At 37.4% G+C, this 56,080-nt stretch overlaps 2 protein-coding genes and 1 long non-coding RNA gene across 9 annotated transcripts; 1 reads left to right on the top strand and 2 right to left on the bottom strand.

Moving 5' to 3' along the window:
• Window positions 1-15,927: 15,927 nt before the first annotated feature.
• On the top strand, window positions 15,928-18,769 carry LOC132640134 (uncharacterized). The gene is made up of 3 exons (XR_009582165.1): window positions 15,928-16,419; window positions 17,193-17,243; window positions 18,446-18,769. It is a non-coding gene; the product is annotated as an uncharacterized LOC132640134 (long non-coding RNA).
• A 9,019-nt stretch (window positions 18,770-27,788) lies between these two features.
• Window positions 27,789-37,338, bottom strand: LOC132640127 (ubiquitin C-terminal hydrolase 12-like). 3 transcript variants are annotated; one of them, XM_060356580.1, is made up of 18 exons: window positions 36,772-37,337; window positions 35,966-36,046; window positions 35,755-35,874; window positions 35,176-35,298; window positions 33,630-33,686; window positions 33,403-33,491; window positions 32,914-33,022; window positions 32,763-32,831; window positions 32,512-32,622; window positions 31,837-31,896; window positions 31,626-31,745; window positions 31,082-31,204; window positions 29,829-29,906; window positions 29,616-29,707; window positions 29,117-29,225; window positions 28,968-29,036; window positions 28,704-28,817; window positions 27,789-28,198 (listed from the first exon to the last, which is right to left on the bottom strand). In XM_060356580.1, exons 1-18 carry the CDS (start codon window positions 36,799-36,801, stop codon window positions 28,172-28,174), a joined length of 1,581 nt encoding a protein of 526 aa, XP_060212563.1. In that variant the 5' UTR covers window positions 36,802-37,337; the 3' UTR covers window positions 27,789-28,171. The 3 variants fall into 3 exon arrangements, with proteins under 3 accessions (XP_060212563.1, XP_060212562.1, XP_060212564.1); XM_060356579.1 differs by having other exon boundaries at window positions 33,615-33,686; window positions 36,772-37,334; XM_060356581.1 differs by lacking the exon at window positions 29,117-29,225 and having other exon boundaries at window positions 28,968-29,052; window positions 33,615-33,686; window positions 36,772-37,338.
• Window positions 37,339-46,375: 9,037 nt separating this feature from the next.
• Window positions 46,376-55,863, bottom strand: LOC132640126 (ubiquitin C-terminal hydrolase 12-like). 5 transcript variants are annotated; one of them, XM_060356575.1, is made up of 19 exons: window positions 55,293-55,861; window positions 54,487-54,567; window positions 54,276-54,395; window positions 53,697-53,819; window positions 52,157-52,213; window positions 51,930-52,018; window positions 51,441-51,549; window positions 51,290-51,358; window positions 51,039-51,149; window positions 50,364-50,423; window positions 50,153-50,272; window positions 49,609-49,731; window positions 48,356-48,433; window positions 48,143-48,234; window positions 47,644-47,752; window positions 47,495-47,563; window positions 47,231-47,344; window positions 46,923-46,978; window positions 46,376-46,725 (listed from the first exon to the last, which is right to left on the bottom strand). In XM_060356575.1, exons 1-19 carry the CDS (start codon window positions 55,320-55,322, stop codon window positions 46,677-46,679), a joined length of 1,659 nt encoding a protein of 552 aa, XP_060212558.1. In that variant the 5' UTR covers window positions 55,323-55,861; the 3' UTR covers window positions 46,376-46,676. The 5 variants fall into 5 exon arrangements, with proteins under 5 accessions (XP_060212558.1, XP_060212556.1, XP_060212561.1 ...); XM_060356573.1 differs by having other exon boundaries at window positions 52,142-52,213; window positions 55,293-55,858; XM_060356578.1 differs by lacking the exon at window positions 47,644-47,752 and having other exon boundaries at window positions 47,495-47,579; window positions 52,142-52,213; window positions 55,293-55,863.
• Between the last annotated feature and the right edge of the window lie 217 nt (window positions 55,864-56,080).

The following is a 56,080-nucleotide window of genomic DNA, read 5'->3' as shown; positions in this document are numbered from 1 at the left end:
ACTTCACCTTGTCCCCCCACGCTCACTGCCATCCCCATTCCCTCTGTTCCCCACGCGTATCTCTTTCATTTCACCACAATACAAGCAAAACCCGAGTTAATCCCCTATAAATATTGGCTTCCTAATCTGAAAAGGGGAGGCTTTTGGGAATCGCAAAAACCCTCCCTGAAAAGCAGTTCTTCAGCTTTGAATACTCCTGAAGATATCAGTCCCTAGTCGCACGAATTTCCCTTTTGAATGCTAGTTTTAATTTTCTAGATATCGACTCAAGCATTAAATTCTTTTTCTGTTTTGCCCCTTATTATTCGTTTTGAATCCGAGCATCGCCAGCCCGGACTTGATAGTTTTTGAGGTAGATCGGAGACTCAACCCCGCGCCACTTCGCTGCACCCGAAGAAGGTTAGTAAGCTTCCCTCTTTTAGCATATTTTAGCCTTTTATTTGTATTTCGTTTATATGTGTCAAGTTGATTAGCTACGACAATCGTTAGTAGAACTAGGAAGATATGTGTTAAGTGCTAGCCTTGTTGGTCGTGTTGTCCTAATTGCTAATGGTAACCATGTTTAAAGAGTAATATCAGTTTAGGTCTTTAGATTTAAGCATGTCAACTGATTAGTTTAATCAGCATTATGCCCATTTTAGCTCATGTTCCATATATTGTTTAGTTTACTGTCTTGTTTAGCTGCACCTCTCTACTATTTTCTTAGTGAATCCACTTCCATTATGCTAAGAACATGATATCAGTAGCTCTTAGACCACGTTTAGAAAGTATCTCTCCTGTCTAGTTCTATCTGTGCTATTAAATTCATTAATACAGAGTATGATGCATGCTTAATGGTCACTAGTGGGTTATACATTATTGGTAATTTATGTGAGTTGGATCAATGGTATTTAAAGGGGTTTTGAGCCATCATGTGACTAGCATAAGATCTATTTTTGGGAAGGGATTTGCAAGTTTAGATAAAATGTGATGTGTTCTTGTGTCATCAGTGTCCAAAATGTATTTCTTGTGCTTTATACGCTTGTTAGTTAACTGCCAGATCAGTCTATTAGATGTTAGTGTTAATAGATATTGTGATAGTTCCTGCTGGGATTAGGCTTAGAAGTTTCACCTATGACCAGCATATAAATTAGTTGGATAGTTAGCCTTGATGTGGTCCTTCTGAGTCAGTTTTGTTGTTATGTTGCTTGTAAACTACCTGGTTAGCATCCCATGGTTAAAATGCTGAAATGACTGATTTAAATTTGCTTGCACTCATATAGAATGAGTAGTGGATAATTTAGTTCTACCACACCCTATTTTGCTTAAATTTCCTAAACTGCTGGTTCTGTTTTGGTCCCATTTAAATCAAGTTCGAAGCTTTTGAATGATTGTCCTCAAGTTCGAAGCTGTACTAGCATATAAGTCATTCAAGACATCGCGTTATGGTGGTTCCTCATTCCTGTGAAGTTGCCATTATTTGCCAGTATTTTAGTTCCTCTAAGTTAAAGTCTACCTAGGCTGCTGGTTATTTTTAACTTGTTGTTCATCTTGATTATTGAAACGGTTAGTCTGAAACTGTTTTAGAAAGCCCAGAGATAGATAGATTGTTTGATTGTGTTTTGCTTGATAAGTTAATCTTATCTACTCCTTAAAAATCAGTAGGGTATTAACTGAGTCTAGAAACTGGTTCAAATATTCCAAGAGGATTAGTTTATAAACGTTAGGGTGATCTTGAATGAACTCTTAAATTTAGAAGTTATTACTTGTAAAACTCATTGGCAGATTTGTAGAAATCCTTAAGGCTGTGTTCTTCTTAGTTTAGTTTGATTGGTTCTTATCCTCAACCTTTGTGTCTAACCTCAAATGTGCTAGAATTAGGGTCTTAAATGATAGATAAGATCCAAAAGAAAACTGTTTATGCCTACATCATGGCCATATCTGTTAATTCTCGTAATCAAAGAATAGTGTGTACTCTTAGTTGCTATGTTGAAGAGGATTTGAATTCCAAAAATATTCAAAATGAAGAACGTATGTTTTGATTATTATATATTCTTTGCAAAAACACAACTTTATGTGAAGATCATTTGCTAATTGTCATTTCTCTCATTTTTTTTCTACATGTACACATCGGAGCAAACGGAGTCTTAATTCGGGACTTTACCAAAACAAAGTCTTAAGATGAGACTCGGCACATCCCTCCATATAGTCATCTCGTGTCGCAATTCTTAAATCACCTCGGGCAGGCGAAACTCGTTAGAGATCCCCTGCAACATTTTATTCTTTTTTTTCTTATCATTCATTTCCTCTCATCCATCTTTATGATTGCTAATTTATCTGTATGTTGGATTTGTCTGTGGTTTGAAAGTATGTGTGTAACTTATGATTCACGTAGGATTAGAATGGGTAGATTTTCTCATTTAGGATTACCGCTCTGAACATTAAATACCTGTTTTTCACCATATAGAGTGCCTCATTCACATAATAGTATTTTAAACTTTGTTAATTATAAGTTATCTTTTTTTCTTTTTCTTTTTTTCAAGGCTATTTTCTTAAATTTTAAATCTTAATTAATTAACCTAAGTTTGGGCCGGATAACCGTAGTTAACGGATTCTAAAGGATGCCTAACCCCTTCCCTTTAGGATAATATAGAACCCTTACCTAGAATCACATTGGTTAAGCAGACTATTGACGGAGGTTTAGTTTTTAACTTTGCCTTAGTTAACCTCTAGGTGTCCTAATTCACCGTTAAATTAATTAGGTGGCGACTCCTTAAAACAAAGCAATATAGGAATCTCCAATATGTTGTACTCCGCTTCAACCCGGTTAAAATGAGGTATAACAGCTTGGCGACTCCACTGGGGATTCTAGGTTCTAACCATAACAAACTTAGGTTAATAATTAATTTGTTGGATGTTTTGTTATTTTCTTTATGTTTGCTTTTATTGTTGCCCTGTTTGTTTCTTTTATGTTCTTTTAGAGGATTGCTTTATTATGTGAAATTTTCTATGTAATAATATGTTACTGCTTTCCTTTAATTGGCATTCCGTTCATATTTTCTGCACTTCTGGAAAACTCACACTATCACACGTACACGCGAGGTGTGTTTTGCGCACCCGCAAATTTTCTTCGTAGAATCCAAATTTTAGGAGAGTTGGCGTATGCGCGGGGTGCTCGAGTAACGAGGACCGCGTAGCCTTCTCACTCGAGTAGTCAGCTCGGGAACCCTGTGTCTAGTAAGCCAAATCTCAGAAAACCTTAAGATAGAGCTTTGCCACCAATTTTATTAAGTCATGCATGCATAAGCCTTAGGTGGGTCGATCCTAGGTATCGGTTCCACAATTAGGAAACCTACCAAATTGTCGACGGGTTTCATAACCCAACGACCAACAAGCATACTATGTGTAACGTGATAATGATAGAAGGATCCAAGCCTAACCACGACATGTTGAGTTTGGGAGTCATTTCTTTTTGTAGGAAGTTTTAACATCCCCAAGTTCCGAACTCTTCAATTACGTCGCTTAAAAAAAAAAAAAACCTTGTAAATCGAGTCCTTGAATTATCGGAACCAGTAAGTATTTTTGAGTTCGAGTTAGTTGTCGTCGTTGGTGAAAGGTAGTTCGTCGCCCCCGTCGTTGCTCGACAAAAAGGTTATTTGCTTCTTTGCCTTAGTTCAGCCCTTTTTTCTGAGTTCAGTTTGTTTGCGAGTTTGTGTGGATTAGTTTAGTTCTAATTTCTGTTAATATCAACAGAAATCCTTTCCCCTATCCCTTTACAACTGTTAGCCTTTGTAATACGTACATGCCAATTCTGAGATTTTAACTATAAGCTATAAAGCATGAATTCTGCCAAAAAAGAAAAGTAAGAAAACTGCTTTAATTTTGACTTTGTATGATCGCATCTTTCAAATCTATGCTTCCTTCTGTTTTAACTAGTTGTCTTGAATACTAAGAGGAATTCCTTAATGCCTAGTCAATAGTTAAGTAACTCTCAGATTACATTAATCATTTAAAAAAAAAAAAACTGCTGAGAATATGTCCCAAATATCAAATATGCTTTGACTAACCAGGAAGTTCATAAATACCTTGAACCCTCTATTTGTTGAACTGTTGCTACTGTCTGTTACATTAGGGAGTGATTACACATTTATTTTAAACCTGGAAAATGTTCACTTTTTTAGTTTATGAGATGATCACCTAACCATGAATGAGCCTGCTTTGGTCGTTAATGTGCACCTGGCCTTTATTTCTAATATTACTTATATGCTGATTGGGAAGTTAAAACTGAGGGTTTAAAAATGACTATGATTCTTTTCTCATTATATTTGCATCAAACCAATACCCACACATGCATCATTCAATTTGTCCTTTCTTAGCTTAGTATGTTGACCCCATTTGGCTTGTGTGAATGTCATACAGTTGTTAACACTAACATAAACTCATGTGATTTTATTTAGTTTTAAGTGTTTGCTAAGGGTGCTTGACAAGGATAAAATGTGACTTATCTCAAGAAGAAAACATGCATGTATCTCTCTATTCTGTCTAAATGTGCTAATATGTGCCCCTACATGGTTCAGATGCCATATCTTGATGAGAACTAGGTCTGCCCTTCTAGATATCTACTTTAAAAGAAAATGAGTCAAAATGGCATAGGTGTTTTGTATGTTGTTGATTTCAAATAATGTTGAACTTGTAAATGTGGATCTGCATACCTATGAGAACTTGGTCTGAACTTATCTGTTTGTACCCATATGCTGGAGAATGATTTGTGTTAGCATGATAGTTTGATATAATAATTTGGTGGAAATTTGGCTGAAGGATCATTTTTATTCAAAATGTCTAAGTATTCTTAACTACCTCTCTTTTATTAAAATACGTAGGATAAGCAGTGAGAATTGGATCTTATTTATACATCTTTAATATGTGGTCGAAAAGTTTCATGAATGTGGTGTTGTGATTTCCCTTTCTGTTATATTGGATGATGTTACTACTGGTCTATCATTAAGTGGTTCCTGTTTCTGTCCCTAGTCCTCCTTCAAAGTAATTGAGCATGCTGTTTGAAGCTCTGTTGATTGAAACTAAGGAATAGATTCACATCTATATGGGTTGCTGCCACATTTGAGATTAAGTTGTTGTTTGAAAAGAGAAATAGATGCTACCTTTGGTGTCAATTGAGTTTGCTTTTGGAAAATTAAGTTTTTTTTTTCTAGGGAAAGGGGAATCTGTTGTTACACCCTTGAGTCTTTTGGGATTCATAGCACTGGATATATATTTGATTCAACTTGCTACTAAAGATTGTATGCTATATGGACTCTGAATTCTATTAATTGATCAAGAACTGTTTTAATAAGTTTACTGCCTGAATGTTCTCTTATATTGTTGATGGTTGAAAGACAAGGCAAATAGATGGATTGGTTTAGCCTCCTTCGAATAGCCTACCATGCCTAAGGTTCTAGAAACCTTTTGAACTTGTGCGACATTGGAATAAGGATGGTAGTGACCCCCTTTGTTGTCTAAATTTTCTTTAAGTTGGAGTTTTGGTCTATTTATGAGCTGCTAGTTGTTGAAAATGTTTGGCTGATGGTTTCCTGGTTCAGTGGTATAGGATCTATCCTGCTTACCTTGCTTGCAAAGAATTGAGTAAAATGCTTGCCCATAGGTATTTCTTGGCTTTAACATGAGACTGACTTATGCCTGTGAACTAATATAAGGATTGACAAATTTTTTGGTTTGCATAATAAGAAAAACCAGATTCTCAAAAGTAGGTTTTAATATGACTTATGCAATATAAAATGCCTTGTTTCCATCTGATGTTATCTTGTTAAGACCCTCTTTGGTATTTGAATACTTATTCTTCATCCTTTCTTTTCTTTGCGTGACTTGATGAAATCTCCCAATCCCAAATGCTTCCTGATTTGCTGCTGAACCTTGGAAAAATCTGCTATATTTGTGAGCTACTATGTTGCCGTTGATCTATTCAATTTGGGATATTGGAATCCTTGAAAAGCTCCTGCCATGGGCTGTTTCCTCTGATTGCTGCTATACTTCTTGGTTGAACCACTGTTACTTTTCATATGGTTGTTGCTACCTTGAAATGCCCTTTTGTGGGGAAAACTGTTGCTGCATTCTCGGGTTGAATGCCTGTTGTGTTTTGGGCTGAAAATGCCATTTTCGAGGTTATTGTTGTTGCTCTGCACTTTGGAGACTCTAAATGCTGCACTTGAGGATAAAAATATTGCTTCCCTATTGCTATTTGATGTGTTACTTTGCTGCATTTGTTGGGGGGTGAATTGAGTTGTATCCTGGAAATATTTGGAGCAAGAAATACTGCATTTACTGCAGATATGTGGCTGTAGTTTAGAGCTAATTTGTTATGGTGTTTCGAGAAATAATCAGCCATATTCGAGGCAGATTTGAGGCTTAAATGCTACTGAGATTTGGGGCCATTTGCTGTCAGGATCTAGGACACTGTTCCATTTGGTATTTGGTGTAGCCTTCACTCTGTTTGTTGGTGCTACATTTGATTTCTGAATTCCTTAGCTTATGTATGTGTGTGTCATCCTGTGCTTCAAAATCTCTAGTTTCCATTGAATATTGACCAAATGAATGAAGTTCTTCTTATCCTTTAATACATAAATTGTTTTGTTAAAAGTAAAGGAAATGAATATCATGTTCAGCCCTGTTAAAGAAAGCTAAAAAATGATTTGGATATTAAACTTTGTGTGACTGTATATTTCAGCTTTTAAAATGCATACAAATTCTGCTTGGTGTCCTGTTTGTTATCTTCTTTTAGATAGCTGTCGGCATGTTGATAAAAGAAAATGAGGCAGGTCTTTCCTTACAAACCATGCACTGTGCTTAATACGTAGTATATGTTGGTTCAGCCTCTTTTGACAACCTGCCATGCCCAAGGTTCGAGAAACCTTTTGATCTTGTGGGGCATCGGGAACACTGATGGTGGTATCCCCCTTGACTGTCTATTCTTCAAGTTTATGCTTAGTTAGATGTTTGCTCATAGGGTGTTGGATCACCAGTTCGCATTTCTAAGTTAAGTTAATGAAAGAATTTAGCAAACTTCCCTATGTTTTATGATATGATTTCTGAAGCTATTCATTTTTAAAATCTGAGTTTTAATTCTTGATTCATATGCTAGACACGACTAAGTTGTGGTAATGCTTCAACAGTTGAAACACTTTATAATCTCTTGTAAGTATCCAGCCTATGTTTTTACTTCTCGATACTATTCCTTTACCCCTCTTCATCTATGCATGACTTCTGGGAGTTTCAATCTTGATGGTCTTAAGGTGTTTTAATTGCTGATCGCTGCCCTAGGAGTATTTTGATGAAGCTAACAGAGGAAGGCTTTTAAATCATTTTGTTACTGCAACTTTTGAGTGAATGTCACTGTGTTTGGTTCGTTATTTCTGTATTTGAACTAAGTTTTCTTTTTTCTGTGTTGGGGCTGAATATTTGCTGTATTTAGAGGCTAAAAGGTGCCATCTTTTGTGTCAATTTGCTATTTCCATTTGGTTTTAACTGCTGCATCTTTTCTGAATGGTTCCTGCATATTTGAGGCTGAAAATTGCCACTATTTTGAGTAAATTTGCTGCTACTACACTAGATGCAAGTGTTGGACCTTGTGCAGAACTGTTGCTGCTTTATTTAAGCTTTGAGGTTACTGTTGCGGCTTTATTTGAGCCATTTGCTGCAGTGTTTGCTTGATTAAAAAAAAAAAAAAAAACACCTGCTGCCGCTGCTATGCTATTTAAAGAACAGATTGCTACACTTAGTTTTTGGGAACTAATGTTATAATTGATCTAGTTCTGGACCAAATTGCTACTGATGGCTATTTATCGCTATTGTCTGTGTAGTCTGTTTGTTGTATGTTAATCATCAACTGCTGTCTTCAATTCTAGGAGAAAGAATACTTACTTGAGCTCACGCTCACATTTTGTGATTGAGCTGCAATCATGTTGGTGGCTATGTTGTTTGCTTCAAAATAAACAGACCTGAATTGGTGTTCTCTTTGACTTTGTCGGTCAGTCTATGTCAGCATATTTGCTTAGTTTAGCTATTCAGTCAAATAAATGTTTGTTCGTTCTGTTTGCATCTTGTTCGAGTGCTTTAGTTTAAGTGTCTATCTGTGAAGTGTTGAGTCTTTATCTATTAAGTTACACCACGTCTAGACTGCTGAAGTTGTGTGGCCATTTAGTTCAGAATCTTCAAGCTTAGAGTAGCGGTACCACGGTTGAATGTTTATGAGGCTGTGTTAAATAAACATGGTTGATATGCATATGTTTACTCTTGCTTAAATAGTCAGATAAAACGTCATTGTGTAGATGTTCAAGGGTGATTATGTTATGATCAGGAGCATATGTTGATGTTGGTTGCTAGTCTTTTATTGTCTCAGTTGACTTGAATCATAATAGGTTGGATAGGGTAATATGTGCATGTGTTTCTGTTGACTTAGCTAATATGTGCATATGTTTCTGTTTGGGATTTTGATAGTCTTGATTTTCCAGTTCTGCCAAGTGTTGTGTGTAAAAACATGATTATCATGAACATGAGGGATATTTTCTTGCTTAAATGATTAGCAATTTTCTCGTTTGTTTAATATTAGTAGTTGCAGCGCTAATAGTTAGTGTGTTTCAATTATATGTTTACTTTTCCCAAACCAGTGCAGAAGTATTAAAACTCAGTCCATGACTTTCCTAGCTGAAGTTGTGAAGTTGTGAAGTTGATCTCTGGAGGCTAATAGACTAAGTTATGTTTTGTCATCCCTCCAAATAATATCTTTTATTTTCTGTCTCTAGCCTAGCATATGGCTGTCATTAGTTAGTATCATTCCTTAAATATGAGCATGACTAATTAGAGATGAGGATATCCATTTTGAATATCATCTGGAGCATGACTACAGTCTTCATTCCTTTTCTTTCAAGCATGATAATAGTTTTAGTTTGGATCTCTTAAATGAATGAGAACTTGGGAAGAACTGGTTTGCCATTTACTAGTTTCTTGTTTTCAGTGTTCTTTTTTTCCTTGTTAAATTACTTTGTTCATCTCCTCTTCACATCTGGAAACTAATACTGTAGTCCTCTTAGACCATTTCAAACTTGGGTGTTATTGTGATCTTTAAGTTGTTGTTACAATTTGGAGTGTTTACTTTAAACGAAATAGCTGCTGCTTTGCAAGAATACGCTTGCTGCCCCGTTGTGTTAATGTTTTCTTGTTGTTGCACTTTATGGACTCAAAGTACTACACTTTGGTGAATTAGTTGTTGTTTTAAAACCAGAAGATACTGCACTTGATGTCGCCACTGTCATGAGAAGTTTTGTTGCTGCACTTGACTATACTTCATTAATGTTATTGCTGCATATGGCTGCAAACTGCTGCTGGATTGGTTCCCATTCTTAAGGCTAAGTACTGCTGTATTTTCTTTTCCTAACTGTCGCTGGTTTCTTAGCTAAAAAAATAAATTAAAAAATTTGCTAGCAATTTCGCTGCCTTGCTAAGGATGTTTGTGGCATTCTTAAGTCGTTATTTGGCTGCTGTGATTACTCCAAACAATTGCTGCAAATCTTGGCTGTTTACACCTTCCTTTACTGCGTTCCTTCAAGCCAGACGATGTAACACTTTGCGGAGGGTGCTGTTTTGTTTTGAACACAAAAAAAAATGTGGAACTTCAAAACTCATTTTTTGCTGTTGATGCCTTGCTTAAATACTGTTATTTTGTTGATATTTGCTGCAATGTGATGTAAAGGAAATGGCTGTTGTGCTTGCTGATGAAGTCACTGATATGCTCAAAATACTCTCTTGTGTTGCTGCTTTATTGATATTCGATGTGGCTGCCTTTGTGGTTGCTTGTTGCTGCGATATGTGACTGAGATGCTGGTGTCGCATTGATATGCATCTGCTAGATTTTCTTTGCCAAACAGCTGCTGCTTATGGCTGGATACCCATAGTCGCCTTTTGTTATTTCATCTGATGTTGCCATCTAGCAGCTGAATCTTGATTGTTTATCGCTACTGCTCGATGTTGCTTGCTGTTGTATGTTAATCACGAGCTGCTACTTTGATTTTTAAAAGAAATGTACAAATATTATCCCTCTTATAGAATGTCATGCCAAATGAAGCTCCGTGAAAGAGATTGATGATAACATCAAGTTAAAACTCAAATGGATATGCCCCTATGAGAATCTAGAAATTTTCGATACACGAAACCTGCAACTGAATGGTCTGTGTGTTAAATGCATGCATTTACCTAAATTCACTCATGTGCCAATAATATTATTTCATTAGCTGAGCAACTAAATACGTCAAGCTCTATATTACGCGCTCTTGGTAATTATTTTATTTATTCCTGTGGAGATAAGAAGCAAAGAACAACTGACTACAGCCGTAAATTAGAGGAATCAGAAAGTAAAGGATCATATGAAAGAAAGCAGCTTCAAATAATGTGGTAAATGCAAAAATTGGCAAGACTGTAATATAAAATAATATGCATTACCAGATGAGCATTAATTTCCATCAATTGTGTCGATCCAGCTAAATATTAAGTTACCATTCGAGGCCTAACTTTCACCAATCTTCCCATGGCACTATAGCAATAACATCTTCTCCCTGAAAGAAAATATGAAGAATAACATTATGTCACCTCTTATGTGTTTTGGTTTATTGTCTCATTAATGTGCCCGCTTTTGTTATTTCAATGAAACTTGGCTTTTATTTCCAAACTCAAGCGTCTCAATTAAATGGCTTGAATCACTCTATCATAATCTCGAATATTTGGCGTTAGGCCTACCTCTGGCATAAAGAGGTCCCTGCATATTAGGACGTGCTATTACTGTTTGTGTTATAAACTTTGTAAGTCATTTGTTGGCTTACTTGCTAAGTGATTTACTGGAATTTATTTGTAATATGCTCGCTTTTGAATTTATTTGCGATTACTTGATGCCAAGAGAATTATTTGAATTTATTCTCTATTTGTTTAGTTTTAATTCTTTAGAGGTTGCCTAGCATTGAACATTGGGTTGGCTGCGAATCTGCGTTAAGGACAACATACAATGGCAAAAAGATTTGAAACATTCAACATCGGTGTGGGATTGGTGCAAGCGCAAAATGAGGATAGCGAGAAGAATGTGGTACAAAGAAGCGTGTTGGTCAATTTGGGAAATACCTTCAGCCTTCTTCTTTACACAAGTTCAGCTTCCAGCTCAACCCAAAACATTTCCTTCACTATTTCTCCTCACCCAGCTCCTACATGTACACCGCCAAGATACTCCATTAAACCAGAAGCTTTACAAGTCACGTTGATGCCTAATATCCAAAAGCCTGCACTTGCAGCACCCTCCACAGAAAACCAGCAAAATCATCTAGCGGTATGCCCATACAAGAGATCGAAAAATGAAACGAATGCAATCAATTGGGATGGCTCGGATAGAGAGCTTCACAATTTAAGGAGAATTGTCGAAGAAGAGATGCGGGCAAGAAATGTCCAAAGTTTAAGATATGAAAGCTTGTGCATGTTTCCAAATGTTGAGTTGCCGCCAGGATTCAAAGTGCCAAAATTCAGCACCTTCAATGGCAGAGGAAATCCTGTTACGCACTTGAAGGACTATTGTAGCAGATTAATGGGAATTGGACAAGATGAAGCCATACGAATGAAATTGTTCATTCAGAGCCTATCAGGGTTAGCATTAGATTGGTACACAGAACAAGATTTTCGCAAATGGCACACATGGGAGGACATGGCCCGCGACTTCGTAGAACATTTCAAATTTAACATCGGGGTTAGTCCAAATCTTTATGATATGCTTGAGATAGAAAGAATGCCACATGAGTCTTTTCAGGAATACGCCATCCGATGGAGATTGGAAGCTTCAAAAACACGCCCTTCATTGCCCGAGAATGAGTTGATTTCAACTTTCATCCAAATGCAAAAGGGCATATATTATGAAAAGTTGTTATGTGCGCGGTTACGTGACTTTTCTGATCTAATTCAAGTTGGAAAGCAAGTAGAAGCGGGCGTTCGAACAGGAAGAATTGTTGACACTTCATCGGTACAAGCAACTTTTCAAGCCGAGACATTCAACAACTCGCAAGGCAAAAACAGAGAAACCGACTCAGCTGTCAGGTCTACATATCAGCCGCAATCACGACAGAACTATCAAGTTTCGCGTGATCATATATCTCTTCATCAACGAGGCTTTCAATATCAACCCGATCAAGCACAATCTAGCTTACGACAGTCAGAGCACGTGAAATTTCGCACTTTTACCCCGTTTGAAGAGTCATTAACCAGCATATTTGAGAGAATGAAAGCCAAGGGACTCCTGAAGCCAAAGAAAGGATGGATCCCTAAAAGCCTACCGACAGATTTTGATTGGTCCAAGAGTTGTGCTTACCACTCTAATATTCCAGGTCATGACACAGAAAATTGCCCGGCACTTAAGCATAAGATCCAGAACATGATTGAAAAGGATAAGATAAGCGTGCAACAAAATAAATTGTGCGACAATGAGGGCCCTCCAGTTGCAAATGCAATTATTGTTACCGGTGATTCATCAAAATTGGCACCGAGACATTTGAAAAGGAAGCGCGGAACTAAGTAAGATGATTGAAAGGATCTACTGTCACTAGCATTCTTCACCCACTTGCTTCATGATAAGCTTTCCTTCTTGTAATTTTTGCTAAAACTTTGTATTATGAACTACTTTTGACCTGATTCCTTCGGGATAAGTAGACAGTCCATTCTTGGACACGGTCTTAATATAGTGAAAATTCCATTTTTTCCCACAAAGCAACACTGGGGCAGCTTTGCAAATAGACTATCATTATTCGACAAAAGCATGAATCGAAATCTCGAGCAATAAATTAGCGTCACCAGATTGTTGCAATGCCATCACCACGAGAAATGCAGATTCAACGCCAAAGCTTTGGTGTTCAATGCAAGGCAACCATGTTATTCTACACTAACAAATTTTCTTTGAGTAACGCAGGGGCATATTTTAGCTATTCTTGAAGGATATCGCACAGTATCAAGTCGGCAATTGCAAGATTCAGATAAAGCGAAGGGCAAAGCCAACTTAATACTCATTTTGAAACTCACAAATTTTCTTTGAGTGCAGGAACTTTTTAGATGTAAATCTTGGCAGGGTAGAAGGTCCCCATATCTTCGGCACTACATCACGAATATTTGTTGCTGCAAATTACGCATTGCGTCAAAACTCGTCTCACCGCATATGAATCAAGCATCGCAGAAGCTCTTCGCTCCGTACTAATTTTAGTAATCATAAATCAAGCACTGCATTTTAGGCTCGTCCGCCTTTAATAGGACGTTTTAGGCTCGTCCGCCTTTAATAGGACATTTTAGGCTAGTCCGCCTTTAATAGGACATTTCGAGCACCGCCTTTCACATGTTGCATGGGCTGCGCACCACCCTTTGAAAATTTCTGCATAAGGTTGAGCACCGCCTTTCATATGTTGCATGGGCTGTGCACCGCCCTTTGAAATTTTTGCATAAGGCTGAGCACCGCCTTTTATATATTGCATGGGCTGTGCACCGCCCCTTTGTAATTTTCGCAAAAGGCTGAGCACCGCCTTTATATGTTGCATGGGCTGAGCACCGCCTTCTTGATGTTCTGCATAAGGCTCGGCTTCGTCATTCGTAAAAGCTCAACCTTCCCCTATGCCAGAAACTGAGGCAGATTTTAAGGGCGTCATCGTAAAAGCTCAACCTTTCGCTATGCCAGAAACTGGGGCAGATTTTAAGGGCGTCATCGTAAAACTCAATGTCCTCCTATGCCAGAAACTGGGATAAAATTTTAAGGGCGATATCGAGAAACATGAAAGAGTATATGGCCAACAAAGTCATCGGGCAAAGGGAAGACTTTGGAGAAAGGACGCTCGTTTTGTTTCACAATATGTCACAGTTCCAAATTCGGCTGAAACTGTTTATCACCATGTTTCCAAGTTGCGGAAGCCAAAATATATAATGTTCACAGCCTTGCAAGGATTGCACGTCGAACGGTTTGATCTTGCTTATAACAATTATGCCTCTCGAGTATCAATAATTTACGAGATTCGCAGCAAATTAATGCCTGAGTCTTGCAAATGATTTTTCAAACGTGTCGATGCACAAACATTTCCTATCGCTTTCAAATGCCTTGCATAAATGCTTTCAAATACAATGCACATGCACTATTGCTTTAAATGGCCCGCACTGCTGTACGATTTTCAAATGCCCCGCACTGCAAAAGCAACCGCACCTGCATTACATTATTACTTTCAAATGCCCTGCAAAGGCACATCATCATTGTTCGCAAAAGCACCGCATTTAGGCCCGTCCGCCTTTAATAGGACATTTAGGCCCGTCCGCCTTTAATAGGACATTTTAGGCTCGTCCGCCTTTAATAGGACATTTAGGCCCGTCCGCCTTTAATAGGACATTTAGGCCCGTCCGCCTTTAATAGGACATTTTAGGCTCGTCCGCCTTTAATAGGACATTTAGGCCCGTCCGCCTTTAATAGGACATTTTAGGCTCGTCCGCCTTTAATAAGACATTTTAGGCTCGTCCGCCTTTCATATGATGCATGGGCTGCGCACCGCCCTTTGCATCGCTTTCATATATTGCCTGGGCCATGCACCGCCCTTTTAAATTTCTGCATAAGGCTGTGCACCGCCTTTCATATGATGCATGGGCTGCGCACCGCCCTTTGCATCGCTTTCATATATTGCCTGGGCCATGCACCGCCCTTTTAAAATTTCCGCATAAGGTTGTGCACCGCCTTTCATATGATGCATGGGCTGCGCACCGCCCTTTGCATCGCTTTCATATATTTCCTGGGCCATGCACCGCCCTTATAAATTTCTGCATAAGGCTGTGCACCGCCTTTCATATGATGCATGGGCTGCGCACCGCCCTTTGCATCGCTTTCATATATTTCCTGGGCCATGCACCGCCCTTTTAAATTTCTGCATAAGGCTGTGCACCGCCTTTCATATGATGCATGGGCTGGGCACCGCCCTTTGCATCGCTTTCATATATTGCCTGGGCCATGCACCGCCCTTTTAAAATTTCTGCATAAGGTTGTGCACTGCCTTTCATATGATGCATGGGCTGCGCACCGCCCTTTGCATAGCTTTCATGTATTGCCTGGGCCATGCACCGCCCTTTTAAATTTCTGCATAAGGCTGTGCACCGCCTTTCATATGATGCATGGGCTGCGCACCACCCTTTGCATCGCTTTCATATATTGCCTGGGCCATGCACCGCCCTTTTAAATTTCTGCATAAGGCTGTGCACCGCTTTTCATATGATGCATGGGCTGTGCACCGCCCTTTGCATCGCTCTCATATACTGCCTGGGCCATGCACCGCCCTTTTTAAATTTCTGCATAAGGCTGCGCACCGCCTTTCACATGATGCATGGGCTGCGCACCGCCCTTTGCATCGCTTCCATATATTGCCTGGGCCATGCACCGCCCTGTTAAATTTCTGCATAAGGCTGTGCACCTCCTTTCACATGATGCATGGGCTGCGCACCGCCCTTTGCATCGCTTTCATATATTGCCTGGGCCATGCACCGCCCTTTTAAATTTCTGCATAAGGCTGAGCACCGCCTTTCATATGATGCATGGGCTGCGCACCGCCCTTTGCATCGCTTTCATGTATTGCCTGGGCCATTGTTACATCCCGTATTTTTGAACGTCGGATTAATTGTAAGTTGAGGTGGGACCCACACGTCAAGATTTTTTTTTGGGACATGTGAAAAATTATATGAATCACATATGTGAAGTTAAACACAACTCAAGAAGGACCCTTGGGCCAAATCAAAGTGGAAGTCCTTCAAACGAATATTTTTAAGAAAACGTTTTCGGGTGACCTGACTTTGGGGGGCAAAACCTGTATTATAAGTTTGGAATTTGGAAAATAACCAAGAGATAGAAGTTATAGATAATTGAATTAGCTTTCCAACCATAGGTCGTGGGTTCCTAGGTGACGTCGGTACAAGGAGATATGGACGTTTTAAGGTCGAAAGGTCAGTGGGCTATGCCCAACTCGGGACCAACCGAGTTGGCCCAAAAAAATGAAAAGAAAAATTTAGGCCCAAGGTGAGAGGGTGGCCGGCCATACCTGGTCCAAGCCCACCAAATTAATTAATTTCCATGTGACAAATTAATTATAAAGGGATCATTATCCCTTAGATGATTCAAGAAACTTAGAAGGAGAAAGAACAAACAAAACAAGAGCAAAAAAAAGGACCATTTCGGGTTTGGCCATAGAAAATTCAACCCTCCAAATCTTGCTTCAAAAATTATTTTCTTGTGGTATTCCTACTAATTCAAGGGTCCTTTACAACTTGGTGTAGTTGTTTTGGAAGAAGGAACACTTATTTCTTCAAGTTGACAACTTGTTCAAGTGAAGAAGTTTGTAGAAAAAGGTAAGAATCAATTCCTTTTTCTTATGTTATGAAGGTTTGTTTATGTTGTGGTATGTGGAAATGAGTAGAAATTATGGAAATAAGGAAGTTTGCAAAGTGGGTATGTATATATATATGTAGCCATGAGTGTATATATGTTGTATACATATATGAGTTGAATTTTATGTTGTATTCTAGTTGTGGTTATGGTGAAAATTATATTGGGAATGAAAGTTGAATGAATTTTGGTTGAAGTTGGGATGTAGAAGATTACGTCACTTTAGAATGATTTTGTGATATTATGGAAATGAAGTTGTTAAGATGTGAATTATAATTATGGTTGATGAAATTGGAAGATGGAAGTATGTTATGGATATGTAGGTTGAATATTAGAAGTTTTGGATGAATTATGACTTTGGTGGAAAGTTTGTATATTTTGTATATCTTGGGAATATTTTGTGGAAATGATATGAAATGCTTCCGAATTATGTTGTAATGATCTTGATTAGTAATGAATATGAAAATGTCGATATTGATTTGAAAATACGAAGTTGGAATGAAGGCTACGACGTTATGTTGGAAAGATGACTAATTATGCTATATTGTGTTTTGTAGTGATTATTGTTGTTGTTGGTGTTGTTGTTGGATTGTTGTTGATTGTTTTGGCCGAGTTGAATTCTCGGGGGCGCTATATGTATAGGGGAGATGCTGCCCAAATTTTTGTAGAAAATGTTGACTCAAGATTTAGGACTTAAGTCTTATGGCTAACAATTGGTAAACGTGACCATTTGTAGATTTCGGGCGAAACGGGAATTGAATTCGAAAAGGCGTAAAGACCATATAAGGTATGTAAAGCTATCCCGATTCTTCTTTTGGCATGCCCTAGGTGTACTAGGATCGGATTTGAGCCTCGGAAAGCGTTCTGCTCATCGGAATCCGCATTTGAAAATACCCCTTTTTCATTCAATGGAATTGAACCCTATAAGTATGCTTTATTGAAAGAATTGTGCAAACTTCCGCAAATTGTCTAGAAAATTATGGAATGTCCCCAGAACCTCCGTAGGTGACTTTATAAGCTTAAAATACGTAATTTGAGCCCACCGCTTCGTTTGTCCCGAGGTGGGCCCATTATTTCCGATTTTACCCTTTTGTGTTTATGACTTGTCTTCGAGCATTTTTTTTAAGAAATATTCTAACTACTCTTTTAACTACTAAATAAAAATTGTTTTAATATTTCATTAAGCCTTATGAATTGTTTTGGAACTTGGGAACGATCTCAGAAAGATTATGCTTCCGTAACCCATTTTGACATTCGAATTTCACTTACTATGACTCCGTTCGATTTCATTGATTAGATCTGTCATTCGATATGCTTCATTGAGTCTCTGGAAATATATATGGTGTTTTTATTGCATTTAGTTTCTCATTACTCCATTCGTGGATGCCTCAATGTTTTCCACACTGAGCCCGGGCCAGGATATGTTGTCAAGCGTATTCCACTGCATTGTTCGCCGTGCCTCGATGTGAGGGGGCAGGTATATATGTACATGGGTTGTGGAGTATGCTGTGCCATGTACACACATTCTGATATGATATGATCTGATATGGCCATCTGATATGATATGTTATGTTACGGGGTTATCCCCTATTCTGCTCCTTATATGTGGTGGCACCAGCGTCGGGGGGTGGCCACATTCTGTTTGCCGAGTCCCTTGGCAGGGGCCGGGTATGATATGGTATATGTTTCTGTACACACTCTTCATGTTTTGAAAATATGCATTTGAAATTTCGGATATTACACTCACTTTTCTGTAAGTTCTGTTTCGGTTATGATCTTGTTCCGTAATGGGACCAGGTACGACATATGTTCTCAGCAAGTACTATTTATGCTTTATGATCAGCATTTTGCTAACCTGGATGTTCCGTTCATTTTCTGTATCTTCTGCTTCGATTATGACTTTGTTTACTATGTTCCGTGCTTTACATACTCAGTACATATTTCGTACTGACCCCCTTTCTTCGGGGGCTGCGTTTTCATGCCGCGCAGGTACAGACGACAGGTTCGCTGATCCATCTGTTTAGGATCCCACTTCTGCTATTTTGGGGCGCTCTCTTCTTCAGAGCCCACTTTTTGGTACAGTCTGTCACTGCTATCTGGATATGTACATTGTTCTGGGTATGACGGGGCCCTGTCCCGTCTTATGATTATGTTATGTTCTGTAGAGGTCTGTGGATATATCTGTATGGGTTCTGTACATATGTTTGGGATACTTTGTCCTATGATGGCCTTATCGGCCTATGTGTGCCAAGTCTGCTTTTTATGCTAAATTCTGTAGCGTCCACTAATATTATTATTATATTATTTTGTTAATATGCTAATTTGGGTATCGGGTACGTATAGGTGCCCAGCTAGGGCACTGGTCGCAGCCCACGGGGTTGGGTCGTGACAGCCATGCACCGCCCTTTTAAATTTCTGCATAAGGTTTTGCACCGCCTTTCATATGATGCATGGGCTGCGCACCGCCCTTTGCATCGCTTTCATATATTGCCTGGGCCATGCACCGCCCTTTTAAATTTCTGCATAAGGTTGTGCACCGCCTTTCATATGATGCATGGGCTGCGCACCGCCCTTTGCATCGCTTTCATATATTGCCTGGGCCATGCACCGCCCTTTTAAATTTCTGCATAAGGCTGTGCACCGCTTTTCATATGATGCATGGGCTGCGCACCGCCCTTTGCATCGCTTTCATATATTGCCTGGGCCATGCACCGCCCTTTTAAAATTTCTGCATAAGGTTGTGCACCGCCTTTCATATGATGCATGGGCTGCGCACCGCCCTTTGCATCGCTTTCATGTATTGCCTGGGCCATGCACCGCCCTTTTTAAATTTCTGCATAAGGCTGTGCACCGCCTTTCATATGATGCATGGGCTGCGCACCGCCCTTTGCATCGCTTTCATATATTGCCTGGGCCATGCACCGCCCTTTTAAATTTCTGCATAAGGCTGTGCACCGCCTTTCATATGATGCATGGGCTGCGCACCGCCCTTTGCATCGCTCTCATATACTGCCTGGGCCATGCACCGCCCTTTTTAAATTTCTGCATAAGGCTGCGCACCGCCTTTCATATGATGCATGGGCTGCGCACCGCCCTTTGCATCGCTTCCATATATTGCCTGGGCCATGCACCTCCCTGTTAAATTTCTGCATAAGGCTGCGCACCGCCTTTCACATGATGCATGGGCTGCGCACCGCCCTTCGCATCGCTTTCATATATTGCTTGGGCCATGCAACGCCATTTAAATTTCTGCATAAGGCTGAGCATCGCCTTTCATATGTTACATGGGCCATGCAACGCCTTTTGTAATTCGCACTGCCCTTTGAAAATTTCCGCATAAGGCATCGCACCCCACCTGCCTCGCTTATTTATTTTCAAATGCCTCTGCGTATGCTCGTAGCCGCATTGCACCGCACTTGCATCGCTTTACTTCAATATTTATTTTTACTGACTATTTTTGTCTAGTTTAAAGTTTCGCAGGAGCTTTAGCACAACGTGGAACTATTTCTTCGGCAGCGAACTGGGGCGATGCGTCGGGAAGGATAAGCAGACTTTCCGACAAGGGTCAAAGATCTACCTCGAACACTCGGCTCCAATTCCAAATATCCCACTCACGTTCCAACACACTCAATTTTCAGGGTTCTATCGCAATGCCCAGTGTCATCATAATTCGACATTGGGACAATATTTTGCAAAGACTCGCACCGATCGTGATTTGCCATGTCATAAGTGTCGTAGTCATCCCAGAACTACACACGGCCTGATTCTCGTGCAACCTGAGATATGTAGGCGATTCAGAGGCCAGAGTACGGCCGTAATTTTCTACCCTTAGGCCTCCATAATCCTTCAGCCGGGACAAAATAGGCTACTAAGTCAACGTCTTTGCCCGACAACTCTTTTCATCATTACCGGGCAAAGAGGGACAAGTTGTTGACACCCAATTTTGTCCCACCTTTCCTCCAAAATACCTATTTTTCGCTTCTAATATTTTGGTAACTTTAAAAAATAATTATCTGCATTTTACTATAATTAGCTTTTATTAATACCGGCATTTCATTATCCTGTCATTTACTACCGTCATTACTACCATTATTATTATTACTATTATTATTATTATTATTATTATTATTATTATTATTATTATTATTATTATTATTATTTGTTACTATTTTTTTTTATTATTACTAGTATTGTCATAATTATCATTTCAGCATTTTTTACCGTCTTACGCACACGCATCGCATTTATCTTCGCATAATTAAATAACAACATTCACTTACTGTTGAATTTCAAATATTATTGCACTGCTATTATGACGACATATAATTTATTAACCGAGTATTAATAATTGCACATTTTATATTAAGTAATTTAAATTGGTCTTTTATTTAAATGTAGTAGCCCAATCAACTCATACTATTTTCGGACCAATTTTCAGAACCAGCCCACATTTTAATTAACCAGCCCAATGTGTTCAGCCAACCCAGTCCAAATTTTTGACCCGACCCGCCCTTTTCGTTTAACAAGGAACCATTAGGGTTCCTTGCTCATTTTCCTCTCGCTTCCTCCTCCCCTTTCTCTCTCATACGCTCCTTCTTCTTCTCTCTCTACCCTCTCTCTCTCCCGCTCCTCCTCGCACCCACTTCACCTTGTCCCCCCACGCTCACTGCCATCCCCATTCCCTCTGTTCCCCACGCGTATCTCTTTCATTTCACCACAATACAAGCAAAACCCGAGTTAATCCCTTATAAATATTGGCTTCCTAATCTGAAAAGGGGAGGCTTTTGGGAATCGCAAAAACCCTCCCTGAAAAGCAGTTCTTCAGCTTTGAATACTCCTGAAGATATCAGTCCCTAGTCGCACGAATTTCCCTTTTGAATGCTAGTTTTAATTTTCTAGATATCGACTCAAGCATTAAATTCTTTTTCTGTTTTGCCCCTTATTATTCGTTTTGAATCCGAGCATCGCCAGCCCGGACTTGATAGTTTTCGAGGTAGATCGGAGACTCAACCCCGCGCCACTTCGCTGCACCCGAAGAAGGTTAGTAAGCTTCCCTCTTTTAGCATATTTTAGCCTTTTATTTGTATTTCGTTTATATGTGTCAAGTTGATTAGCTACGACAATCGTTAGTAGAACTAGGAAGATATGTGTTAAGTGCTAGCCTTGTTGGTCGTGTTGTCCTAATTGCTAATGGTAACCATGTTTAAAGAGTAATATCAGTTTAGGTCTTTAGATTTAAGCATGTCAACTGATTAGTTTAATCAGCATTATGCCCATTTTAGCTCATGTTCCATATATTGTTTAGTTTACAGTCTTGTTTAGCTGCACCTCTCTACTATTTTCTTAGTGAATCCACTTCCATTATGCTAAGAACATGATATCAGTAGCTCTTAGACCACGTTTAGAAAGTATCTCTCCTGTCTAGTTCTATCTGTGCTATTAAATTCATTAATACAGAGTATGATGCATGCTTAATGGTCACTAGTGGGTTATACATTATTGGTAATTTATGTGAGTTGGATCAATGGTATTTAAAGGGGTTTTGAGCCATCATGTGACTAGCATAAGATCTATTTTTGGGAAGGGATTTGCAAGTTTAGATAAAATGTGATGTGTTCTTGTGTCATCAGTGTCCAAAATGTATTTCTTGTGCTTTATACGCTTGTTAGTTAACTGCCAGATCAGTCTATTAGCTGTTAGTGTTAATAGATATTGTGATAGTTCCTGCTGGGATTAGGCTTAGAAGTTTCACCTATGACCAGCATATAAATTAGTTGGATAGTTAGCCTTGATGTGGTCCTTCTGAGTCCGTTTTGTTGTTATGTTGCTTGTAAACTACCTGGTTAGCATCCCATGGTTAAAATGCTGAAATGACTGATTTAAATTTGCTTGCACTCATATAGAATGAGTAGTGGATAATTTAGTTCTACCACACCCTATTTTGCTTAAATTTCCTAAACTGTTGGTTCTGTTTTGGTCCCATTTAAATCAAGTTCGAAGCTTTTGAATGATTGTCCTCAAGTTCGAAGCTGTACTAGCATATAAGTCATTCAAGCCATCGCGTTATGGTGGTTCCTCATTCCTGTGAAGTTGCCATTATTTGCCAGTATTTTAGTTCCTCTAAGTTAAAGTCTACCTAGGCTGCTGGTTATTTTTAACTTGTTGTTCATCTTGATTATTGAAACGGTTAGTCTGAAACTGTTTTAGAAAGCCCAGAGATAGATAGATTGTTTGATTGGTTCTTATCCTCAACCTTTGTGTCTAACCTCAAATGTGCTAGAATTAGGGTCTTAAATGATAGATAAGATCCAAAAGAAAACTGTTTATGCCTACATCATGGCCATATCTGTTAATTCTCGTAATCAAAGAATAGTGTGTACTTTTAGTTGCTATGTTGAAGAGGATTTGAATTCCAAAAATATTCAAAATGAAGAACGTATGTTTTGATTATTATATATTCTTTGCAAAAACACAACTTTATGTGAAGATCATTTGCTAATTGTCATTTCTCTCATTTTTTTTCTACATGTACACATCAGAGCAAACGGAGTCTTAATTCGGGACTTTACCAAAACAAAGTCTTAAGATGAGACTCGGCACATCCCTCCATATAGTCATCTCGTGTAGCAATTCTTAAATCACCTCGGGCAGGCGAAACTCGTTAGAGATCCCCTGCAACATTTTATTCTTTTTTTTCTTATCATTCATTTCCTCTCATCCATCTTTATGATTGCTAATTTATCTGTATGTTGGATTTGTCTGTGGTTTGAAAGTATGTGTGTAACTTATGATTCACGTAGGATTAGAATGGGTAGATTTTCTCATTTAGGATTACCGCTCTGAACATTAAATACCTGTTTTTCACCATATAGAGTGCCTCATTCACATAATAGTATTTTAAACTTTGTTAATTATAAGTTATCTTTTTTTCTTTTTCTTTTTTTCAAGGCTATTTTCTTAAATTTTAAATCTTAATTAATTAACCTAAGTTTGGGCCGGATAACCGTAGTTAACGGATTCTAAAGGATGCCTAACCCCTTCCCTTTAGGATAATATAGAACCCTTATCTAGAATCACATTGGTTAAGCAGACTATTGACGGAGGTTTAGTTTTTAACTTTGCCTTAGTTAACCTCTAGGTGTCCTAATTCACCGTTAAATTAATTAGGTGGCGACTCCTTAAAACAAAGCAATATAGGAATCTCCAATATGTTGTACTCCGCTTCAACCCGGTTAAAATGGGGTATAACACTACTCAAATTGGGTTCATTATACCCCCGTCTTATGAGTCAAATCTTAGCCCGAATGCACGAGGTGTTATAAGTATAGTGAACAAGTAACAATGAATCGTGGAAGTATAAGTCATCTAAATGTTGGTAAATGAATAATTCGTAGAAACAAGGGTAAAATGGTAAATTATCTCTTGATTTTTCAAATCGGAAAGGTAAAATTAAATATCTAGTTTTGGTATAGCGGACAAGTAAAATTAGTCGGGGCCAGAGTGCTGGCTAGTCAAGAACACCCACATTTAGAAGATGAGTGTAGCAGAGATGAGGATGCTCAGATAGTATGTGCGGCTACTAGGAGAGATATGATTAGAAACGAAGTTATACGGGGTAACGAGGAAGTAGCTCTCGTGGCGGACAAGATGAGGAAAGCGAGACTGAGATGGTTCGGGCATGTGAAGATGAAGGTGTATGGATGCGATAATAAGGAGGTATGAGAATTTGGCTATTACGGGAGTTAGGAGAGGTTGGGTAGGCCAAAAGGACTTGGAGAAGGTGATTAGGCAGGACATGACACAACCTCAGCTTCCTAAATACATGACCCTAGATAGGGAGGTGTGAAAGTCGAGGATTGGACCAGAAGGTTAGTAATGTCACGACCCAGCCCCGTGGGCCGCGACTGGTGCCCTACTTGGACACCCAAACAGACTTACATACCGAATTGACATATCAAAGACTTAATCAAACTTAACATACGTTAATTTAAGCAGATACTGAAAGCAAATATCGTCTTAAGCGGTCGCCCGTACAGAAACATCATATCAAATCCTGTAGGCTGGCAGAATAGACATCGCCCAGATATACACACACATACAAATAGATTGGGCCGGTTTGGCCATAATAGTAAACGGGGCCGCATTAAGACGCAAATCATAATCACAAACGAACAAACGTGACCCATGACCCACAAATATGACTACAGGCCTCTACAAAACGTAACAGAAACATATGACGGGACAGGGCCCCGCCGTACCCAAATAGTCATATATATACAGAATGTGTATAACGGAAGATATGTACCAAAAATATGAGCTCCGAATCAAAAGGAGTATCCAAGTGGCAGAATATGTATCCTTTACTGGAGGATCACCCAAACGAACGTCTGTACCTGCGGGCATGAAACGCAGCCCCCGAAGAAAGGGGGTCAGTACGAAATATGTACTGAGTATGTAAAGCAGGAAGTACAGTAATCTAAATCAGAACTGAAATAGGGAGTATGGAAAGCGGTTACAGAATCAGTATATCAAACTTGTTTTAAGAACATATGTAATGCAAACAAAAATCATGCATAAGGCTCAGGAACGTGGTCGCCACTCCGACACTGGCGCCACAACACATCATACTCCAGAAGGTTTCAAATCTCCGTACAATCCCCGAACATATCACGTCATCATATCATATCAAACATTAGAACATATCATATGCCATGTCACATCATAACGCCGTATATAAGCGGAACCCGGCCCTATGGCGAGGTCTCGGGAACCGTAACACATCATACTGCCGAATATAACATAGTGCGCACGATCACAAAACCGGCCCGGGATCCGGCGAACGATGTCATAGTAGTAGGCACGAGCGGAGTAGTGCGGAAACCATATGCATATAAATAAATAAATTTCAAAACTCAATGAACAAATATATTTACGGCATCCGAAGGCTCAGAAATCAGTTTCGGGTCAACCAGAGTTAGTATGCGAAAGTTACAAACTTTTGAAGTACAGAAGTTTCTAAAAGCATTTCAGAAGCTCTTTTTGGGAATTTCAAGTAGCAATCATATTAGGGAACTTTCAACTGTCGCTATGGAGCAAATCAAATGGGGTCTTAGAAACATATGTACATATCAAAATACATGTATCCAAAGCTTTAGCCATGTCAAATCTTTTTCGGACATCATTCGGAAGTATACCAACTAGAATCTTTCGAACCAAAATATTTCATAAGTCATACTTGGAAATTTAAGTATCATTCATATTAGAAGACTTTCGGACATCATTATGGATCACATATTCATATTAGGAGACTTGCGGATAACATTATGGATCAAATAAAATGGGGACTTTAAGGCCATATTTTCATATCGAATTATTCATCAAAGGCTTTAGTCTTTTCGTTTTTCTTTCGAGCAACATTCGGAACATAACAAATAGAATCTTTGAACATCATAAAATATGTATCCAGCTATATGGAATAGCTTATGGAGGTCAAAGATGTTAGCCATCCTAGTGGCTCTAAGAATAGGATTTTCTTTAGGAGCATACTTATACGTTATTGATTCATTCCAAAAAGGTCATGCCAAAAGAAAGAAAGGTAGGCTTTACATACCTCGATCGCCCGCTAGTCAAATCCCGAATCAAGTCTCGGGCTCTCCAATATCTACAATAATTTTATCAATTACCAAATATTAGCTACAAGTACTTAGAAATCCAATTCTAATTAGTACTTGTCTACAGAAATTTCGGCAGCATCTCCCCTGTAAATTCAACATCTCCGAGAATTTAACTCGGCCAAATTCATCAACAACCATACCAACAATACCAACAACCATAACAATAACATCAAAACCCAATTTAAAACGCATTCCCACACTAGTAACCTTCCTTTCTACATATTTCATCATTATTCAATTCAACTACATATTTTCAAGACGATTCTAATGTTCACATATCCATTTCTAATTCAAGATCATTCAAATACAATTCGAAGGCATTTCATACAATTCTACAAAATATTCAACAATCCCGCCAAAACCATACTTCACCCGAAACCTCCAATCTTCGACACAAACATTCACAACACATTTTTCATCTTCCAATTTCATCAACAACAACCACAATTTGCACTTTAACAATTCCATTCCCATAATTACATAAACTATAATAAAATCACATACTTTCCGACAACAACTTAACGATAAATTTCATGCTAACTAGAACCATAAATCTTCCATTTACATCACAAGGCCACAACAACATAATTAACATACTAAACAAATTCCATTCATCTTCCTTTAAAAAACACCACACGGCCATAACATACACACACACACACACGGCTCACACCCCACACACAACATCTCCATATTTTTCATTAAATTTCACTCACTATAACAATATAAATTTTCCATAATAAAAGGGTAGAATTCTTACCTTTTTCAATTTCTCCACTTGATAAAAAAAGTACTTTCTTGCCTCTAAAATTGCATCACGTTGAAGAGGGTTCCGGGATTAGTAGGAATTCAAAAGAGATGAGTTTTGAATCAAAGATTTGAGCTCCCACAATTTTTTTTTTCTTTTCAATTCGGCCAAGAGGCCTTTTTTTGTAGCGCTCTCTCTCTCTCTTTTTCTTTGATCTTGTTTGTTCTAGAATGAACCATTATGACCCTTATCTATTTTATGACTTGGATTAGTGTCACATGGGCTTGGGCCTATATTTGATGGGCATGGCCGGCCACCTTAAGCTTGGGCCTTTTTTTTTTTTTTTTGATTTTTCAAGCCCATTTAGTTATGGGTCCTTTTTTGAAATTCGCGAAACTAATTTTCAAAATTTTCCATTTCGCCCTTGACCTTCCTCCATGCTTCCACATCAACATTTCATGAACAACACCCATATTTTAAATAAAGATCAATTTATGGCCTTATTTCTTGCAAGTCAAAATTATTTCGAATTTTCCGAATATGCAAAAATGCCGGATATAACAAGTAAGTTGAAGAGTGATCTCCTTAATATTTTGTCTAGAGTTTGTTTAAATGCTTGATGTTATTGGACAATTTATATCGAGAATGGACAAGCAGAGAGTATTATTAATTGGCCAATTATTATAACTCTAATAAAGTGATCTTGAATTTCCTTAAATAAAACGTGATGTTCACATCTACCACCACAAAAAAAATTATAATCGACTATCAACTATAATTTATTATACTATTACCAACATTATAACAAACTACCCTTGGTTAAACAAGCTTTTTCATTTTCATTTAAGCTTCTAAAAAAATGATAGTGTGATACTTGGGCATGAGATAAAAGACTTGGGACTAATTAGTAAGAGAAATGCTTGCCGAAGATCCCAGTGCCCATAAAGGCTTGTCTAAGTACTTTCCACAGTTTGTTTACAACTGATACTGGATTTTTTTTTTTGGGGTAGTATATATCAATATGCATCATAACAAAATATGGGGTCACTGTGGACCAAATACCAATAGTTCATACAAAGCAGAGTCAGAAACTGAAGTAGTAGGATTATCGGATAACTGCCTAACAAAAGTGGTGCTAATTTATTTGCTTCAGCTAATAAAGCTTCCATAGCAGACATGGGAGGGACGAGTATATACACAAAATGATCAAAAAGTTGTTCTCCAGCTCTTCCTTCCCAAGCAAGTCCGCTACTTCCTTCTGCTCCCGATAACTATGCCTGAGCAGTGGTCCTCCTAGGCCCTAGCCGATCTATCAATGACCTGTATTCAAGTAAAATGGATGAATAAGCAATGTGATCTTACTACCTAGGATCCATCCTTAACCAGAGGTCTTGAATACGAGCCCTATGTATGGAAAACATCCTAATAGGAAGCGTTTCGCCCTTTAATGATTTTATGCGGTGAATCCGGATTAGTCAGCGAACCGAATTACTAATTATACAAAACCAGATACATACAACTCAAGACTGAACTCGTCCTCTTTGGGTTTCTCCAATGAGCGAAAACGAACAACCTGGAAACCATCTAATAGAGCTCATAACGGTAAAAATGATACAGCTTTTAAAATATACAACTAAATCAATGATTTTTTTTTTTGAACTCCGTCTCAATTGAACTAGGATCCTATATTGGGTCAACACGAGCAAAATAAAGTACAGCAGGCGTACTACCAAAGATATAGCTATCAGCAACATCTACTGCAGTACCGTAACATATCTATCATACTCCAGGGGTCAACATCACAATAAGGGCATGCAGCACAAACCTGGCGATTATTGTGGACATACTTCAAAAATGAAGGAACCTCTGGAAAGCGATATTGTTCATTGCCTTGATTTCGAAGGGATTTCTGAAAGCAAATAATATCCCCATCTTCTAGCTGCAAGGCCGGCATAGTGCATAAAAAAAAATCTATCATCGCTAAAAGATACAACAGAAGAAACAAAAAGACAACTATTGAAGGAAATCGACTACACAAGCAAATGCATAAAAAATCCCAAAGTGGCTTTTGGCAATTGATTCCACATACATGACAACCGCGAAAACTCAGCTTCTTGTCAATATGTTCACACATCACATTTGGTTCAAATCTTATTTCCTGCGAATAGCAAAACCTGAAAATTACACATCATAGGTTTTGAGTTAAAAACCTGGCACAAGAGAAGAGGAAACATTAACCTCAAAAAGTTCAATTTCTTCATCAGGCGAAAAGCCAGCCAACTCATTTAGCTTTGCTAATATCTCCAGCGGCTTGCCGCTTCCTTTTACAAAAAGCCTTCCAACATACCTGACAACAAAAAGGAAATTAAAGAGAGTCTAAAAAAACCTCATCCACAGCATGGCTTCTCATATACACAACCCTAAGCAGTTGGACTTTAACAGAACTTCAAGTTCAAATCATTAAAATTTCAGATTAACCCTTTATAATAAGATGTCCTTATCAAGTCTAAGAGAAATCGCAAAAAAAGGAATAAAGGTAGTCTTCGTATTGTTTCCCTTTTCGGGTGTATACTCATGCTAAATACGGTGTCACATTCGAATTTTTGCAATATTTTAGACCTCTAGATTGAGTAAAAGTCAAAGCACCATCCCATGTACTCGTATTTTCTCAAAATAAAGGATCAGATCCTACTTGGCAGTGAAAGTATTCCAGGTATGGAGCAGCAAAATGTGATACCTTATCTTCTCTTTCAGAGGGTCATAAAGTTTGAAAAATAGAAGGATTTCTTCTCTGATCATCTTCCCTGGTGGATATAAAGGTCGCAAGTCCTGTAAGATACACAAAATAAAAAATAAACGCAAAGTGAACATGTAGAATAAGGCCTTACAGAGAGAACATGCAACAAGTCAATCACTGAAAAGGAAGACAAGTATGCAAGTGATGCATTACCAGGCATAATTCTACTTCCAGAAAAAGTTTTAGCTCAGCATTATTCCATTTATTTGAAACCTCTCTCAGTTCACCAACCTGAAAGCACGTCATGCAAGATCATTAACATCGAGTTAATCAAGCACTCCAATGCTTTAACAGATTGTTGCATTACAGAAAAAAAATTGCAAGACAAAAATGATCACATTACCAGCCATAATTGTCACGCTTCAAGAAAATCGGGCCTGAGGGGTCCCAAAGCCTCGAAAAAACATATCTGGAGAGTGGGGCGGAGGGAGTTGTTGAGGGTGGGGGGAAAGACAAACTTGTGGACCAGCAATGGATGAACAAACATGATCAGAAAATTGATTCTATTCACTAGCAATTGAAGACATCTATTTTCTAAGCAAGACCAAATTGGTGGATGTCAAGCACATAATCAAAATTTCAGGAAAGTTAAGATTGCATAACTACTACATTTCTTAGTGGATTAGAGACAGCACAACTTATTTTGGTAATGGTGGTGTCCTGGACAATTTGCGCAAATCTCGACTATTCCATCAAGTATCTGCTATCTCCCACCAACACAAATATCAAGTTGAGTCCACAAAACTCTTGTCGAAGATATAATTAATAAGAAAAAAGTACGCTCTCTTTAACAATTTAAGCTTTTAGATGAGATGGTCGCATACTTCACATGGTATCGAAGCAGGCAAATGTCCTGGGTTCAAATCTCACTACCAACCTCTATCAAAAAGAATTTCCACGTTTTTGGCTCATCAACAGGAACCAGCCCGCACGTGAAGGCGTGTTGAAATTAATTAATTAAATAAAAGTATCTCTCTAAAACAACTTATTTTAGATGAGATGGTCACATACTACAACAACTGTATTACTTTCTTTATTCTTGCAAACACACAAATTGACTATCCTCACTTATAGCCTCTACTTTTGATAGGACAGATTAAGCACATCAAGTGCGAGAAACTAATGAATCAAACTGTCCCATATAGCTGAAGAAGAAATAGAATAAATTCCTTTGAAGGGCTTAGATCATACAAGGAATGACTGGTAATAATGGAGGATGGCTTCACATCACTACAAGAATATCATGCTAAGAAAATTCTTTTCTTTCATGCGATGAAAGAGCCAAAGAAAACAATTGCATGTGGAACACCAAACAAGAAATATACAAAAAATATCATCAGTAAAGCTTCGGTTATAACTCACACAAAGAGCAAACTGCAGAACAATAGGCTTGACAGACAACTTACAGATTGAATTTCCTCTTGAGCGGTCAATGCACGATCAGGCCGATACGTGTGGTTCTGGCGTTTTGCCCACAACCAGTAACGTTGAAATTGCACCGGTATACCAAATGCCTTAGCAACTTCCTCCTGGAAGAAGATGAACCATCAGACATGTGCCATACTTAAAGACTTACAATGACCGATGACGTATGTTTATCTTATCTGTTGAGAGATCCCAAATAATTTTGTGACCCCTCACCACCTAACCATTAGAAATCTTTGTTTCCATTTTTATGATTGTATCTCCTCCTCCTTTTTACTTGCATTAGCACTCAGAATTAGAAGTTTTATCTTTTAACTCAATATAAAACACAAGTACAGAAAGTTTACATTCCATATTTCAAGTTGTAGAAGCAGCAAATTTCACATGATGCCTTTTTACTAAATAAGGCAAACTAAATTCATTCTCATGCAGTACATACAGTTGCTCGTCATGTTTGGTAAGAGCAAGATGGCTATAGCTTTTAAATCTGTGAGAAAACAAGATGCAACAGAATGATAAATATACCTTGAATTGAGTGAATGGCATCTGGTTCTGAATACAAAAAGTACTCACTTTATCATGGTCCACAAGATCAAGATATATCTCCTTTCCGATTTGTTCACCGAGGTCCTCATCACGAGCTACCTGAAAAATAAAATGACTAATTTCAGTTAAATGTTTCCTAAAGTGTAAAGACACGAGAAGTAAAGGATAGAGACAAAAAGTTGAAAGAAACCTTGATCATTGTGTAGAGACAAGCCTCTGCTTTCTCCTTTCCCTTTTGTTCCTTTTGTTCCTGCTCTTTGTTCAAAATTTGAGGTCGATAAAGATTACTATGACTGAACCAGTAGAATGAGAAACTAAATCGGCAGTATTGAATAGAAACCCACCCAAAGATGCTAGGCTATATCCTTCTCATCCACATTGCATATAATATGTTTTCCTTGTCACTTTCACGTACATAAACAAGCATATACGCATTTGAACGGTGAATTGTTTCCAAAATATAGACTACTAGAGTTCATTAAATTTTCGACGGCCTAAGATCAGACATAATTCTGAAAGCTGGAAGTACTACATTACCGATGCACAGCCTTTTCGCGCTACTATTGCAGGCAGCTATTCAACAGAAACTTACTAAATGAGCAAATTATATAGTATTATATAATATATTTGCACCTTCCGAAGTGTATAATAAATAATAATTTAGAATTTAGAAATTTTCATACGTCCAGCCATGGCCTACTTACTCAGATAAGTGATTTACGACGTGAACTTTTTAAATTGCATCAACTAGCTGTCGGAAATGTCTTAAAGACTCCCCCACCAGTTCCCTTTCTTCCCTATTTTTCCTGTCTAACCTATACTCCCCTTCCGTTACTCTCCTCCTATAAGAGTGCATCACACATACCTGGCGATTGCGCACGTACTCCAAAAATGACGGAACCTCAGGAAAGCAATATTGTTCACTGCATTGATTTCGAACGGATTTCTGAAAGCAAATTATGTCCCCATCTAGTAGCTGCAAAGCCGGAGGAGTATTGCATAAGAAAATTTCATTGCTAATAAATCCAGCAGAAGAAAAAACTATTGAAAGAAATCAACTACACCAGCAACTGCTTAAAAACACCCAAAGTATCACTGGCAAATGATTGCACATACCCCAGAGAAATGGAAACTCATATTACTGTCGATGTGTTCACACATCACATTGGGTTCAAATTGTAATTCCTGTGAAAAACAAAACCTGAATATCACATATCATATGTTCAATAGTTGAAAAATTGGTAGTAAGATAAGATAGAAAACTAACCTCAAAAAGTTCAATTTCTTCATCAGGCGAAAAGCCAGCCAACTCTTTTAGCTTTGATAATATCTCCAGCGGCTTGCCACTTCCTTTTACAGATAGCCGTCCAACATACCTGACAACAAATGGAAATTAAACCGAGAAAGTCGAAAAAACCGCATCCATATCATGACTTCTCATACATGCAGCCCCAAGCAGTTGGACTATAACAGAACTTCAAGTTTCAAATTCATTAAATTTTGAATTAACCTCATTAATATGATGGCCACATTAATTTTTTTTTCTTTTTCTCTTGGCCCTTTTTGTCACACACTCATGCTAACTACAGTGTCACATTCAATTATCTACGATGTGTGTTTTAGACTTGAGTAAAAGTCAAAGCACCTGTACAAGTGGTTGTGTTTTCTCAAAATAAAATGAGGAAATCCCAAATTCAAACATAAAATCACTACTCTAGTGGAAGTATTCCAGCTATAGAGAAACAAGATGTAATACCTTATCTTCTCTATCAAAGGGTCATAAAGTTTTAAAAATAGAAGGATATCATCCTTGGTTTCATCTGGTGGAGGAAAAGGTCGCAAATCCTGCAACAATACACAAAATAAAATTAAATTAAAAATGCAAAAGTATAGAATAAAGCCTCACAGAGAATACATGCAACATGTGAATCACCGAAAGGGAAGACAAGTAGGCAAGTGATATATTACCAGACATAATTCTACCTCCAGAAACAGATTTAGCTCAGCATTTTCATTTGATACCTCTCTGAGTTGGCCAACCTGAAAACACATAATTGAAGATCATTAACACCGAGTTATAATCAAGCGCTCCCACTGTTTAACAGATTGTAGAAACCATGTAAAAACAGAAGAAATACTTCAGACAAAATCATAATACCCGCCGCAATTTTGGGAGGGGGGGGGGGGGGGGGGGGCAATGGATGAACAAACATGATCTGAACATTGATTCTTTCACTAGCAATTGAAGACATTTATTTTTCTAAGCAAGGGGAAAAATGGTGGATGTCAAGCTTATAATCAAAATTTTCAGAAAACAAAGCAAAGATTGCAATAACTATTACATTCCTTAATGGATTAGAGCCCACATAGTATTTTTGGGTAATGGTGGTGTCTTGGGAAATTTGCGCAAATCTCGACTATTTCATCGAGTATCTACTATCTCTCCCCGTCACAAGTTTTGGGTTGAGTACACATAACTATTGTTGAAGATATAATTAATTAAATAAATAAAAGTGTGTTTTCTCTAATAGCTTAAGCTTTTAGATGAAACGGCCACATACTTCCATGTGGTATCAGCACAGGCAGAAATCCTGGGTTGAAATCTCACTACCAATAGAAAAGGGCAGCCTGGTGCACGAAGCATCCTGCATTCAAGCAGGGAGCGGAGAAGGGTCGCACACGAAGGGGGTGTGAAGTAGGCAGCCTACTTTGATTACAAGCATCAACCTGTGACCTATCGGTCACACAAAGACAACTTCACTGCCAACCTTTATCAAAGAAAATTTGCATGTGCTTGTCACATCAAAAGAAATCAAGCCCGCACGTGAAGGGCGTGTTGAAGATATAATTAATTAAATAAAAATAGCTCTCTCTAACAGCTTAAGATTTTAGATGAGATGATCACATACTTCAACACTGGGTATGTTGTTGTTGGTCACATACTTCAACAATTGTATTACTCCCTTCGGATAAAAAAGAGTGTCCACTTAGCCATTTGCACAACCCTTAAAAAAATACTAATTCCTTGAAAAAAATAGGTAATTTGACTAAACTGCCCCTGATTAAATAGATATTGTGATTTGATCACATAACACTTAATAGGGGCAAATATGAAAAAATAAGGTTAATTCTTTCTTGATTTGATAAGTGGACACTCTTTTTGATCAGGAGGGAGTACTTTTTTTATTTTGCAAACATACAAATTGATTAGCCTTACCTATAGCCTCTAAGCACATCAAGCACGAGAAATTAATGAATCAAACTGTCCCATATAGCTGAAGAAGAAATAGAATAAATTCCTTTCAAGGGCTTAGATCATATAAGGAATGACTGGTAATGGAGGACGGCATCACACCATTACAAGAATATCATGCTAAGATCAATCTTTTCTTCATGTGACGGGTAAGCCAAGGAGAATAAATTTTATGTGGACCAACCATGGAATATACAAACATAACAAGTAAAACTGCAGTCATAACTCAAACGAAGAGCACACTGCCGAAAGATAGGACTGTCAGACAGAACTTACGGATTGAATTTCCTCTTGAGCTGTCAATGCACGATCAGGCCGATATGTGTGGTTCTTGCGTTTTCCCCATAGCCAGTAACGTTGAAATTGCACCGGTATACCAAATGCCTTAGCAACTTCCTTCTGGAAACAGATGCAACATACTACCATCAGACACATGTCATACTTAAGTCTTACAGTGATTGACCAATGACATATGTTTATCTCATCTGCTGAGAGAGCCAAAATAATTTTGTGAACCCTCACCAACTAACCATTAGAACTCCCTTTTCTCAGTTTTTATGATTGTTTGTATTCTCCTCTTTTTTCTTTTTAATTTTTTTTTAGCCTGCATTAGCGCTTAGAATTCGAAGTTTTATCTTTTAACTCAATATAAAACACAAGTAAAGAAAGTTTACATTCCATATTTCAAGTTGTAGAGGCAGCAAATTTCACATGACGCCTCTTTATTAAACAAGGGAAACCTGACTTCCTTCTCGTGCCGTACATACAATTGCTTGTCATGTTTGGTAAGAGCAAGATGGCAATAACTTTTAAAATTTATGAGAAAACAGAAATGCAATAGAATGATAAATGTACCTTGAATTGAATAAATGGCATACATTTCAGAATACTAAATGTATGCACTTTATCATAATTCACAAGATCAAAATAAATCTCCTTTCCAATTTGTTCACCGAGGTCTTCATCACGAGCTACCTGTAAATGAAATGACTAAATTCAGTTAAAATGTTTTCTAAATATAAAGATGCAAGAAATAAATGATTGAGACTAAAAAGCTGAAAGAAACCTTGATGATTCTGTAGAGACGAGCCTTTAATACCGCTATTCTCTTTATTTCCGTTTCTTCTTGCTCTTTCTTCAGTCTTATCTGAAATTTGAGGTGGATAAAAGCTTATTATAACTGAACCAATAGCGTGAGAAACTTTATCAACATTATTGAGTAGAAAGTAGAAACACCCTGAGATGCTCATGCACATTGCATATAAACATTTCCTTGTTGCTTTCACATATATAACCAAGCATATAAAAAATATATATATGTAACCAAGCATATACGTTATAGAATATTTTCCAACTTCGAACGGTGAATTGTTGCCAATATATATAGATTACTAGAATTTATCGAATTCCAGACGGCCTACGAACTGACATTATTTCGACAATTGGATATACTACATTAGTCGATAGATTGTCTTAGATGCTCCATGACACTGTGTATCTGGGATGTTGGTTTTGTATCGATCGTTACTTCGACTTCCACTACTTAAATTATGTTTATGAAATTTTAGGTCAACTTCACACAGAATCACAGCGGACTACATTCAACACATGTATTTTCAAAACTACACCGAGAATACGCAAAAAATATGCAAATTGAGTGCAACTGTAACAACGAAGTGATAACTACAACAATCGTATTTTTAACAACAATTTTAGGTCAACTGCACAATGCAATCATATCAGACTATATTCAGAACGTATATTTTCAAAACTACATGGAGAAAAGCTACTGTAAACAAAAAAAATACACAATGCAGAGTAAAGCTGTAAGAGCAGCAAAAATTACAGAGAGATGAAGATGAAGATTATTACATCTATCGGTGGAGGAGTGATGAGAGACATTGCCGGAGAATAGTGACCGTTCGATCGACGACAAAATTGTTGAGTTGGAGTGTAGCTTGTGTGACAAGGAAAAGGTTGCGAAGGAAAAGGTGGTGTAAGGAAAAGGTTTTAATTTAAATTGATTTTCCACAGGCGTTTTCTTTTTTGTTATTTTTATTGTAAAATAGAACTGTGTGCTAAAATTAAAAAGCAACAAAAGGCACGAGAGAGAGAGAGAGCAAAAGGGAGAGCAAGGATAGTACTTTTCTATTTTTTGGATATCTTTTTCATCTACAAACATGGATATTTATAGCTGAATGAAACTTAGGCTAGAGGAGTTGCTACACTGATAGCCAACATGGCATTCACATTTTCTCGCAACACTCTTCCTTAGATGTTGTGAAAGAAGTTAAAAAATTTAGTGAAAGAAAAGTATATATGCATTGCCGCCTCATCAAAGTTAGTGATTGTCCACGGGCGTTTTCTTTTTTGTTGTAAAATAAAACAGTGTACTAAAAGTTAGAGAGAGAGAGAGAAAGCAAGAAAGGGAGTTGGAGTAGTGCTTGTGTGACAAGTAGTACTTTTATAATTTTTTTGGGTTATCTTTTTCATCTGCATGGCTATTTATATCCTAACGAAACTTAGGCTAGAAGAGTTGCTACACTGATAGTCAACATGGCGTTCCCATTTTTTCACAATACTCCCCTTTGGAAGTCCGTATAAATTAAAAAATTCTAGTGAAAGAAAAGTATGCGTAATTATTCGTAATACGTATTGCTTGCTGTCTCATTAAAAACTTTAACAGAAAAATCCAATGAGACAAAACCTTGATTTAAAAAAAAAAAAAAAAAAAGTGCAGCGCGTATTTTACTAGTAATGCATTAGTGAGGAGTAAACCCCCTGATGAAAACAGTACTTAATATCTCGAAGACGACACATTCCAGTCTTGGATATTAGCTTCTCAAATGTTGAGGTTGGCAATGCCTAAGTGAACATATCTGCTAAGTTATCGCTTGAGCGAACTTGTTGAAAATTTATTTCACCCTTCTTTTGAAGATCATGAGTAAAAACGAATTTTGGTGAAATATGTTTTGTTCTGTCTCCTTTAATGTATCCTTCTCTTAGTTGAGGTATGAATGTAGCATTGTCTCCGTATAATGTTGTTGGAATGTTCCTCTCAAAAGAAAGGCCACATGTATCCTGAATATGTTGAGTTATTGATCTAAACCAAACACATTCTCGACTTGCTTCGTGAATGGCTATTATCTCTGCATGATTTGAAAAAGTAGCAACCATAGTTTCTTTTATTAAAATCCATGATATAGTTGTACCTCCACACATAAATTAATTACCTGTCTGGGATCGACCTTTATGTGGATCGGACAAATATCTTACATCTGCATAACCAATTAGTTGTGATTGGATTCATTTGAATAAAACAGTCTGATATCAATGCTCCCTCGAAGGTATCTAAATATACGTTCAATACTATTCCAGTGTCTTCTTATTGAGGAAGAACTGAATCTTGCTAATAATCTTATAGAGACAGCTATATCTGGTCAAGAATTATTAGCAAAATACATTAATGCCCGTACGATCGCCGGAAAATAGTGATCGTACAATCGTCGGTAACTTTGTTGAGTTGGAGTAGTGCTTATGTGACAAGGAAAAGGAAGTGGAAAAGGCAGTAAAAGCAATGGTGGTGTAAGGAAAAGGTTTAAATTTAAATTGATTTTCCACATGCGTTTTCTTTTTTGTTAATTTTCCTTTTTGTTATATTTGCTTCAGTAAGTACTTTTAGTGGATAGGGTAGGAAAACAGAAATTTTCGATGCCTGTCCTTTAGGCCTCATTTGGACATGAATTGAAATCAATTTTAAGTTAAAGTTTTATTTGGACATGGAATGAGAATTTTTTAAGTTGTGTTTTTTCTCGTAAACATGAAAACCTCATAGGTTGTGAAAACTATCAAACTTCCCGTTCCGATAAAATCTTACTAAATGCTCAAGTCATAGTCCATAGCAAAGTTAATACGCTACCAAAACGTCATTCTAAAGAAATACAACATCTATTGATCGTAAAAAATTAAGCTTAAATTAAAATAGAATTGAATGACATGATATTTCTTTATGTGTCTATAAAAATTCTTAAGGAAAAACATTATTTGAAACATGTTTAATAATATTTTTACATAAAAGATTCAAATATGTATGAGTATACTTTGTGGCGCCTCTATAACATTTTCCATAACATCATCATTTTTAGTGGCATGAAAAAATCCTTAAAGTTCTAAAAATTTACCAAAGTGTGTAAAGATTTATGAAAAAATCCTTAAACTTCTCAAATTACTTAATAATTGCACATTTTATATTAAGTAATTTAAATTGGTCTTTTATTTAAATGTAGTAGCCCAATCAACTCATACTATTTTCGGACCAATTTTCAGAACCAGCCCAATGTGTTCAGCCAACCCAGTCCAAATTTTTGACCCGACCCGCCCTTTTCGTTTAACAAGGAACCATTAGGGTTCCTTGCTCATTTTCCTCTCGCTTCCTCCTCCCCTTTCTCTCTCATACGCTACTCCTTCTTCTCTCTCTACCCTCTCTCTCTCCCGCTCCTCCTCGCACCCACTTCACCTTGTCCCCCCACGCTCACTGCCATCCCCATTCCCTCTGTTCCCCACGCGTATCTCTTTCATTTCACCACAATACAAGCAAAACCCGAGTTAATCCCCTATAAATATTGGCTTCCTAATCTGAAAAGGGGAGGCTTTTGGGAATCGCAAAAACCCTCCCTGAAAAGCAGTTCTTCAGCTTTGAATACTCCTGAAGATATCAGTCCCTAGTCGCACGAATTTCCCTTTTGAATGCTAGTTTTAATTTTCTAGATATCGACTCAAGCATTAAATTCTTTTTCTGTTTTGCCCCTTATTATTCGTTTTGAATCCGAGCATCGCCAGCCCGGACTTGATAGTTTTCGAGGTAGATCGGAGACTCAACCCCGCGCCACTTCGCTGCACCCGAAGAAGGTTAGTAAGCTTCCCTCTTTTAGCATATTTTAGCCTTTTATTTGTATTTCGTTTATATGTGTCAAGTTGATTAGCTACGACAATCGTTAGTAGAACTAGGAAGATATGTGTTAAGTGCTAGCCTTGTTGGTCGTGTTGTCCTAATTGCTAATGGTAACCATGTTTAAAGAGTAATATCAGTTTAGGTCTTTAGATTTAAGCATGTCAACTGATTTGTTTAATCAGCATTATGCCCATTTTAGCTCATGTTCCATATATTGTTTAGTTTACTGTCTTGTTTAGCTGCACCTCTCTACTATTTTCTTAGTGAATCCACTTCCATTATGCTAAGAACATGATATCAGTAGCTCTTAGACCACGTTTAGAAAGTATCTCTCCTGTCTAGTTCTATCTGTGCTATTAAATTCATTAATACAGAGTATGATGCATGCTTAATGGTCACTAGTGGGTTATACATTATTGGTAATTTATGTGAGTTGGATCAATGGTATTTAAAGGGGTTTTGAGCCATCATGTGACTAGCATAAGATCTATTTTTGGGAAGGGATTTGCAAGTTTAGATAAAATGTGATGTGTTCTTGTGTCATCAGTGTCCAAAATGTATTTCTTGTGCTTTATACGCTTGTTAGTTAACTGCCAGATCAGTCTATTAGCTGTTAGTGTTAATAGATATTGTGATAGTTCCTGCTGGGATTAGGCTTAGAAGTTTCACCTATGACCAGCATATAAATTAGTTGGATAGTTAGCCTTGATGTGGTCCTTCTGAGTCAGTTTTGTTGTTATGTTGCTTGTAAACTACCTGGTTAGCATCCCATGGTTAAAATGCTGAAATGACTGATTTAAATTTGCTTGCACTCATATAGAATGAGTAGTGGATAATTTAGTTCTACCACACCCTATTTTGCTTAAATTTCCTAAACTGTTGGTTCTGTTTTGGTCCCATTTAAATCAAGTTCGAAGCTTTTGAATGATTGTCCTCAAGTTCGAAGCTGTACTAGCATATAAGTCATTCAAGCCATCGCGTTATGGTGGTTCCTCATTCCTGTGAAGTTGCCATTATTTGCCAGTATTTTAGTTCCTCTAAGTTAAAGTCTACCTAGGCTGATGGTTATTTTTAACTTGTTGTTCATCTTGATTATTGAAACGGTTAGTCTGAAACTGTTTTAGAAAGCCCAGAGATAGATAGATTGTTTGATTGTGTTTTGCTTGATAAGTTAATCTTATCTACTCCTTAAAAATCAGTAGGGTACTAACTGAGTCTAGAAACTGGTTCAAATATTCCAAGAGGATTAGTTTATAAACGTTAGGGTGATCTTGAATGAACTCTTAAATTTAGAAGTTATTACTTGTAAAACTCATTGGCAGATTTGTAGAAATCCTTAAGGCTGTGTTCTTCTTAGTTTAGTTTGATTGGTTCTTATCCTCAACCTTTGTGTCTAACCTCAAATGTGCTAGAATTAGGGTCTTAAATGATAGATAAGATCCAAAAGAAAACTGTTTATGCCTACATCATGGCCATATCTGTTAATTCTCGTAATCAAAGAATAGTGTGTACTCTTAGTTGCTATGTTGAAGAGGATTTGAATTCCAAAAATATTCAAAATGAAGAACGTATGTTTTGATTATTATATATTCTTTGCAAAAACACAACTTTATGTGAAGATCATTTGCTAATTGTCATTTCTCTCATTTTTTTTCTACATGTACACATCGGAGCAAACGGAGTCTTAATTCGGGACTTTACCAAAACAAAGTCTTAAGATGAGACTCGGCACATCCCTCCATATAGTCATCTCGTGTCGCAATTCTTAAATCACCTCGGGCAGGCGAAACTCGTTAGAGATCCCCTGCAACATTTTATTCTTTTTTTTCTTATCATTCATTTCCTCTCATCCATCTTTATGATTGCTAATTTATCTGTATGTTGGATTTGTCTGTGGTTTGAAAGTATGTGTGTAACTTATGATTCACGTAGGATTAGAATGGGTAGATTTTCTCATTTAGGATTACCGCTCTGAACATTAAATACCTGTTTTTCACCATATAGAGTGCCTCATTCACATAATAGTATTTTAAACTTTGTTAATTATAAGTTATCTTTTTTTCTTTTTCTTTTTTTCAAGGCTATTTTCTTAAATTTTAAATCTTAATTAATTAACCTAAGTTTGGGCCGGATAACCGTAGTTAACGGATTCTAAAGGATGCCTAACCCCTTCCCTTTAGGATAATATAGAACCCTTATCTAGAATCACATTGGTTAAGCAGACTATTGACGGAGGTTTAGTTTTTAACTTTGCCTTAGTTAACCTCTAGGTGTCCTAATTCACCGTTAAATTAATTAGGTGGCGACTCCTTAAAACAAAGCAATATAGGAATCTCCAATATGTTGTACTCCGCTTCAACCCGGTTAAAATGGGGTATAACACTACTCAAATTGGGTTCATTATACCCCCGTCTTATGAGTCAAATCTTAGCCCGAATGCACGAGGTGTTATAAGTATAGTGAACAAGTAACAATGAATCGTGGAAGTATAAGTCATCTAAATGTTGGTAAATGAATAATTCGTAGAAACAAGGGTAAAATGGTAAATTATCTCTTGATTTTTCAAATCGGAAAGGTAAAATTAAATATCTAGTTTTGGTATAGCGGACAAGTAAAATTAGTCGGGGCCAGAGTGCTGGCTAGTCAAGAACACCCACATTTAGAAGATGAGTGTAGCAGAGATGAGGATGCTCAGATAGTATGTGCGGCTACTAGGAGAGATATGATTAGAAACGAAGTTATACGGGGTAACGAGGAAGTAGCTCTCGTGGCGGACAAGATGAGGAAAGCGAGACTGAGATGGTTCGGGCATGTGAAGATGAAGGTGTATGGATGCGATAATAAGGAGGTATGAGAATTTGGCTATTACGGGAGTTAGGAGAGGTTGGGTAGGCCAAAAGGACTTGGAGAAGGTGATTAGGCAGGACATGACACAACCTCAGCTTCCTAAATACATGACCCTAGATAGGGAGGTGTGAAAGTCGAGGATTGGACCAGAAGGTTAGTAATGTCACGACCCAGCCCCGTGGGCCGCGACTGGTGCCCTACTTGGACACCCAAACAGACTTACATACCGAATTGACATATCAAAGACTTAATCAAACTTAACATACGTTAATTTAAGCAGATACTGAAAGCAAATATCGTCTTAAGCGGTCGCCCGTACAGAAACATCATATCAAATCCTGTAGGCTGGCAGAATAGACATCGCCCAGATATACACACACATACAAATAGATTGGGCCGGTTTGGCCATAATAGTAAACGGGGCCGCATTAAGACGCAAATCATAATCACAAACGAACAAACGTGACCCATGACCCACAAATATGACTACAGGCCTCTACAAAACGTAACAGAAACATATGACGGGACAGGGCCCCGCCGTACCCAAATAGTCATATATATACAGAATGTGTATAACGGAAGATATGTACCAAAAATATGAGCTCCGAATCAAAAGGAGTATCCAAGTGGCAGAATATGTATCCTTTACTGGAGGATCACCCAAACGAACGTCTGTACCTGCGGGCATGAAACGCAGCCCCCGAAGAAAGGGGGTCAGTACGAAATATGTACTGAGTATGTAAAGCAGGAAGTACAGTAATCTAAATCAGAACTGAAATAGGGAGTATGGAAAGCGGTTACAGAATCAGTATATCAAACTTGTTTTAAGAACATATGTAATGCAAACAAAAATCATGCATAAGGCTCAGGAACGTGGTCGCCACTCCGACACTGGCGCCACAACACATCATACTCCAGAAGGTTTCAAATCTCCGTACAATCCCCGAACATATCACGTCATCATATCATATCAAACATTAGAACATATCATATGCCATGTCACATCATAACGCCGTATATAAGCGGAACCCGGCCCTATGGCGAGGTCTCGGGAACCGTAACACATCATACTGCCGAATATAACATAGTGCGCACGATCACAAAACCGGCCCGGGATCCGGCGAACGATGTCATAGTAGTAGGCACGAGCGGAGTAGTGCGGAAACCATATGCATATAAATAAATAAATTTCAAAACTCAATGAACAAATATATTTACGGCATCCGAAGGCTCAGAAATCAGTTTCGGGTCAACCAGAGTTAGTATGCGAAAGTTACAAACTTTTGAAGTACAGAAGTTTCTAAAAGCATTTCAGAAGCTCTTTTTGGAAATTTCAAGTAGCAATCATATTAGGGAACTTTCAACTGTCGCTATGGAGCAAATCAAATGGGGTCTTAGAAACATATGTACATATCAAAATACATGTATCCAAAGCTTTAGCCATGTCAAATCTTTTTCGGACATCATTCGGAAGTATACCAACTAGAATCTTTCGAACCAAAATATTTCATAAGTCATACTTGGAAATTTAAGTATCATTCATATTAGAAGACTTTCGGACATCATTATGGATCACATATTCATATTAGGAGACTTGCGGATAACATTATGGATCAAATAAAATGGGGACTTTAAGGCCATATTTTCATATCGAATTATTCATCAAAGGCTTTAGTCTTTTCGTTTTTCTTTCGAGCAACATTCGGAACATAACAAATAGAATCTTTGAACATCATAAAATATGTATCCAGCTATATGGAATAGCTTATGGAGGTCAAAGATGTTAGCCATCCTAGTGGCTCTAAGAATAGGATTTTCTTTAGGAGCATACTTATACGTTATTGATTCATTCCAAAAAGGTCATGCCAAAAGAAAGAAAGGTAGGCTTTACATACCTCGATCGCCCGCTAGTCAAATCCCGAATCAAGTCTCGGGCTCTCCAATATCTACAATAATTTTATCAATTACCAAATATTAGCTACAAGTACTTAGAAATCCAATTCTAATTAGTACTTGTCTACAGAAATTTCGGCAGCATCTCCCCTGTAAATTCAACATCTCCGAGAATTTAACTCGGCCAAATTCATCAACAACCATACCAACAATACCAACAACCATAACAATAACATCAAAACCCAATTTAAAACGCATTCCCACACTAGTAACCTTCCTTTCTACATATTTCATCATTATTCAATTCAACTACATATTTTCAAGACGATTCTAATGTTCACATATCCATTTCTAATTCAAGATCATTCAAATACAATTCGAAGGCATTTCATACAATTCTACAAAATATTCAACAATCCCGCCAAAACCATACTTCACCCGAAACCTCCAATCTTCGACACAAACATTCACAACACATTTTTCATCTTCCAATTTCATCAACAACAACCACAATTTGCACTTTAACAATTCCATTCCCATAATTACATAAACTATAATAAAATCACATACTTTCCGACAACAACTTAACGATAAATTTCATGCTAACTAGAACCATAAATCTTCCATTTACATCACAAGGCCACAACAACATAATTAACATACTAAACAAATTCCATTCATCTTCCTTTAAAAAACACCACACGGCCATAACATACACACACACACACACGGCTCACACCCCACACACAACATCTCCATATTTTTCATTAAATTTCACTCACTATAACAATATAAATTTTCCATAATAAAAGGGTAGAATTCTTACCTTTTTCAATTTCTCCACTTGATAAAAAAAGTACTTTCTTGCCTCTAAAATTGCATCACGTTGAAGAGGGTTCCGGGATTAGTAGGAATTCAAAAGAGATGAGTTTTGAATCAAAGATTTGAGCTCCCACAATTTTTTTTTTCTTTTCAATTCGGCCAAGAGGCCTTTTTTTGTAGCGCTCTCTCTCTCTCTTTTTCTTTGATCTTGTTTGTTCTAGAATGAACCATTATGACCCTTATCTATTTTATGACTTGGATTAGTGTCACATGGGCTTGGGCCTATATTTGATGGGCATGGCCGGCCACCTTAAGCTTGGGCCTTTTTTTTTTTTTTTTTGATTTTTCAAGCCCATTTAGTTATGGGTCCTTTTTTGAAATTCGCGAAACTAATTTTCAAAATTTTCCATTTCGCCCTTGACCTTCCTCCATGCTTCCACATCAACATTTCATGAACAACACCCATATTTTAAATAAAGATCAATTTATGGCCTTATTTCTTGCAAGTCAAAATTATTTCGAATTTTCCGAATATGCAAAAATGCCGGATATAACAAGTAAGTTGAAGAGTGATCTCCTTAATATTTTGTCTAGAGTTTGTTTAAATGCTTGATGTTATTGGACAATTTATATCGAGAATGGACAAGCAGAGAGTATTATTAATTGGCCAATTATTATAACTCTAATAAAGTGATCTTGAATTTCCTTAAATAAAACGTGATGTTCACATCTACCACCACAAAAAAAATTATAATCGACTATCAACTATAATTTATTATACTATTACCAACATTATAACAAACTACCCTTGGTTAAACAAGCTTTTTCATTTTCATTTAAGCTTCTAAAAAAATGATAGTGTGATACTTGGGCATGAGATAAAAGACTTGGGACTAATTAGTAAGAGAAATGCTTGCCGAAGATCCCAGTGCCCATAAAGGCTTGTCTAAGTACTTTCCACAGTTTGTTTACAACTGATACTGGATTTTTTTTTTTGGGGTAGTATATATCAATATGCATCATAACAAAATATGGGGTCACTGTGGACCAAATACCAATAGTTCATACAAAGCAGAGTCAGAAACTGAAGTAGTAGGATTATCGGATAACTGCCTAACAAAAGTGGTGCTAATTTATTTGCTTCAGCTAATAAAGCTTCCATAGCAGACACGGGAGGGACGAGTATATACACAAAATGATCAAAAAGTTGTTCTCCAGCTCTTCCTTCCCAAGCAAGTCCGCTACTTCCTTCTGCTCCCGATAACTATGCCTGAGCAGTGGTCCTCCTAGGCCCTAGCCGATCTATCAATGACCTGTATTCAAGTAAAATGGATGAATAAGCAATGTGATCTTACTACCTAGGATCCATCCTTAACCAGAGGTCTTGAATACGAGCCCTATGTATGGAAAACATCCTAATAGGAAGCGTTTCGCCCTTTAATGATTTTATGCGGTGAATCCGGATTAGTCAGCGAACCGAATTACTAATTATACAAAACCAGATACATACAACTCAAGACTGAACTCGTCCTCTTTGGGTTTCTCCAATGAGCGAAAACGAACAACCTGGAAACCATCTAATAGAGCTCATAACGGTAAAAATGATACAGCTTTTAAAATATACAACTAAATCAATGATTTTTTTTTTTGAACTCCGTCTCAATTGAACTAGGATCCTATATTGGGTCAACACGAGCAAAATAAAGTACAGCAGGCGTACTACCAAAGATATAGCTATCAGCAACATCTACTGCAGTACCGTAACATATCTATCATACTCCAGGGGTCAACATCACAATAAGGGCATGCAGCACAAACCTGGCGATTATTGTGGACATACTTCAAAAATGAAGGAACCTCTGGAAAGCGATATTGTTCATTGCCTTGATTTCGAAGGGATTTCTGAAAGCAAATAATATCCCCATCTTCTAGCTGCAAGGCCGGCATAGTGCATAAAAAAAAATCTATCATCGCTAAAAGATACAACAGAAGAAACAAAAAGACAACTATTGAAGGAAATCGACTACACAAGCAAATGCATAAAAAATCCCAAAGTGGCTTTTGGCAATTGATTCCACATACATGACAACCGCGAAAACTCAGCTTCTTGTCAATATGTTCACACATCACATTTGGTTCAAATCTTATTTCCTGCGAATAGCAAAACCTGAAAATTACACATCATAGGTTTTGAGTTAAAAACCTGGCACAAGAGAAGAGGAAACATTAACCTCAAAAAGTTCAATTTCTTCATCAGGCGAAAAGCCAGCCAACTCATTTAGCTTTGCTAATATCTCCAGCGGCTTGCCGCTTCCTTTTACAAAAAGCCTTCCAACATACCTGACAACAAAAAGGAAATTAAAGAGAGTCTAAAAAAACCTCATCCACAGCATGGCTTCTCATATACACAACCCTAAGCAGTTGGACTTTAACAGAACTTCAAGTTCAAATCATTAAAATTTCAGATTAACCCTTTATAATAAGATGTCCTTATCAAGTCTAAGAGAAATCGCAAAAAAAGGAATAAAGGTAGTCTTCGTATTGTTTCCCTTTTCGGGTGTATACTCATGCTAAATACGGTGTCACATTCGAATTTTTGCAATATTTTAGACCTCTAGATTGAGTAAAAGTCAAAGCACCATCCCATGTACTCGTATTTTCTCAAAATAAAGGATCAGATCCTACTTGGCAGTGAAAGTATTCCAGGTATGGAGCAGCAAAATGTGATACCTTATCTTCTCTTTCAGAGGGTCATAAAGTTTGAAAAATAGAAGGATTTCTTCTCTGATCATCTTCCCTGGTGGATATAAAGGTCGCAAGTCCTGTAAGATACACAAAATAAAAAATAAACGCAAAGTGAACATGTAGAATAAGGCCTTACAGAGAGAACATGCAACAAGTCAATCACTGAAAAGGAAGACAAGTATGCAAGTGATGCATTACCAGGCATAATTCTACTTCCAGAAAAAGTTTTAGCTCAGCATTATTCCATTTATTTGAAACCTCTCTCAGTTCACCAACCTGAAAGCACGTCATGCAAGATCATTAACACCGAGTTAATCAAGCACTCCAATGCTTTAACAGATTGTTGCATTACAGAAAAAAAATTGCAAGACAAAAATGATCACATTACCAGCCATAATTGTCACGCTTCAAGAAAATCGGGCCTGAGGGGTCCCAAAGCCTCGAAAAAACATATCTGGAGAGTGGGGCGGAGGGAGTTGTTGAGGGTGGGGGGAAAGACAAACTTGTGGACCAGCAATGGATGAACAAACATGATCAGAAAATTGATTCTATTCACTAGCAATTGAAGACATCTATTTTCTAAGCAAGACCAAATTGGTGGATGTCAAGCACATAATCAAAATTTCAGGAAAGTTAAGATTGCATAACTACTACATTTCTTAGTGGATTAGAGACAGCACAACTTATTTTGGTAATGGTGGTGTCCTGGACAATTTGCGCAAATCTCGACTATTCCATCAAGTATCTGCTATCTCCCACCAACACAAATATCAAGTTGAGTCCACAAAACTCTTGTCGAAGATATAATTAATAAGAAAAAAGTACGCTCTCTTTAACAATTTAAGCTTTTAGATGAGATGGTCGCATACTTCACATGGTATCGAAGCAGGCAAATGTCCTGGGTTCAAATCTCACTACCAACCTCTATCAAAAAGAATTTCCACGTTTTTGGCTCATCAACAGGAACCAGCCCGCACGTGAAGGCGTGTTGAAATTAATTAATTAAATAAAAGTATCTCTCTAAAACAACTTATTTTAGATGAGATGGTCACATACTACAACAACTGTATTACTTTCTTTATTCTTGCAAACACACAAATTGACTATCCTCACTTATAGCCTCTACTTTTGATAGGACAGATTAAGCACATCAAGTGCGAGAAACTAATGAATCAAACTGTCCCATATAGCTGAAGAAGAAATAGAATAAATTCCTTTGAAGGGCTTAGATCATACAAGGAATGACTGGTAATAATGGAGGATGGCTTCACATCACTACAAGAATATCATGCTAAGAAAATTCTTTTCTTTCATGCGATGAAAGAGCCAAAGAAAACAATTGCATGTGGAACACCAAACAAGAAATATACAAAAAATATCATCAGTAAAGCTTCGGTTATAACTCACACAAAGAGCAAACTGCAGAACAATAGGCTTGACAGACAACTTACAGATTGAATTTCCTCTTGAGCGGTCAATGCACGATCAGGCCGATACGTGTGGTTCTGGCGTTTTGCCCACAACCAGTAACGTTGAAATTGCACCGGTATACCAAATGCCTTAGCAACTTCCTCCTGGAAGAAGATGAACCATCAGACATGTGCCATACTTAAAGACTTACAATGACCGATGACGTATGTTTATCTTATCTGTTGAGAGATCCCAAATAATTTTGTGACCCCTCACCACCTAACCATTAGAAATCTTTGTTTCCATTTTTATGATTGTATCTCCTCCTCCTTTTTACTTGCATTAGCACTCAGAATTAGAAGTTTTATCTTTTAACTCAATATAAAACACAAGTACAGAAAGTTTACATTCCATATTTCAAGTTGTAGAAGCAGCAAATTTCACATGATGCCTTTTTACTAAATAAGGCAAACTAAATTCATTCTCATGCAGTACATACAGTTGCTCGTCATGTTTGGTAAGAGCAAGATGGCTATAGCTTTTAAATCTGTGAGAAAACAAGATGCAACAGAATGATAAATATACCTTGAATTGAGTGAATGGCATCTGGTTCTGAATACAAAAAGTACTCACTTTATCATGGTCCACAAGATCAAGATATATCTCCTTTCCGATTTGTTCACCGAGGTCCTCATCACGAGCTACCTGAAAAATAAAATGACTAATTTCAGTTAAATGTTTCCTAAAGTGTAAAGACACGAGAAGTAAAGGATAGAGACAAAAAGTTGAAAGAAACCTTGATCATTGTGTAGAGACAAGCCTCTGCTTTCTCCTTTCCCTTTTGTTCCTTTTGTTCCTGCTCTTTGTTCAAAATTTGAGGTCGATAAAGATTACTATGACTGAACCAGTAGAATGAGAAACTAAATCGGCAGTATTGAATAGAAACCCACCCAAAGATGCTAGGCTATATCCTTCTCATCCACATTGCATATAATATGTTTTCCTTGTCACTTTCACGTACATAAACAAGCATATACGCATTTGAACGGTGAATTGTTTCCAAAATATAGACTACTAGAGTTCATTAAATTTTCGACGGCCTAAGATCAGACATAATTCTGAAAGCTGGAAGTACTACATTACCGATGCACAGCCTTTTCGCGCTACTATTGCAGGCAGCTATTCAACAGAAACTTACTAAATGAGCAAATTATATAGTATTATATAATATATTTGCACCTTCCGAAGTGTATAATAAATAATAATTTAGAATTTAGAAATTTTCATACGTCCAGCCATGGCCTACTTACTCAGATAAGTGATTTACGACGTGAACTTTTTAAATTGCATCAACTAGCTGTCGGAAATGTCTTAAAGACTCCCCCACCAGTTCCCTTTCTTCCCTATTTTTCCTGTCTAACCTATACTCCCCTTCCGTTACTCTCCTCCTATAAGAGTGCATCACACATACCTGGCGATTGCGCACGTACTCCAAAAATGACGGAACCTCAGGAAAGCAATATTGTTCACTGCATTGATTTCGAACGGATTTCTGAAAGCAAATTATGTCCCCATCTAGTAGCTGCAAAGCCGGAGGAGTATTGCATAAGAAAATTTAATTGCTAATAAATCCAGCAGAAGAAAAAACTATTGAAAGAAATCAACTACACCAGCAACTGCTTAAAAACACCCAAAGTATCACTGGCAAATGATTGCACATACCCCAGAGAAATGGAAACTCATATTACTGTCGATGTGTTCACACATCACATTGGGTTCAAATTGTAATTCCTGTGAAAAACAAAACCTGAATATCACATATCATATGTTCAATAGTTGAAAAATTGGTAGTAAGATAAGATAGAAAACTAACCTCAAAAAGTTCAATTTCTTCATCAGGCGAAAAGCCAGCCAACTCTTTTAGCTTTGATAATATCTCCAGCGGCTTGCCACTTCCTTTTACAGATAGCCGTCCAACATACCTGACAACAAATGGAAATTAAACCGAGAAAGTCGAAAAAACCGCATCCATATCATGACTTCTCATACATGCAGCCCCAAGCAGTTGGACTATAACAGAACTTCAAGTTTCAAATTCATTAAATTTTGAATTAACCTCATTAATATGATGGCCACATTAATTTTTTTTTCTTTTTCTCTTGGCCCTTTTTGTCACACACTCATGCTAACTACAGTGTCACATTCAATTATCTACGATGTGTGTTTTAGACTTGAGTAAAAGTCAAAGCACCTGTACAAGTGGTTGTGTTTTCTCAAAATAAAATGAGGAAATCCCAAATTCAAACATAAAATCACTACTCTAGTGGAAGTATTCCAGCTATAGAGAAACAAGATGTAATACCTTATCTTCTCTATCAAAGGGTCATAAAGTTTTAAAAATAGAAGGATATCATCCTTGGTTTCATCTGGTGGAGGAAAAGGTCGCAAATCCTGCAACAATACACAAAATAAAATTAAATTAAAAATGCAAAAGTATAGAATAAAGCCTCACAGAGAATACATGCAACATGTGAATCACCGAAAGGGAAGACAAGTAGGCAAGTGATATATTACCAGACATAATTCTACCTCCAGAAACAGATTTAGCTCAGCATTTTCATTTGATACCTCTCTGAGTTGGCCAACCTGAAAACACATAATTGAAGATCATTAACACCGAGTTATAATCAAGCGCTCCCACTGTTTAACAGATTGTAGAAACCATGTAAAAACAGAAGAAATACTTCAGACAAAATCATAATACCCGCCGCAATTTTGGGAGGGGGGGGGGGGGGCAATGGATGAACAAACATGATCTGAACATTGATTCTTTCACTAGCAATTGAAGACATTTATTTTTCTAAGCAAGGGGAAAAATGGTGGATGTCAAGCTTATAATCAAAATTTTCAGAAAACAAAGCAAAGATTGCAATAACTATTACATTCCTTAATGGATTAGAGCCCACATAGTATTTTTGGGTAATGGTGGTGTCTTGGGAAATTTGCGCAAATCTCGACTATTTCATCGAGTATCTACTATCTCTCCCCGTCACAAGTTTTGGGTTGAGTACACATAACTATTGTTGAAGATATAATTAATTAAATAAATAAAAGTGTGTTTTCTCTAATAGCTTAAGCTTTTAGATGAAACGGCCACATACTTCCATGTGGTATCAGCACAGGCAGAAATCCTGGGTTGAAATCTCACTACCAATAGAAAAGGGCAGCCTGGTGCACGAAGCATCCTGCATTCAAGCAGGGAGCGGAGAAGGGTCGCACACGAAGGGGGTGTGAAGTAGGCAGCCTACTTTGATTACAAGCATCAACCTGTGACCTATCGGTCACACAAAGACAACTTCACTGCCAACCTTTATCAAAGAAAATTTGCATGTGCTTGTCACATCAAAAGAAATCAAGCCCGCACGTGAAGGGCGTGTTGAAGATATAATTAATTAAATAAAAATAGCTCTCTCTAACAGCTTAAGATTTTAGATGAGATGATCACATACTTCAACACTGGGTATGTTGTTGTTGGTCACATACTTCAACAATTGTATTACTCCCTTCGGATAAAAAAGAGTGTCCACTTAGTCATTTGCACAACCCTTAAAAAAATACTAATTCCTTGAAAAAAATAGGTAATTTGACTAAACTGCCCCTGATTAAATAGATATTGTGATTTGATCACATAACACTTAATAGGGGCAAATATGAAAAAATAAGGTTAATTCTTTCTTGATTTGATAAGTGGACACTCTTTTTGATCAGGAGGGAGTACTTTTTTTATTTTGCAAACATACAAATTGATTAGCCTTACCTATAGCCTCTAAGCACATCAAGCACGAGAAATTAATGAATCAAACTGTCCCATATAGCTGAAGAAGAAATAGAATAAATTCCTTTCAAGGGCTTAGATCATATAAGGAATGACTGGTAATGGAGGACGGCATCACACCATTACAAGAATATCATGCTAAGATCAATCTTTTCTTCATGTGACGGGTAAGCCAAGGAGAATAAATTTTATGTGGACCAACCATGGAATATACAAACATAACAAGTAAAACTGCAGTCATAACTCAAACGAAGAGCACACTGCCGAAAGATAGGACTGTCAGACAGAACTTACGGATTGAATTTCCTCTTGAGCTGTCAATGCACGATCAGGCCGATATGTGTGGTTCTTGCGTTTTCCCCATAGCCAGTAACGTTGAAATTGCACCGGTATACCAAATGCCTTAGCAACTTCCTTCTGGAAACAGATGCAACATACTACCATCAGACACATGTCATACTTAAGTCTTACAGTGATTGACCAATGACATATGTTTATCTCATCTGCTGAGAGAGCCAAAATAATTTTGTGAACCCTCACCAACTAACCATTAGAACTCCCTTTTCTCAGTTTTTATGATTGTTTGTATTCTCCTCTTTTTTCTTTTTAATTTTTTTTTAGCCTGCATTAGCGCTTAGAATTCGAAGTTTTATCTTTTAACTCAATATAAAACACAAGTAAAGAAAGTTTACATTCCATATTTCAAGTTGTAGAGGCAGCAAATTTCACATGACGCCTCTTTATTAAACAAGGGAAACCTGACTTCCTTCTCGTGCCGTACATACAATTGCTTGTCATGTTTGGTAAGAGCAAGATGGCAATAACTTTTAAAATTTATGAGAAAACAGAAATGCAATAGAATGATAAATGTACCTTGAATTGAATAAATGGCATACATTTCAGAATACTAAATGTATGCACTTTATCATAATTCACAAGATCAAAATAAATCTCCTTTCCAATTTGTTCACCGAGGTCTTCATCACGAGCTACCTGTAAATGAAATGACTAAATTCAGTTAAAATGTTTTCTAAATATAAAGATGCAAGAAATAAATGATTGAGACTAAAAAGCTGAAAGAAACCTTGATGATTCTGTAGAGACGAGCCTTTAATACCGCTATTCTCTTTATTTCCGTTTCTTCTTGCTCTTTCTTCAGTCTTATCTGAAATTTGAGGTGGATAAAAGCTTATTATAACTGAACCAATAGCGTGAGAAACTTTATCAACATTATTGAGTAGAAAGTAGAAACACCCTGAGATGCTCATGCACATTGCATATAAACATTTCCTTGTTGCTTTCACATATATAACCAAGCATATAAAAAATATATATATGTAACCAAGCATATACGTTATAGAATATTTTCCAACTTCGAACGGTGAATTGTTGCCAATATATATAGATTACTAGAATTTATCGAATTCCAGACGGCCTACGAACTGACATTATTTCGACAATTGGATATACTACATTAGTCGATAGATTGTCTTAGATGCTCCATGACACTGTGTATCTGGGATGTTGGTTTTGTATCGATCGTTACTTCGACTTCCACTACTTAAATTATGTTTATGAAATTTTAGGTCAACTTCACACAGAATCACAGCGGACTACATTCAACACATGTATTTTCAAAACTACACCGAGAATACGCAAAAAATATGCAAATTGAGTGCAACTGTAACAACGAAGTGATAACTACAACAATCGTATTTTTAACAACAATTTTAGGTCAACTGCACAATGCAATCATATCAGACTATATTCAGAACGTATATTTTCAAAACTACATGGAGAAAAGCTACTGTAAACAAAAAAAATACACAATGCAGAGTAAAGCTGTAAGAGCAGCAAAAAATACAGAGAGATGAAGATGAAGATTATTACATCTATCGGTGGAGGAGTGATGAGAGACATTGCCGGAGAATAGTGACCGTTCGATCCACGACAAAATTGTTGAGTTGGAGTGTAGCTTGTGTGACAAGGAAAAGGTTGCGAAGGAAAAGGTGGTGTAAGGAAAAGGTTTTAATTTAAATTGATTTTCCACAGGCGTTTTCTTTTTTGTTATTTTTATTGTAAAATAGAACTGTGTGCTAAAATTAAAAAGCAACAAAAGGCACGAGAGAGAGAGAGCAAAAGGGAGAGCAAGGATAGTACTTTTCTATTTTTTGGATATCTTTTTCATCTACAAACATGGATATTTATAGCTGAATGAAACTTAGGCTAGAGGAGTTGCTACACTGATAGCCAACATGGCATTCACATTTTCTCGCAACACTCTTCCTTAGATGTTGTGAAAGAAGTTAAAAAATTTAGTGAAAGAAAAGTATATATGCATTGCCGCCTCATCAAAGTTAGTGATTGTCCACGGGCGTTTTCTTTTTTGTTGTAAAATAAAACAGTGTACTAAAAGTTAGAGAGAGAGAGAGAAAGCAAGAAAGGGAGTTGGAGTAGTGCTTGTGTGACAAGTAGTACTTTTATAATTTTTTTGGGTTATCTTTTTCATCTACATGGCTATTTATATCCTAACGAAACTTAGGCTAGAAGAGTTGCTACACTGATAGTCAACATGGCGTTCCCATTTTTTCACAATACTCCCCTTTGGAAGTCCGTATAAATTAAAAAATTCTAGTGAAAGAAAAGTATGCGTAATTATTCGTAATACGTATTGCTTG

This window comes from Lycium barbarum, chromosome 5 (genome assembly GCF_019175385.1).
Source record: "Lycium barbarum isolate Lr01 chromosome 5, ASM1917538v2, whole genome shotgun sequence".
NCBI classification, from domain to species: domain Eukaryota; kingdom Viridiplantae; phylum Streptophyta; class Magnoliopsida; order Solanales; family Solanaceae; genus Lycium; species Lycium barbarum.
This window is presented reverse-complemented; position numbering and strand designations above follow the sequence as displayed.

Bases quoted from the DNA above. Each gene is read 5' to 3' on its own strand.
- LOC132640127 (XM_060356579.1), bottom strand. From the start codon at position 36,801: ATGTCTCTCATCACTCCTCCACCGATAGAT. The intron at 33,687-35,175 runs GTAAGTTCTGTC...ATGTGTTTTCAG, and splicing joins CTCAAGAGGAAATTCAATCC to GTTGGCCAACTCAGAGAGGT. The intron at 31,897-32,511 runs GTATGTGTGATG...AACAAAGAGCAG, and splicing joins AGTACGTGCGCAATCGCCAG to GAACAAAAGGAACAAAAGGG.
- LOC132640126 (XM_060356573.1), bottom strand. From the start codon at position 55,322: ATGTCTCTCATCACTCCTCCACCGATAGAT. The intron at 52,214-53,696 runs GTAAGTTCTGTC...ATGTGTTTTCAG, and splicing joins CTCAAGAGGAAATTCAATCC to GTTGGCCAACTCAGAGAGGT. The intron at 50,424-51,038 runs GTATGTGTGATG...AACAAAGAGCAG, and splicing joins AGTACGTGCGCAATCGCCAG to GAACAAAAGGAACAAAAGGG.